Here is a 72,089-nt window from a genome sequence, read left to right on the forward strand (position 1 = left end):
CACTATGTCTGGCTAGGAAAAACTGTGCCAGCACAGAAAACATCTCCCCTCGTGTTCTAGAAGTTGCACGGATGTCTGCCAAGTGTTTGGCAGGAAGAAAAGAAAAGTTGTCCAAAACAGCTTCCAATGGAATGTTCCTGTGATTGGAAAAGTTAGGAGAGTGCAAAGGTACTGTTTTCTATCAGTTGGCAAGGTGCGCACACAATCCCAGTGTTGTACAGCTTGCTTCTTCACCTTCCCGAAGCTGCCGCTCTCGCCGGCTGCCGGAGCCCAAGAAGCGGCTTCTTCGCGCAAAGACGATTGTGCCGCTCACAGTGCTCTCCTTAGCGCGGCTTCTGCCGAAAGACGCCCGGCAGCGGCTCTTTCCTCCGGAGAGCATCCTACCTTCGTCTTTAGCTCCTCTTCTCATCTACACCTCGGCAAAAAGCTTTCCCACTATGTCTGGCTAGGAAAAACTGTGCCAGCACAGAAAACATCTCCCATCGTGTTCTAGAAGTTGCACGGATGTCTGCCAAGTGTTTGGCAGGAAGAAAAGAAAAGTTGTCCAAAACAGCTTCCAATCGAATGTTCCTGTGATTGGAAAAGTTAGGAGAGTGCAAAGGTACTGTTTTCTATCAGTTGGCAAGGTGCGCACACAATCCCAGTGTTGTACAGCTTGCTTCTTCACCTTCCCGAAGCTGCCGCTCTCGCCGGCTGCCGGAGCCCAAGAAGCGGCTTCTTCGCGCAAAGACGATTGCGCCGCTCACAGTGCTCTCCTTAGCGCGGCTTCTGCCGAAAGACGCTCGGCAGCGGCTCTTTCCTCCGGAGAGCATCCTATCTTCGTCTTTCGCGTCTTTTGTAGTCTACACCTCGGCAAAAAGCTTTCCCACTATGTCTGGCTAGGAAAAACTGTGCCAGCACAGAAAACATCTCCCATCGTGTTCTAGAAGTTGCAGAGATGTCTGCCAAGTGTTTGGCAGGAAGAAAAGAAAAGTTGTCCAAAACAGCTTCCAATGGAATGTTCCTGTGATTGGAAAAGTCAGGAGAGTGCAAAGGTACTGTTTTCTATCAGTTGGCAAGGTGCGCACACAATCCCAGTGTTGTACAGCTTGCTTCTTCACCTTCCCGAAGCTGCCGCTCTCGCCGGCTGCCGGAGCCCAAGAAGCGGCTTCTTCGCGCAAAGACGATTGCGCCGCTCACAGTGCTCTCCTTAGCGCGGCTTCTGCCGAAAGACGCCCGGCAGCGGCTCTTACCTCCGGAGAGCATCCTACCTTCCTCTTTAGTTCCTCTTCTCATCTACCTCACGGCAACAAGCTTTTCCACTATGTCTGGCTAGGAAAAACTGTGCCAGCACAGAAAACATCTCCCATCGTGTTATAGATGTTGCAGAGATGTCTGCCAAGTGTTTGGCAGGAAGAAAAGAAAAGTTGTCCAAAACAGCTTCCAATCGAATGTTCCTGTGATTGGAAAAGTCAGGAGAGTGCAAAGGTACTGTTTTCTATCAGTTGGCAAGGTGCGCACACAATCCCAGTGTTGTACAGCTTGCTTCTTCACCTTCCCGAAGCTGCCGCTCTCGCCGGCTGCCGGAGCCCAAGAAGCGGCTTCTTCGCGCAAAGACGATTGTGCCGCTCACAGTGCTCTCCTTAGCGCGGCTTCTGCCGAAAGACGCCCGGCAGCGGCTCTTACCTCCGGAGAGCATCCTACCTTCCTCTTTAGCTCCTCTTCTCATCTACACCTCGGCAACAAGCTTTTCCACTATGTCTGGCTAGGAAAAACTGTGCCAGCACAGAAAACATCTCCCATCGTGTTCTAGAAGTTGCACGGATGTCTGCCAAGTGTTTGGCAGGAAGAAAAGAAAAGTTGTCCAAAACAGCTTCCAATCGAATGTTCCTGTGATTGGAAAAGTCAGGAGAGTGCAAAGGTACTGTTTTCTATCAGTTGGCAAGGTGCGCACACAATCCCAGTGTTGTACAGCTTGCTTCTTCACCTTCCCGAAGCTGCCGCTCTCGCCGGCTGCCGGAGCCCAAGAAGCGGCTTCTTCGCGCAAAGACGATTGTGCCGCTCACAGTGCTCTCCTTAGCGCGGCTTCTGCCGAAAGACGCCCGGCAGCGGCTCTTACCTCCGGAGAGCATCCTACCTTCCTCTTTAGCTCCTCTTCTCATCTACACCTCGGCAAAAAGCTTTCCCACTATGTCTGGCTAGGAAAAACTGTGCCAGCACAGAAAACATCTCCCATCGTGTTCTAGAAGTTGCAGAGATGTCTGCCAAGTGTTTGGCAGGAAGAAAAGAAAAGTTGTCCAAAACAGCTTCCAATGGAATGTTCCTGTGATTGGAAAAGTCAGGAGAGTGCAAAGGTACTGTTTTCTATCAGTTGGCAAGGTGCGCACACAATCCCAGTGTTGTACAGCTTGCTTCTTCACCTTCCCGAAGCTGCCGCTCTCGCCGGCTGCCGGAGCCCAAGAAGCGGCTTCTTCGCGCAAAGACGATTGTGCCGCTCACAGCGCTCTCCTTAGCGCGGCTTCTGCCGAAAGACGCCCGGCAGCGGCTCTTACCTCCGGAGAGCATCCTACCTTCCTCTTTAGTTCCTCTTCTCATCTACCTCACGGCAACAAGCTTTTCCACTATGTCTGGGTAGGAAAAACTGTGCCAGCACAGAAAACATCTCCCATCGTGTTCTAGAAGTTGCACGGATGTCTGCCAAGTGTTTGGCAGGAAGAAAAGAAAAGTTGTCCAAAACAGCTTCCAATCGAATGTTCCTGTGATTGGAAAAGTCAGGAGAGTGCAAAGGTACTGTTTTCTATCAGTTGGCAAGGTGCGCACACAATCCCAGTGTTGTACAGCTTGCTTCTTCACCTTCCCGAAGCTGCCGCTCTCGCCGGCTGCCGGAGCCCAAGAAGCGGCTTCTTCGCGCAAAGACGATTGCGCCGCTCACAGTGCTCTCCTTAGCGCGGCTTCTGCCGAAAGACGCTCGGCAGCGGCTCTTTCCTCCGGAGAGCATCCTATCTTCGTCTTTCGCGTCTTTTGTAGTCTACATCTTAGCAAAACGCTTTCCCACTATGTCTGGCTAGGAAAAACTGTGCCAGCACAGAAAACATCTCCCATCGTGTTCTAGAAGTTGCAGAGATGTCTGCCAAGTGTTTGGCAGGAAGAAAAGAAAAGTTGTCCAAAACAGCTTCCAATGGAATGTTCCTGTGATTGGAAAAGTCAGGAGAGTGCAAAGGTACTGTTTTCTATCAGTTGGCAAGGTGCGCACACAATCCCAGTGTTGTACAGCTTGCTTCTTCACCTTCCCGAAGCTGCCGCTCTCGCCGGCTGCCGGAGCCCAAGAAGCGGCTTCTTCGCGCAAAGACGATTGTGCCGCTCACAGTGCTCTCCTTAGCGCGGCTTCTGCCGAAAGACGCCCGGCAGCGGCTCTTACCTCCGGAGAGCATCCTACCTTCCTCTTTAGTTCCTCTTCTCATCTACCTCACGGCAACAAGCTTTTCCACTATGTCTGGGTAGGAAAAACTGTGCCAGCACAGAAAACATCTCCCATCGTGTTATAGATGTTGCACGGATGTCTGCCAAGTGTTTGGCAGGAAGAAAAGAAAAGTTGTCCAAAACAGCTTCCAATCGAATGTTCCTGTGATTGGAAAAGTCAGGAGAGTGCAAAGGTACTGTTTTCTATCAGTTGGCAAGGTGCGCACACAATCCCAGTGTTGTACAGCTTGCTTCTTCACCTTCCCGAAGTTGCCGCTCTCCGGAGGTAAGAGCCGCTGCCGAGCGTCTTTCGGCAGAAGCCGCGCTAAGGAGAGCACTGTGAGCGGCACAATCGTCTTTGCGCGAAGAAGCCGCTTCTTGCTCTCCGGGAGCCGGCGAGAGCGGCAGCTTCGGGAAGGTGAAGAAGCAAGCTGTACAACACTGGGATTGTGTGCGCACCTTGCCAACTGATAGAAAACAGTACCTTTGCACTCTCCTGACTTTTCCAATCACAGGAACATTCGATTGGAAGCTGTTTTGGACAACTTTTCTTTTCTTCCTGCCAAACACTTGGCAGACATCCGTGCAACTTCTAGAACACGAGGGGAGATGTTTTCTGTGCTGGCACAGTTTTTCCTAGCCAGACATAGTGGGAAAGCGTTTTGCTAAGATGTAGACGACAAGAGAGGCTAAAGAGTGGATGTTAGTAAATGACACCCATCTTCAAAAAAGGCCATTAAGAGGACTCGCGATAGTACAAACCAGCCATCCTCTTTTTTATCCCCAGGAAGTTGATGAAGCAGCTCTTCCTGGAAATCCTTGCCAGGCACATGACAGATGACCAAATAATGTAGTTAGCATGATTTTTCAGGGGAATTTCATGCTGAACATCACTTTAAACTCCTCTGATGAATCAACTTGACTGGTAGATGAAGGGAATATTTTCTGCCTGGGCTTCAGGGAGGTTTTTGACATACCTCTACATGGCATCACACATACATATGGAAGCAATAGTGCAAAGGGGAGGGAATCAGTGTCTTTTCAGTGATGCTGAGGGAAAAGACAAGAGGCAGTGGGCACACACTGAAATACAGGAGATTGCCTTTGAACATCAGTAAATGTTTCTTTACTGTCAGGGTGACTGAACCACGGCACAGACTGCCCAGAAAGATTGTGGAGCCTGGATCTTTGAAGACATTAAAAGTACACCCAGATAGAATCCTGGGCAAGAGGCTCTAGGTATCCTGGTTTAGGCAGGGGGGTTGGGCCTGGTTAGCCCCACCAACCCCTTCCACTCTCTTTCATTCTGTGCTAGTGAATTCTCTTCAAGATGCATTTCAAGCACTGGCATGACAAAGTTCTGTGCAGACAGAGATCCAAATGGACATGGCATCTAAGTTCCTTAAGCAGTGTTCAAGAAGAATGTAAAACTCTGGCACAAGTGTCTCTTCCCGAACTGAATCCCTTTCATGGGAAAATTCCCAGCTCTAGAAAGATCTTCTGATACGCATGCTTAAGACCGACACTGGCTGAGCAAATTTCTCCCTATGTATATCTAAGACCAGTTAGGATCTTCACCCAAAGTGCAGTCAACATAGTCACAGAATGCCTATTGTTAAGAAGTGACAGCTTCCATCAGAATGGCAACTATTGGTCCACAAAATGGATTAATGGATGGGAATTATCTACGTGGGTTAAAAACAAAAATAAAGAGTTGGTCTTTATTTATCAATTTCATGGCAATATTGATAAGGGAAGAAAAAGATCTAAGTCCTTGACTTTCTGGACTCGAGGAAAGATTTTAAAAATTCCTTGTAAAAATGTATGATCACAATCAGACTATTGAAACCATTTTAGTTGGGAACAAAGTTCCAAAATTGTCTAGATAGTGGCAAAGAAGCCAAGAAAATAGGAAAGAAACAAAAAGAGAGCAAAAGAGTCAGCTTCAGTGTACAAGCTCGTCCTAGAAGTAGTCTGCTGGGAAAAGGAACCCCCAGCTAAATTTCCAATGTATGCCTGCGCTTGATTCAGTAACTGGTCAATGTAAAAACCAATCCTTTTGTACAACTTCTTCCAGCAACAAAAACTCCAACAGGTTGACACTACCATCATGCCTGTTCCAGACATATTTAAAAGAGAAATGATGATTTTCTTGAAAACCTACTTACATAAAAGTTGCAAGATGATGGAGGGATTCCCACATCCTCCTTCCTCCATCTGGCTTGAAAGTATATTTGATAAAATATGCAACAAAGCACATGATTTATAAAGGAGAATCAAATGGATGATTTGGGAATCGATCTCTTGTTGATAGTAAACTTCATATCCACTCGGTGTGACCTTTTAAAACAAAATGTGGAGCTGAGGCATGAATCTGCCACAACAATTGTAAAGCGCACATACACACTCCCCTTCAGATGCCCCCCCCTCCACACACACCTAGGCACACACAGAGATCAGCATAGCAGATCATGAACTCCTTGGAAAAGACTGAAATGCTAAATGCCTCTCTTGATGGGCAAAAGAGCTGGTGCAGTAATTCAAATGCCTGGTACAAAAATTCTGTTTCATATTTAGCTCCTATTTAAAACACAGCTTTTAATTTCATTCTATTTATAGAATATTTTCATTTCATTTGTTTCTTTAAAATTACTTAGTTCTCACCTGTTGTATGTCTAGGAATATTTTCTTCCAAAAATAGAAAAAAATAGATGATATCTTTTCAGCAGAAAACATTGGTTGATACAATTTTAAACCATCATGATATGGAAGAATTCTTCTGTCCCTCTCGAAGGTGGAAGAAGCATTTGGATCACAGATCATCTACAATGAAATACTTGACATGTTTAAGATGCTTTCAATCAATTTTGATCGTCAATTGCTTATTTGTTGTAAACAGTAATTTTTCAGTGAAGGGAAAGTGTGTGTGGTATATCTACATGATATGTTCAAAGACAGTTCCTACTAATGGCCAGGCTGAATTCCAGTAAATAATGTCCCGAATGATATTTTGCCGCCTTCTTTGGCACTTCATGAAATCTTACCCCGATGAAGTGCTGAAACACAGAGATTTTTCTCTTAGAGAGTGTCTCATGTTGTAACCTATCCCATGGATTTTATGCTGTAATTCTTATCTCTTTTAAAATTTACTATCTTCTGTACAGTTTTCATGAAACTTTCTGTTACAGTAGTGAATAGCACAGATAAATGTCATTTTGTACAACTTTGAATTTACCCCAAGAGCTGAGAGAAAACTTGATCCTATACTTCAATCCGAGTTTCTTCTATAGTCCAACTTTGTTTCTCTACCATCAAGCTTCTCCTTTGTTGCTGCTCCAAGCCCCGTCCAAGGTGACCTTGAATACTTTCAGGGATGGGACACCCACAACTTCTCTGGGCAACCTGTTCCAGTGTTCCAGCACTCCCACAGTAAAAAAGGCCTTCCTTTCATCTAATATGTGTAGGAAATCATAAATCTAGGCATAGAAGCTTGGAGTGCAAATTTGAAATTCTTTGTATTTGAAGCACATTTTATATGAATACTGACTTCCAGATGACTAAAAGATGTTGATGGGCATTTGAGCTGACAAGTTTTGAAAAAGTGCACGGAAATTAAAATTGAAACCACTAAAATGAAAAACTTCTTGCCATTTTCTTTTTCCTCTCCTATTCAAAATTGCATATGTCAGATATCAGTGCTTCATGCAAACCTCTCAGATGCTCTCAGAGAAAAAGCTTTTCTTTCAGACTAAGTTGCGGTTGACGTAGAACACTAGCAGGAGTGAAAGATTTTCTGGGCATCGGGGCAGCACGTTCTCCTTGGATTTGTGTGCAGAATGCCTTTTATCCAAACTGGAAAATAGATCCCAGCTCTGTTCTATTCATCATTCTTACTTCATCAGGCCAGAAGATTCTGTGAAAAGTAGCCTGTGGACCTTGAAGACAGCGCATGTGAACCAGATGAGAGGTGATAGAGAAGTTGAGGGAGAGAAGAAAGAGCATAAGGCTGAAACCAGAAAGTATTTCTCCACGTGATCATGGAAGATTGCAGGAGCCACTTGGAACTATCAAACCAGCCCGACTTGGCACTGGTGCCACCTTGGGTCTGGGAGCCATCTTGCATATCGTGCATTTTAAGGAGCCAGCTGGCCACAACCAGCCATATGCCCCCAAACACAAACCACGGCCCTTTTCTCTGGCAAACAAAACTCAGCTGCCCTGCTTCTGGATGGCAGATTGCAGGAGCCACTTGGTACTATCAAACCAGCCCAACTTGGCACTGGTGCCACCATGGGTCTGGTAACCATCCTGCCTATTGTAGCTCTCCAGGAGCCAGCCGGTCACTCTAAGCCATAGGCCCCCAAACACAAACCTCGGCCCGTTTCCCTGGCAAACAAAAGTAAGCTGCCCCGCTTCTGGATGGTAGATTGCAGGAGCTACTTAGTGCTATCAAATAAGCCCGACTAGGCACAGGTGCCACCTTGGATCTGGGAACCATCCTGTGTATCGTGGATTTTCAGGGGCCAGCAGGCCACTCTCAGCCATATGCTCCCGAAAACAAACCACGGCCCTTTTCTCTGGCAAACAAAAATCAGCTGCCCCACTTCTGGATGGCAGATTGCAGGAGTCACTTGGGATTATCACACCAGCACAACACGGCACTGGTGCCACCTTGGATCTGAAAACCATCCTGCGTATCGTACATATTCAGGAACCAGCCGAACACTCCCAGCCACAGGCCACCAAACACAAAAAACGCCCCATTTCCCTGGCAAACAAAATTACGCTGCCCCGCTTCTGGATGGCAGATTGCAGGAGCCACTTGGGACTATCAAACCAGCCCGACTTGGTATTGCTACCACCTTGGATCTGGGAACCATCCTGCGTATCGTAGATTTTCAGGGGCCAGCCGGTCACTCTCAGCCATATGCCCCCAAACACAAACATCGGCCCTTTTCTCTGGCAAACAAAACTCAACTGCCCCTCTTCTGGATGGCAAATTGCAAGACGCACTTGGTACTACAAAAAGAGCCCGACTTGGCAGTGGTGCCACCTTGGCTCTGGGAACCATCCTGCGTATCGAGCATTTTAAGGAGCCAGCCGGCAATTCCCAGCCGTACGCCCCAAAAACAAACCACGGACCTTTTCTCTGGCAAAAAAAACTCAGCTGCCCCGCTTCTGGATGGCAGATTGCAGGAGTCACTTTGAATCATACCACCAGCCTTACTTGGCACTGGTGCCACCTTGGATCTGGGAACCATCCTGCCTATCGTAGCTTTTCAGGAGCAAGCCGGTCACTCCCAGCCATAGGTCCCCAGACACAAAGCTCTGCCCGTTTCCCTGGCAAACAAAAGTAAGCTGCCCCACTTCTGGATGGCAGATTGCAGGACGCACTTGGTACTATCAAACCAGCCTACCTTGGCAATGGTGCAACCTTGGGTCTGGTAAACATCCTGCGTATCGTGGATTCTAAGGAGCCAGCCGGCCATTCCCGGCACAGGCCCCCAAACACAAACAACGGCACTCTTCCCTGGCAAACAAAACTCGCCTGCCAAGTTTTCATGGCAGATTGGAGGAGCCACTTTGCACCATCAAACTAGCCCGACTTGGCACTGGTGCCACCTCTGGTCTGGGAACCATCCTGCGTATCGTGGATTCTAATTAGCCATCCGTCCACTCCCAGCCACAGGCCCCCAAACACAAACAATGGCGCTTTTCCCTGGAAAACAAAACTCGCCTGCCAACTTTTTGATGGCAGATTGCAGGAGCCGCTTGGTACTATCAAATCAGCCCAACTTGGCACTGGTGCCACCTCTGGTCTGGGAACCATCCTGCCTATCGTAGCTTTTCAGGAGCCAGCCGGTCACTCCCAGCCATAGGCCCCCAGACACAAACCTCGGCCTGTTTCCCTGGCAAACAAAAGTAAGCTGCCCCGCTTCTGGATGGCAGATTGCAGGAGCCATTTGGTACTATCAAACCAGCCCGACTTGGAACTGGTGCCACCTCTGGTCTGGGAACCATGCTGCGTATCGTGGATTCTAAGGAGCTGGCCGGCCACTCCCAGCCACAGTCCACCAAACACAAACAACAGCACTTTTCCCTGGAAAACAAAACTCGCCTGCAAACTTTTTCATGGAAGATGGCAGGAGCCACTTTTCACCATCAAACTAGCCCGACTTGGCACTGGTGCCACCTCTGGTCTGGGAACCATCCTGCCTATCGTAGCTTTTCAGGAGCCAGCCGGTCACTCCCAGCCATAGGCCCCCAAACACAAACCTCGGCCCGTTTCCCTTGCAAACAAAACTCAACTGCCCCTCTTCTGGATCGCAAATTGCAGGACGCACTTGGTACTACAAAACCAGCACAACTTGGCACTGGTGCCACCTTTGGTCTGGTCACCATCCTGCGTATCGAGCATTTTCAGGAGCCAGCCGGTCACTCCCAGCCATATGCCCCCAAAACAAAGCACGGCCCTTTTCTCTGGCAAACAAAACTCAGCTGCCCCGCTTCTGGATGGCAGATTGCAGGAGCCACTTGGTACTATCAAACCAGCCCGACTTGGCACTGGTGCCACCTTGGGTCTGTGAACCATCCTGCGTATTGTGGATTGACAGGAGCCAGCCGACCACTCTCGGCCACAGACCCCAATCAAAAACAATGGCCCGATTCACAGGCAAAAAAAACTCAGCTGCCCCACTTCTGGATGGGAGATTGCAGGAGGCGCTAGACGCTGTCAAACCAGCCCTACATGGCACTGGTGCCACCTTGGGTCTGGGAACCATGCCGCGTATCATGGAATTTCAGGAGCCAGCCGGCCACTGCCAGCCACAGGACCCAAACACATACCACAGCCCTTTTCTCTGGCAAGCAAAACTCAGCTGCCCCGCTTTTAGATGGCAGATTGGAGGGGCCACTTGGTACTATCAAACCAGCCCAACTTGGCACTGCTGCCACCATGGGTCTGGTAACCATCCTGCCTATCGTAGCTTTTCAGGAGCCAGCCGGCCACTCCCAGCCACAGGCCCCCAAACAAAAACAACGGCGCTTTTCCCTGGAAAAGAGAACTCGCCTGCCAACTTTTTGATGGCAGATTGCAGGAGCCACTTGGTACTATCAAACCAGCCTACCTTGGCAATGGTGCAACCTTGGGTCTGGGAACCATCCTACGTATCGTGGATTCTAAGGAGCCAGCCGCCCATTCCCGGCGACAGGCCCCCAAACACAAACAACGGCGCTTTTCCCTGGAAAACAAAACTCGCCTGCCAACTTTTTCATGGCAGATTGCAGGAGCCACTTTGCACCATCAAACTGGCCCGACTTGTCACTGGTGCCACCTCTGGTCTGGGAACCATCCTGCGTATCGTGGATTCTAATTAGCCAGCCGGCCACTCCCAGCCACAGGCCCCCAAACACAAACAACGGCGCTTTTCCCTGGAAAACAAAACTCGCCTGCCAACTTTTTGATGGCAGATTGCAGGAGCCGCTTGGTACTATCAAACCAGCCCAACTTGGCACTGGTGCCACCTCTGGTCTGGGAACCATCCTGCGTATCGTGGATTCTAAGGAGCCAGCCGGCCACTCCCAGCCATCGGGCCCCAAACACAAACAACGGCGCTTTTCCCTGGAAAACAAAACTGGCCTGCCAAATTTTAGATGGCAGATTGCAGGAGCCGCTTGGTACTATCAAACCAGCCCAACTTGGCACTTGTGCCACCTTGGCTCTGGGAACCATCCTGCCTATCGTAGATTTTCAGGGGTCAGCCGGCCACTCTCAGCCATATGCCCTCAAACACAAACCACGGCGCTTTTCTCTGGCAAACAAAACTCAACTGCCCCTCTTCTGGATGGCAAATTGCAGGACGCACTTGGTACTACAAAAACAGCACAACTTGGCACTGGTGCCACCTTTGGTCTGGTCACCATCCTGCGTCTCGAGCATTTTCAGGAGCCAGCCGGCCACTTCAAGCCATATGCCCCCAAAAACAAACCACGGCCCTTTTCTCTGGCAAACAAAAATCCGCTGCCCCGCTTCTGGATGGCAGATTGCAGGAGCCACTTGGAACTATCAAACCAGCCCGACTTGGCACTGGTGCCACCTTGGGTCTGTGAACCATCCTGCGTATTGTGGATTGTCAGGAGCCAGCCGACCACTCTCGGCCACAGACCCCAATCAAAAACAACGGCCCGATTCACAGGCAAAAAAAACTCAGCTGCCCCACTTCTGGATGGGAGATTGCAGGAGGCGCTTGACTCTGTCAAACCAGCCCTACTTGGCACTGGTGCCACCTTGGGTCTGGGAATCATGCCGCGTATCATGGAATTTCAGGAGCCAGCCGGCCACTGCCAGCCACAGGGCCCAAACATATACCACAGCCCTTTTCTCTGGCAAGCAAAACTCAGCTGCCCCGCTTTTAGATGGCAGATTGCAGGAGCCACTTGGTACTATCAAACCAGCCCAACTTGGCACTGGTGCCACCATGGGTCTGGTAACCATCCTGCCTATCGTAGCTTTTCACGACCGAGCCGGTCACTCCCAGCCATAGGCCCCCAGAAACAAACCACGGCCCCTTTCCTTGGCAAAAAAAAGTAAGCTGCCCCGCTTCTGGATGGCAGATTGCAGGAGCCACTTGGTACTATCAAACCAGCCCAACTTGGCACTGCTGCCACCATGGGTCTGGTAGCCATCCTGCCTATCGTAGCTTTTCAGGAGCCAGCCGGCCACTCCCAGCCACAGGCCCCCAAAAAAAACAACGGCGCTTTTCCCTGGAAAACAGAACTCGCCTGCCAACTTTTTGATGGCAGATTGCAGGAGCCGCTTGGTACTATCAAACCAGCCCAACTTGGCACTGGTGCCACCATGGGTCTGGTCACCATCCTGCCTATCGTAGCTTTTCAGGAGCCAGCCGGTCACTCCCAGCCATAGGCCCCCAGACGCAAACTACGGCCCGTTTCCCTGGCAAACAAAAGTAAGCTGCCCCGCTTCTGGATGGCAGATTGCAGGAGCCACTTTGTGGTATCAAACCAGCCCAACTTAGCCCTGGTGCCACCACTGGTCTGGGAACCATCCTGCGTATCGTGGATTCTAAGGAGCCAGCCGGCCACTCCCAGCCACAGGACCCCAAACACAAACAACGGCGCTTTTCCCTGGAAAACAAAACTGGCCTGCCAACTTTTTGATGGCAGATTGCAGGAACCACTTGGTACTATCAAACCAGCCCAACTTGGCACTGGTTCCACCATGGGTCTGGTCACCATCCTGCCTATCGTAGCTTTTCAGGAGCCAGCCGGTCACTCCCAGCCATAGGGCCCAGACACAAAGCACTGCCGGTTTCCCTGGCAAACAAAAGTATGCTACCCCGCTTCAGGATGGCAGATTGCAGGAGCCACTTTGCACCATCAAACCAGCCCGACTTGGCACTGGTGCCACCTCTGGTCTGGGAACCATCCTGCGTATCGTGGTTTATAAGGAGCCAGCTGGCCACTCCCAGCCACAGGCCCCCAAACACAAACAACGGCGCTTTTCCCTGGAAAACAAAACTCGCCTGCCAACTTTTTGATGGCAGATTGCAGGAGCCACTTGGTACTATCAAACCAGCCCAACTTGGCACTGGTGCCACGTCTGGTCTGGGAACCATCCTGCGTATCATGGATTCTAAGGAGCCAGCCGGCCACTCCCAGCCATCGGGCCCCAAACACAAACAACGGCGCTTTTCCCTGGAAAACAAACCTGGCCTGCCAACTTTTTGATGGCAGATTGCAGGAGGCACTTGGTACTATCAAATCAGCCCAACTTGGCACTGGTGCCACCTTGGCTCTGGGAACCATCCTGCCTATTGTGGATTTTCAGGAGTCAGCCGGCCACTCTCAGCCATATGCCCTCAAACACAAACCACGGCCCTTTTCTCTGGCAAACAAAACTCAACTGCGCCTCTTCTGGATGGCAAATTGCAGGACGCACTTGGTACTACAAAACCAGCACAACTTGGCACTGGTGCCACCTTTGGTCTGGTCACCATCCTGCGTATCGAGCATTTTCAGGGGTCATCCGGCCACTCTCAGCCATATGCCCTCAAACACAAACCACAGCGCTTTTCTCTGGCAAACAAAAATCCGCTGCCCCGCTTCTGGATGGCAGATTGCAGGAGCCACTTGGAACTATCAAACCAGCCCGACTTGGCACTGGTGCCACCTTGGGTCTGTGAACCATCCTGCGTATTGTGGATTGTCAGGAGCCAGCCGACCACTCTCGGCCACAGACCCCAATCAAAAACAACGGCCCGATTCACAGGCAAAAAAAACTCAGCTGCCCCACTTCTGGATGGGAGATTGCAGGAGGCGCTTGACTCTGTCAAACCAGCCCTACTTGGCACTGGTGCCACCTTGGGTCTGGGAATCATGCCGCGTATCATGGAATTTCAGGAGCCAGCCGGCCACTGCCAGCCACAGGACCCAAACATATACCACAGCCCTTTTCTCTGGCAAGCAAAACTCAGCTGCCCCGCTTTTAGATGGCAGATTGCAGGAGCCACTTGGTACTATCAAACCAGCCCAACTTGGCACTGGTGCCACCATGGGTCTGGTAACCATCCTGCCTATCGTAGCTTTTCACGACTGAGCCGGTCACTCCCAGCCATAGGCCCCCAGAAACAAACCACGGCCCCTTTCCTTGGCAAAAAAAAGTAAGCTGCCCCGCTTCTGGATGGCAGATTGCAGGAGCCACTTTGTGGTATCAAACCAGCCCAACTTAGCCCTGGTGCCACCACTGGTCTGGGAACCATCCTGCGTATCGTGGATTCTAAGGAGCCAGCCGGCCACTCCCAGCCACAGGCCCCCAAACACAAACAACGGCGCTTTTCCCTGGAAAACAAAACTCGCCTGCCAACTTTTTGATGGCAGATTGCAGGAGCCGCTTGGTACTATCAAACCAGCCCAACTTGGCACTGGTGCCACCATGGGTCTGGTCACCATCCTGCCTATCGTAGCTTTTCAGGAGCCAGCCGGTCACTCCCAGCCATAGGCCCCAGACACAACGCACTGCCGGTTTCCCTGGCAAACAAAAGTATGCTACCCCGCTTCAGGATGGCAGATTGCAGGAGCCACTTTGCACCATCAAACCAGCCCGACTTGGCACCGGTGCCACCTCTGGTCTGGGAACCATCCTGCGTATCGTGGATTATAAGGAGCCAGCTGGCCACTCCCAGCCACAGGCCCCCAAACACAAACAACGGCGCTTTTCCCTGGAAAACCAAAGTGGCCTGCCAACTTTTTAATGGCAGATTGCAGGAGCCACTTTGCACCATCAAACTAGCCCGACTTGGCACTGGTGCCACCTCTGGTCTGGGAACCATCCTGCCTATCGTGGATTCTAATTAGCCAGTCGGCCACTCCCAGCCACAGGCCCCCAAACAAAACAACGGCGCTTTCCCCTGGAAAACAAAACTCGCCTGCCAACATTTTGATGGCAGATTGCAGGAGCCACTTGGTACCATCAAACCAGCCCGACTTGGCACTGGTGCCACCTCTGGTCTGGGAACCATCCTGCGTATCGTGGATTCTAAGGAGCCAGCCGGCCACTACCAGCCACAGGCCCCCAAACACAAACAACGGCACTTTTCTCTGGCAAACAAAACTCGCCTGCCAACTTTTTGATGGCAGATTGCAGGAGCCACATGGTACTATCAAACCAGCCCAACTTGGCACTGGTGCCACCATGGGTCTGGTCACCATCCTGCCTATCGTAGCTTTTCAGGAGGCAGCCGGTCACTCCCTGCCATAGGCCCCCAGAAAAAACCTCGGCCTGTTTCCCTGGGAAACAAAAGTAAGCTACCCCGCTTCTGGATGGCAGATTGCAGGAGCCACTTTGCACCATCAAACTAGCCCGACTTGGCACTGGTGCTACCTCTGGTCTGGGAACCATCCTGCGTATCGTGGATTCTAAGGAGCCAGCCGGCCACTCCCAGCCACAAGCCCCCAAACACAAACAACGGCGCTTTTCCCTGGAAAACAAAACTCGCCTGCCAACTTTTTGATGGTAGATTGCAGGAGCCGCTTGGTACTATCAAATCAGCCCAACTTGGCACTGGTGCCACCATGGTGTGGGAACCATCCTGCGTATCGTGGATTCTAATTAGCCAGCCGGCCACTCCCAATCATAGGCCCCCAAACACAAGCAACGACGCTTTCTCCTGGAAAAAAAAACTGGACTGCCAACTTTTTGATGGCAGATTGCAGGAGCCACTTGGTACTATCAAACAAGCCCGACTTGGAACTGGTGCCACCTCTGGTCTGGGAACCATCCTGCGTATCGTGGATTCTAAGGAGCCAGCCGGCCACTCTCAGCCATATGCCCTCAAACACAAACCACGGCGCTTTTCTCTGGCAAACAAAACTCAACTGCCCCTCTTCTGGATGGCAAATTGCAGGACGCACTTGGTACTACAAAACCAGCCCAACTTGGCACTGGTGCCACCATGGGTCTGGTCACCATCCTGCCTATCGTAGCTTTTCAGGAGCCAGCCGGTCACTCCCAGCCATAGGCCCCGAGACACAAACCTCGGCCCGTTTCCCTGGCAAAGAAAAGTAAGCTGCCCCTCTTCTGGAGGGCAGATTGCAGGAGCCAATTGGTACTATCAAACCAGCCCGACTTGGCACTGGTGCCACCTCAGGTCTGGGAACCATCCTGCGTATCGTGGATTCTAAGGAGCCAGCCGGCCACTCCCAGCCACAGGCCCCCAAACACAAACAACGGCGCTCTTCTCTGGCAAACAAAACTTGCCTGCCAACTTTTTGATGGCAGATTGTAGGAGCCACTTGGTACTATCAAACCAGCCCAACTTGGCCCTGGTGCCACCATGGGTCTGGTCACCATCCTGCCTATCGTAGCTTTTCAGGAGCCAGCCGGTCACTCCCAGCCATAGGCCCCAGACACAAATCTCTGCCCGTTTCCCTGGCAAACAAAAGTAAGCTGCCCCGCTTCTGGATGGCAGATTGCAGGAGCCACTTGGTACTATCAAACCAGCCTACATTGGCAATGGTGCAACCTTGGGTCTGTGAACCATCCTGCGTATCGTGGATTCTAAGGAGCCAGCCGGCCATTCCCGGCCACAGGCCCCCAAACACAAACAACGGCACTCTTCCCTGGAAAACAGAACTCGCCTGCCAACTTTTTGATGGCAGATTGCAGGATCCACTTGGTACTATCAAATCAGCCCAACTTGGCACTGGTGCCACCATGGGTCTGTTAACCGTCCTGCCTATCGTTGCTTTTCAGGAGCCAGCCGGTCACTTGCAGCCATAGGCCCCCTGACACAAACCTCGGTCCGTTTCCCTGGCAAACAAAAGTAAGCTACCCCGCTTCTGGATGGCAGATTGCAGGGGCCACTTTGCACCATCAAACTGGCCCGACTTATCACTGGTGCCACCTCTGGTCTGGGAACCATCCTGCGTATCGTGGATTCTAATTAGCCAGCCGGCCACTCCCAGCCACAGGCCCCCAAACACAAACAACGGCGCTTTTCCCTGGAAAACAAAACTCGCCTGCCAACTTTTTGATGGCAGATTGCAGGAGCCACTTGGTACTATCAAACCAGCCCAACTTGGCACTGGTGCCACCTCTGGTCTGGGAACCATCATGCGTATCGTGGATTCTAAGGAGCCAGCCGGCCACTCCCAGCCATCGGGCCCCAAACACAAACAACGGCGCTTTTCCCTGGAAAACAAACCTGGCCTGCCAACTTTTTGATGGCAGATTGCAGGAGCCACTTGGTACTATCAAATCAGCCCAACTTGGCACTGGTGCCACCTTGGCTCTGGGAACCATCCTGCCTATTGTGGATTTTCAGGGGTCAGCCGGCCACTCTCAGCCATATGCCCTCAAACACAAACCACGGCGCTTTTCTCTGGCAAACAAAACTCAACTGCCCCTCTTCTGGATGGCAAATTGCAGGACGCACTTGGTACTACAAAACCAGCACAACTTGGCACTGGTGCCACCTTTGGTCTGGTCACCATCCTGCGTCTCGAGCATTTTCAGGAGCCAGCCGGTCACTCCCAGCCATATGCCCCCAAAAACAAACCACGGCCCTTTTCTCTGGCAAACAAAAATCCGCTGCCCCGCTTCTGGATGGCAGATTGCAGGAGCCACTTGGTACTATCAAACCAGCCCGACTTGGCACTGGTGCCACCTTGGGTCTGTGAACCATCCTGCGTATTGTGGATTGTCAGGAGCCAGCCGACCACTCTCGGCCACAGACCCCAATCAAAAACAACGGCCCGATTCACAGGCAAAAAAAAACTCAGCTGCCCCACTTCTGGATGGGAGATTGCAGGAGGCGCTTGACTCTGTCAAACCAGCCCTACTTGGCACTGGTGCCACCTTGGGTCTGGGAATCATGCCGCGTATCATGGAATTTCAGGAGCCAGCCGGCCACTGCCAGCCACAGGACCCAAACATATACCACAGCCCTTTTCTCTGGCAAGCAAAACTCAGCTGCCCTGCTTTTAGATGGCAGATTGCAGGAGCCACTTGGTACTATCAAACAAGCCCGACTTGGAACTGGTGCCACCTCTGGTCTGGGAACCATCCTTCGTATCGTGGATTCTAAGGAGCCAGCCGGCCACTCCCAGCCACAGGCCACCAAATAAATCAACGGCACTTTTCCCTGGAAAACAAAACTGGCCTGCCAACTTTTTGATGGCAGATTGCAGGAGCCGCTTGGTACTATCAAACCAGCCCAACTTGGCACTGGTGCCACCATGGGTCTGGTAACCATCCTGCCTATCGTAGCTTTTCAGGAGCCAGCCGGTCACTCCCAGCCATAGGCCCCCAGACAAAAACCTCGGCCCGTTTCCCTGGCAAACAAAAGTAAGCTGCTCCGCTACTGGTTTGCAGATTGCAGGAGCTATTTACTACTATCAAACCAGCCCAACTTGGCACTGGTGCCACCGTGGCTCTGGGAACCATCCTGCATATTGTGGATTTTCAGGGTTCAGCCGGCCACTCTCAGCCATATGCCCTCAAACACAAACCACGGCCCTTTTCTCTGGCAAACAAAACTCAACTGCCCCTCTTCTGGATGGCAAATTGCAGGACGCACTTGGTACTACAAAAACAGCACAACTTGGCATTGGTGCCACCTTGGCTCTGGTAACCATCCTGCGTATAGAGGTTTTTCAGGAGCCTGCCGGCCACTCCCAGCCATATGCCCCCAAAAACAAACCACGGCCCTTTTCTCTGGCAAACAAAAATCCGCTGCCCCGCTTCTGGATGGCAGATTGCAGGAGCCACTTGGTACTATCAAACCAGCCCGACTTGGCACTGGTGCCACCTCTGGTCTGTGAACCATCCTGCGTATCGTGGATTATAAGGAGCCAGCTGGCCACTCCTAGCCACAGGCCCCCAAACACAAACAACGGCGCTTTTCCCTGGAAAACAAAACTGGCATTCCAACTTTTTAATGGCAGGTTGCAGGAGCCGCTTTGCACCATCAAACTAGGCCGACTTGGCACTGGTGCCACCTCTGGTCTGGGAACCATCCTGCGTATCGTGGATTCTAAGGAGCCAGCCGGCCACTCCCAGCCACAGGCCCCCAAACACAAACAACGGCGCTTTTCCCTGGAAAACAAAAATCGCCTGCCAACTTTTTGATGGCAGATTGCAGGAGCCACTTTGCACCATCAAACCAGCCCGACGTGGCACTGGTGCCACCTCTGGTCTGGGAACCATCCTGCGTATCTTGGATTCTAAGGAGTCAGCCGGCCACTCCCAGCCACAGGCCCCCAAACAAAAACAACGGCGCTTTTCCCTGGAAAACAAAACTCGCCTGCCAACTTTTTGATGGCAGATTGCAGGAGCCACTTGGTACTATCAAACCAGCCCAACTTGGCCCTGGTGCCACCTTGGCTCTGGGAAGCATCCTGCCTATTGTGGATTTTCAGGGGCCAGCCCGCCACTCTCAGCCATATGCACCCAAACAAAAACCATGGCCCTTTTCTCTGGCAAACAAAACTCAACTGCCCCTCTTCTGGATGGCAAATTGCAGGACGCACTTGGTACTACAAAAACAGCACAACTTGGCACTGGTGCCACCTTGGCTCTGGTCACCATCCTGCGTATCGAGCATTTTAAGGAGCCAGCCGGCCACTCCAAGCCATATGCCCCGCAAAAAAAACCACGGCCCTTTTCTCTGGCAAACAAAACTCAGCTGCCCCGCTTCTGGATGGCAGATTGCAGGAGCCACTTTGCACCATCAAACCAGCCTGACTTGGCACTGGTGCCACTTCTGGTCTGGGAACCATCCTGCGTATCGTGGATTCTAAGGAGCCAGCTGGCCACTCCCAGCCACAGGCCCCCAAACAAAAACAACGGCGCTTTTCCCTGGAAAACAAAACTCGCCTGCCAACATTTTGATGGCAGATTGCAGGAGCCACTTGGTACTATCAAACCAGCCCAACTTGGCACTGGTGCCACCATGGGTCTGGTCACCATCGTGCCTATCGTAGCTTTTCAGGAGCCAGCCGGTCACTCCCAGCCATAGGCCCCCAGACAAAAACCTCGGCCCGTTTCCCTGGGAAACAAAATTAAGCTGCCCCGCTTCTGGATGGCAGATTGCAGGAGCTATTTTGTACTATCAAAGCAGCCCAACTTGGCACTGGTGCCACCTTGGCTCTGGGAACCATCCTGCCTATTGTGGATTTTCAGGAGTCAGCCGGCCACTCTCAGCCATATGCCCTCAAACACAAACCACGGCCCTTTTCTCTGGCAAACAAAACTCAGCTGCCCCGCTTCTGGATGGCAGATTGCAGGAGCCACTTTGCACCATCAAACCAGCCCGACTTGGCACTGGTGCCACCTCTGGTCTGGGAACCATCCTGCGTATCGTGGATTCTAAGGAGCCAGCCGGCCACTCCCAGCCACAGGCCACCAAAAAAATCAACGGCACTTTTCCCTGGAAAACAAAATTCGCCTGCCAACTTTTTGATGGCAGATTGCAGGAGCCGCTTGATACTATCAAATCAGCCCAACTTGGCACTGGTTCCACCATGGGTCTGGTCACCATCCTGCCTATCGTAGCTTTTCAGGAGCCAGCCGGTCACTCCCAGCCATAGGCCCCCAGACACAAACCTCGGCCCGTTTCCCTGACAAACAAAAGTAAGCTTCTCCGCTTCTGGATGGCAGATTGCAGGAGCCACTTGGTACTATCAAACCAGCCCGACTTGGCACTGGTGCCACCTCTGGTCTGGGAACCATCCTGCGTATCGTGGATTCTAATTAGCCAGCCGGCCACTCCCAGCCATAGGCCACCAAACACAAACAACGGCGCTTTCCCCTGGAAAACAAAACTCGCCTGCCACCTTTTTGATGGCAGATTGCAGGAGCCGCTTGGTACTATCAAATCAGCCCAACGTGGCACTGGTGCCACCATGAGTCTGGTAATCATCCTGCCTATCGTAGCTTTTCAGGAGCCAGCCAGTCACTCCCTGCCATAGGCCCCCAGACACAAACCTCGGCCCGTTTCCCTGGCAAACAAAAGTAAGCTGCCCCGCTTCTGGATGGCAGATTGCAGGAGCCACTTGGTACTATCAAACAAGCCCGACTTGGAACTGGTGCCACCTCTGGTCTGGTAACCATCCTGCGTATCGTGGATTCAAAGGAGCCATCCGGCCACTCCCAGCCACAGGCCACCAAACAAAATCAACGGCACTTTTCCCTGGAAAACAAAACTCGCCTGCCAACATTTTGATGGCAGATTGCAGGAGCCACTTGGTACTATCAAACCAGCCCAACTTGGCACTGCTTCCACCATTGGTTTGGTAACCATCCTGCGTATCGTAGCTTTTCAGGAGCCAGCCAGTCACTCCCAGCCATAGGCCCCCAGACACAAACCTCGGCCCGTTTCCCTGGCAAACAAAACTCAGCTGCCCCTCTTCTGGATGGCAGATTGCAGGAGCTATTTAGTACTATCAAACCAGTCCAACTTGGCCCTGGTGCCACCTTGGCTCTGGGAACCATCCTGCCTATTGTGGATTTTCAGGGATCAGCCGGCCACTCTCAGCCATATGCCCTCAAACACAAACCACGGCGCTTTTCTCTGGCAAACAAAACTCAACTGCCCCTCTTCTGGATGGCAAATTGCAGGACGCACTTGGTATTACATAAACAGCCCAACTTGGCATTGGTGCCACCTTGGTTCTGGTCACCATCCTGCATATCGAGGATTTTAAGGAGCCTGCCGGCCACTCCCAACCATATGCCCCCAAAAACAAACCACGGCCCTTTTCTCTCGCAAACAAATATCCGCTGCCCCGCTTCTGGATGGCAGATTGCAGGAGCCACTTGGTACTATCAAACCAGCCCGACTTGGCACTGGTGCCACCTTGGGTCTGTGAACCATCCTGCGTATCGTGGATTCTAAGGAGCCAGCCGGCCACTCCCAGCCACAAGCCCCCAAACACAAACAACGGCGCTTTTCCCTGGAAAACAAAACTCGCCTGCCAACTTTTTGATGGTAGATTGCAGGAGCCGCTTGGTACTATCAAATCAGCCCAACTTGGCACTGGTGCCACCATGGTGTGGGAACCATCCTGCGTATCGTGGATTCTAATTAGCCAGCCGGCCACTCCCAATCATAGGCCCCCAAACACAAGCAACGACGCTTTCTCCTGGAAAAAAAAACTGGACTGCCAACTTTTTGATGGCAGATTGCAGGAGCCACTTGGTACTATCAAACAAGCCCGACTTGGAACTGGTGCCACCTCTGGTCTGGGAACCATCCTGCGTATCGTGGATTCTAAGGAGCCAGCCGGCCACTCTCAGCCATATGCCCTCAAACACAAACCACGGCGCTTTTCTCTGGCAAACAAAACTCAACTGCCCCTCTTCTGGATGGCAAATTGCAGGACGCACTTGGTACTACAAAACCAGCCCAACTTGGCACTGGTGCCACCATGGGTCTGGTCACCATCCTGCCTATCGTAGCTTTTCAGGAGCCAGCCGGTCACTCCCAGCCATAGGCCCCGAGACACAAACCTCGGCCCGTTTCCCTGGCAAAGAAAAGTAAGCTGCCCCTCTTCTGGAGGGCAGATTGCAGGAGCCAATTGGTACTATCAAACCAGCCCGACTTGGCACTGGTGCCACCTCAGGTCTGGGAACCATCCTGCGTATCGTGGATTCTAAGGAGCCAGCCGGCCACTCCCAGCCACAGGCCCCCAAACACAAACAACGGCGCTCTTCTCTGGCAAACAAAACTTGCCTGCCAACTTTTTGATGGCAGATTGTAGGAGCCACTTGGTACTATCAAACCAGCCCAACTTGGCCCTGGTGCCACCATGGGTCTGGTCACCATCCTGCCTATCGTAGCTTTTCAGGAGCCAGCCGGTCACTCCCAGCCATAGGCCCCAGACACAAATCTCTGCCCGTTTCCCTGGCAAACAAAAGTAAGCTGCCCCGCTTCTGGATGGCAGATTGCAGGAGCCACTTGGTACTATCAAACCAGCCTACATTGGCAATGGTGCAACCTTGGGTCTGTGAACCATCCTGCGTATCGTGGATTCTAAGGAGCCAGCCGGCCATTCCCGGCCACAGGCCCCCAAACACAAACAACGGCACTCTTCCCTGGAAAACAGAACTCGCCTGCCAACTTTTTGATGGCAGATTGCAGGATCCACTTGGTACTATCAAATCAGCCCAACTTGGCACTGGTGCCACCATGGGTCTGTTAACCGTCCTGCCTATCGTTGCTTTTCAGGAGCCAGCCGGTCACTTGCAGCCATAGGCCCCCTGACACAAACCTCGGTCCGTTTCCCTGGCAAACAAAAGTAAGCTACCCCGCTTCTGGATGGCAGATTGCAGGGGCCACTTTGCACCATCAAACTGGCCCGACTTATCACTGGTGCCACCTCTGGTCTGGGAACCATCCTGCGTATCGTGGATTCTAATTAGCCAGCCGGCCACTCCCAGCCACAGGCCCCCAAACACAAACAACGGCGCTTTTCCCTGGAAAACAAAACTCGCCTGCCAACTTTTTGATGGCAGATTGCAGGAGCCACTTGGTACTATCAAACCAGCCCAACTTGGCACTGGTGCCACCTCTGGTCTGGGAACCATCATGCGTATCGTGGATTCTAAGGAGCCAGCCGGCCACTCCCAGCCATCGGGCCCCAAACACAAACAACGGCGCTTTTCCCTGGAAAACAAACCTGGCCTGCCAACTTTTTGATGGCAGATTGCAGGAGCCACTTGGTACTATCAAATCAGCCCAACTTGGCACTGGTGCCACCTTGGCTCTGGGAACCATCCTGCCTATTGTGGATTTTCAGGGGTCAGCCGGCCACTCTCAGCCATATGCCCTCAAACACAAACCACGGCGCTTTTCTCTGGCAAACAAAACTCAACTGCCCCTCTTCTGGATGGCAAATTGCAGGACGCACTTGGTACTACAAAACCAGCACAACTTGGCACTGGTGCCACCTTTGGTCTGGTCACCATCCTGCGTCTCGAGCATTTTCAGGAGCCAGCCGGTCACTCCCAGCCATATGCCCCCAAAAACAAACCACGGCCCTTTTCTCTGGCAAACAAAAATCCGCTGCCCCGCTTCTGGATGGCAGATTGCAGGAGCCACTTGGTACTATCAAACCAGCCCGACTTGGCACTGGTGCCACCTTGGGTCTGTGAACCATCCTGCGTATTGTGGATTGTCAGGAGCCAGCCGACCACTCTCGGCCACAGACCCCAATCAAAAACAACGGCCCGATTCACAGGCAAAAAAAAACTCAGCTGCCCCACTTCTGGATGGGAGATTGCAGGAGGCGCTTGACTCTGTCAAACCAGCCCTACTTGGCACTGGTGCCACCTTGGGTCTGGGAATCATGCCGCGTATCATGGAATTTCAGGAGCCAGCCGGCCACTGCCAGCCACAGGACCCAAACATATACCACAGCCCTTTTCTCTGGCAAGCAAAACTCAGCTGCCCTGCTTTTAGATGGCAGATTGCAGGAGCCACTTGGTACTATCAAACAAGCCCGACTTGGAACTGGTGCCACCTCTGGTCTGGGAACCATCCTTCGTATCGTGGATTCTAAGGAGCCAGCCGGCCACTCCCAGCCACAGGCCACCAAATAAATCAACGGCACTTTTCCCTGGAAAACAAAACTGGCCTGCCAACTTTTTGATGGCAGATTGCAGGAGCCGCTTGGTACTATCAAACCAGCCCAACTTGGCACTGGTGCCACCATGGGTCTGGTAACCATCCTGCCTATCGTAGCTTTTCAGGAGCCAGCCGGTCACTCCCAGCCATAGGCCCCCAGACAAAAACCTCGGCCCGTTTCCCTGGCAAACAAAAGTAAGCTGCTCCGCTACTGGTTTGCAGATTGCAGGAGCTATTTACTACTATCAAACCAGCCCAACTTGGCACTGGTGCCACTGTGGCTCTGGGAACCATCCTGCCTATTGTGGATTTTCAGGGTTCAGCCGGCCACTCTCAGCCATATGCCCTCAAACACAAACCACGGCCCTTTTCTCTGGCAAACAAAACTCAACTGCCCCTCTTCTGGATGGCAAATTGCAGGACGCACTTGGTACTACAAAAACAGCACAACTTGGCATTGGTGCCACCTTGGCTCTGGTAACCATCCTGCGTATAGAGGTTTTTCAGGAGCCTGCCGGCCACTCCCAGCCATATGCCCCCAAAAACAAACCACGGCCCTTTTCTCTGGCAAACAAAAATCCGCTGCCCCGCTTCTGGATGGCAGATTGCAGGAGCCACTTGGTACTATCAAACCAGCCCGACTTGGCACTGGTGCCACCTCTGGTCTGTGAACCATCCTGCGTATCGTGGATTATAAGGAGCCAGCTGGCCACTCCTAGCCACAGGCCCCCAAACACAAACAACGGCGCTTTTCCCTGGAAAACAAAACTGGCATTCCAACTTTTTAATGGCAGGTTGCAGGAGCCGCTTTGCACCATCAAACTAGGCCGACTTGGCACTGGTGCCACCTCTGGTCTGGGAACCATCCTGCGTATCGTGGATTCTAAGGAGCCAGCCGGCCACTCCCAGCCACAGGCCCCCAAACACAAACAACGGCGCTTTTCCCTGGAAAACAAAAATCGCCTGCCAACTTTTTGATGGCAGATTGCAGGAGCCACTTTGCACCATCAAACCAGCCCGACGTGGCACTGGTGCCACCTCTGGTCTGGGAACCATCCTGCGTATCTTGGATTCTAAGGAGTCAGCCGGCCACTCCCAGCCACAGGCCCCCAAACAAAAACAACGGCGCTTTTCCCTGGAAAACAAAACTCGCCTGCCAACTTTTTGATGGCAGATTGCAGGAGCCACTTGGTACTATCAAACCAGCCCAACTTGGCCCTGGTGCCACCTTGGCTCTGGGAAGCATCCTGCCTATTGTGGATTTTCAGGGGCCAGCCCGCCACTCTCAGCCATATGCACCCAAACAAAAACCATGGCCCTTTTCTCTGGCAAACAAAACTCAACTGCCCCTCTTCTGGATGGCAAATTGCAGGACGCACTTGGTACTACAAAAACAGCACAACTTGGCACTGGTGCCACCTTGGCTCTGGTCACCATCCTGCGTATCGAGCATTTTAAGGAGCCAGCCGGCCACTCCAAGCCATATGCCCCGCAAAAAAAACCACGGCCCTTTTCTCTGGCAAACAAAACTCAGCTGCCCCGCTTCTGGATGGCAGATTGCAGGAGCCACTTTGCACCATCAAACCAGCCTGACTTGGCACTGGTGCCACTTCTGGTCTGGGAACCATCCTGCGTATCGTGGATTCTAAGGAGCCAGCTGGCCACTCCCAGCCACAGGCCCCCAAACAAAAACAACGGCGCTTTTCCCTGGAAAACAAAACTCGCCTGCCAACATTTTGATGGCAGATTGCAGGAGCCACTTGGTACTATCAAACCAGCCCAACTTGGCACTGGTGCCACCATGGGTCTGGTCACCATCGTGCCTATCGTAGCTTTTCAGGAGCCAGCCGGTCACTCCCAGCCATAGGCCCCCAGACAAAAACCTCGGCCCGTTTCCCTGGGAAACAAAATTAAGCTGCCCCGCTTCTGGATGGCAGATTGCAGGAGCTATTTTGTACTATCAAAGCAGCCCAACTTGGCACTGGTGCCACCTTGGCTCTGGGAACCATCCTGCCTATTGTGGATTTTCAGGAGTCAGCCGGCCACTCTCAGCCATATGCCCTCAAACACAAACCACGGCCCTTTTCTCTGGCAAACAAAACTCAGCTGCCCCGCTTCTGGATGGCAGATTGCAGGAGCCACTTTGCACCATCAAACCAGCCCGACTTGGCACTGGTGCCACCTCTGGTCTGGGAACCATCCTGCGTATCGTGGATTCTAAGGAGCCAGCCGGCCACTCCCAGCCACAGGCCACCAAAAAAATCAACGGCACTTTTCCCTGGAAAACAAAATTCGCCTGCCAACTTTTTGATGGCAGATTGCAGGAGCCGCTTGATACTATCAAATCAGCCCAACTTGGCACTGGTTCCACCATGGGTCTGGTCACCATCCTGCCTATCGTAGCTTTTCAGGAGCCAGCCGGTCACTCCCAGCCATAGGCCCCCAGACACAAACCTCGGCCCGTTTCCCTGACAAACAAAAGTAAGCTTCTCCGCTTCTGGATGGCAGATTGCAGGAGCCACTTGGTACTATCAAACCAGCCCGACTTGGCACTGGTGCCACCTCTGGTCTGGGAACCATCCTGCGTATCGTGGATTCTAATTAGCCAGCCGGCCACTCCCAGCCATAGGCCACCAAACACAAACAACGGCGCTTTCCCCTGGAAAACAAAACTCGCCTGCCACCTTTTTGATGGCAGATTGCAGGAGCCGCTTGGTACTATCAAATCAGCCCAACGTGGCACTGGTGCCACCATGAGTCTGGTAATCATCCTGCCTATCGTAGCTTTTCAGGAGCCAGCCAGTCACTCCCTGCCATAGGCCCCCAGACACAAACCTCGGCCCGTTTCCCTGGCAAACAAAAGTAAGCTGCCCCGCTTCTGGATGGCAGATTGCAGGAGCCACTTGGTACTATCAAACAAGCCCGACTTGGAACTGGTGCCACCTCTGGTCTGGTAACCATCCTGCGTATCGTGGATTCAAAGGAGCCATCCGGCCACTCCCAGCCACAGGCCACCAAACAAAATCAACGGCACTTTTCCCTGGAAAACAAAACTCGCCTGCCAACATTTTGATGGCAGATTGCAGGAGCCACTTGGTACTATCAAACCAGCCCAACTTGGCACTGCTTCCACCATTGGTTTGGTAACCATCCTGCGTATCGTAGCTTTTCAGGAGCCAGCCAGTCACTCCCAGCCATAGGCCCCCAGACACAAACCTCGGCCCGTTTCCCTGGCAAACAAAACTCAGCTGCCCCTCTTCTGGATGGCAGATTGCAGGAGCTATTTAGTACTATCAAACCAGCCCAACTTGGCCCTGGTGCCACCTTGGCTCTGGGAACCATCCTGCCTATTGTGGATTTTCAGGGATCAGCCGGCCACTCTCAGCCATATGCCCTCAAACACAAACCACGGCGCTTTTCTCTGGCAAACAAAACTCAACTGCCCCTCTTCTGGATGGCAAATTGCAGGACGCACTTGGTATTACATAAACAGCCCAACTTGGCATTGGTGCCACCTTGGTTCTGGTCACCATCCTGCATATCGAGGATTTTAAGGAGCCTGCCGGCCACTCCCAACCATATGCCCCCAAAAACAAACCACGGCCCTTTTCTCTCGCAAACAAAAATCCGCTGCCCCGCTTCTGGATGGCAGATTGCAGGAGCCACTTGGTACTATCAAACCAGCCCGACTTGGCACTGGTGCCACCTTGGGTCTGTGAACCATCCTGCGTATTGTGGATTGTCAGGAGCCAGCCGACCACTCTCGGCCACAGACCCCAATCCAAAACAAGGGCCCGATTCACAGGCAAAAAAAACTCAGCTGCCCCACTTCTGGATGGGAGATTGCAGGAGGCGCTTGACTCTGTCAAACCAGCCCTACTTGGCACTGGTGCCACCTTGGGTCTGGGAACCATGCTGCGTATCATGGAATTTCAGGAGCCAGCAGGCCACTGCCAGCCATAGGCCCCCAGACAAAAACCACGGCCCGTTTCCTTGGCAAAAAAAAGTAAGCTGCCCCGCATCTGGATGGCAGATTGCAGGAGCTACTTGGTACTATCAAACCAGCCCAACTTGGCACGGCTGCCACCATGGGTCTGGTAGCCATCCTGCCTATCGTAGCTTTTCAGGAGCCAGCCGGCCACTCCCAGCCACAGGCGCCCAAACACAAACAACGGCGCTTTTCCCTGGAAAACAAAACTGGCCTGCCATATTTTTGATGGCAGATTGAAGGAACCACTTGGTACTATCAAATCAGCCCAACTTGGCACTGGTTCCACCATGGGTCTGGTAACCATCCTGCCTATCGTAGCTTTTCAGGAGCCAGCCGGTCACTCCCAGCCATAGGCCCCAGACACAAAGCACTGCCGGTTTCCCTGGCAAACAAAAGTATGCTACCCCGCTTCAGGATGGCAGATTGCAGGAGCCACTTTGCACCATCAAACCAGCCCGACTTGGCACTGGTGCCACCTCTGGTCTGGGAACCATCCTGCGTATCGTGGATTCTAAGGAGCCAGCCGGCCACTCCCAGCCACAGAACCCCATACACAAACAACGGCGCTTTTCCCTGGAAAACAAAACTGGCATTCCAACTTTTTAATGGCAGATTGCAGGAGCCACTTTGCACCATCAAACTAGCCCGACTTGGAACTGGTGCCACCTCTGGTCTGGGAACCATCCTGCGTATCGTGGATTCTAATTAGCCAGCCGGCCACTCCCAGCCACAGGCCCCCAGACACAAACAACGGCGCTTTTCCCTGGAAAACAAAATTCGCCTGCCAACATTTTGATGGCAGATTGCAGGAGCCACTTTGCACCATCAAACCAGCCCGACTTGGCACTGGTGCCACCTCTTGTCTGGGAACCATCCTGCCTATTGTGGATTCTAAGGAGCCAGCCGGCCACTACCAGCCACAGGCCCCCAAACACAAACAACGGCGCTTTTCCCTGGAAAACAAAACTCGCCTGCCAACTTTTTGATGGCAGATTGCAGGAGCCACTTGGTACTATCAAACCAGCCTAACTTGGCACTGGTGCCACCATGGGTCTGGTCACCATCCTGCCTATCGTAGCTTTTCAGGAGACAGCCGGAGAGTCCCACCCATAGGCCCCCAGAAAAAACCTCGGCCCGTTTCCCTGGCAAACAAAAGTAAGCTACCCAGCTTCTGGATGGCAGATTGCAGGAGCCACTTTGCACCATCAAACTAGCCCGACTTGGAACTGGTGCCACCTCTGGTCTGGGAACCATCCTGCGTATCGTGGATTCTAAGGAGCCAGCCGGCCACTCCCAGCCACAGTCCACCAAACACAAACAATGGCACTTTTCCCTGGAAAACAAAACTCGCCTGCCAACTTTTTGATGGCAGATTGCAGGAGCCGCTTGTTACTATCAAATCAGCCCAACTTGGCACTGGTGCCACCATGGGTCTGGTAACCATCCTGCCTATCGTAGCTTTTCAGGAGCCAGCCGGTCACTCCCAGCCATAGGCCCCCAGACACAAACCTCGGCCCGTTTCCCTGGCAAACAAAAGTAAGCTTCCCCGCTTCTGGATGGCAGATTGCAGGAGCCACTTGGTACTATCAAACCAGCCCAACTTGGCACTGCTGCCACCATGGGTCTGGTAGCCATCCTGCCTATCGTAGGTTTTCAGGAGCCAGCCGGCGACTCCCAGCCACAGGCCCCCAAACAAAAACAACGGCGCTTTTCCCTGGAAAACAGAACTCGCCTGCCAACTTTTTGATGGCAGATTGCAGGAGCCGCTTGGTACTATCAAACCAGCCCAACTTGGCACTGGTGCCACCATGGGTCTGGTCACCATCCTGCCTATCGTAGCTTTTCAGGAGCCAGCCGGTCACTCCCAGCCATAGGCCCCCAGACACAAACCACGGCCTGTTTCCTTGGCAAACAAAAGTAAGCTGCCCCGCTTCTGGATGGCAGATTGCAGGAGCCACTTTGTGGTATCAAACCAGCCCAACTTGGCACTGGTGCCACCACTGGTCTGGAACCATCCTGCGTATCGTGGATTCTAAGGAGCCAGCCGGCCACTCCCAGCCACAGGCCCCCAAACACAAACAACGGCGCTTTTCCCTGGAAAACAAAATTCGCCTGCCAACATTTTGATGGCAGATTGCAGGAGCCACTTTGCACCATCTAACCAGCCCGACTTGGCACTGGTGCCACCTCTTGTCTGGGAACCATCCTGCGTATCGTGGATTCTAAGGAGCCAGCCGGCCACTCCCAGCCACAGGCCCCCAAACACAAACAACGGCGCTTTTCCCTGGAAAACAAAACTCGCCTGCCAACTTTTTGATGGCAGATTGCAGGAGCCGCTTGGTACTATCAAACCAGCCCAACTTGGCACTGGTGCCACCATGGGTCTGGTCACCATCCTGCCTATCGTAGCTTTTCAGGAGCCAGCCGGACAGTCCCACCCATAGGCACCCAGAAAAAACCTCGGCGGGTTTCCCTGGCAAACAAAAGTAAGCTACCCCGCTTCTGGATGGCAGATTGCAGGAGCCACTTTGCACCATCAAACTAGCCCGACTTGGCACTGGTGCCACCTCTGGTCTGGGAACCATCCTGCGTATCGTGGATTCAAAGGAGCCAGCCGGCCACACCCAGCCACAGGCCACCAAAAAAAATCAACGGCACTTTTCCCTGGAAAACAAAACTCGCCTGCCAACGTTTTCATGGCAGATTGCAGGATCCGCTTGATACTGTCAAATCAGCCGAACTTGGCACTGGTGCCACCATGGGTCTGGTAACCATCCTGCCTATCGTAGCTTTTCAGGAGCCAGCCGGTCACTCCCAGCCATAGGCCCCCAGACACAAACCTCGGCCCGTTTCCCTGGCAAACAAAAGTAAGCTGCCCCGCTTCTGGATGGCAGATTGCAGGAGCCACTTGCTACTATCAAACCAGCCCGACTTGGAACTGGTGCCACCTCTGGTCTGGGAACCATCCTGCGTATCGTGGATTCTAAGGAGCCAGCCGGCCACTCCCAGCCACAGTCCACCAAACACAAACAACGGCGCTTTCCCCTGGAAAACAAATCTCGCCTGCCAACATTTTGATGGCAGATTGCAGGAGCCGCTTGGGACTATCAAATCAGCCCAACGTGGCACTGGCGCCACCATGAGTCTGGTAATCATCCTGCCTATCGTAGCTTTTCAGGAGCCAGCCAGTCACTCCCAGCCATAGGCCCCCAGACAAAAACCTCGGCCCGTTTCCCTTGCAAACAAAAGTAAGCTGCCCCGCTTCTGGATGGCAGATTGCAGGAGCCACTTGGTACTATCAAACAAGCCCGACTTGGAACTGGTGCCACCTCTGGTCTGGGAACCATCCTGCGTATCGTGGATTCTAAGGAGCCAGCCGGCCACTCCCAGCCACAGGCCACCAAAAAAAATCAAGGGCACTTTTCCCTGGAAAACAAAACTCGCCTGCAAACTTTTTCATGGCAGATTGCAGGAGCCGCTTGATACTATCAAATCAGCCCAACTTGGCACTGGTGCCACCATGGGTCTGGTAACCATCCTGCCTATCGTAGCTTTTCAGGAGCCAGCCGGTCACTCCCAGCCATAGGCCCCCAGACACAAACCTCGGCCCGTTTCCCTGGCAAACAAAAGTAAGCTACCCCGCTTCTGGATGGCAGATTGCAGGAGCCACTTGGTACTATCAAACCAGCCCGACTTGGAACTGGTGCCACCTCTGGTCTGGGAACCATCCTGCGTATCGTGGATTCTAAGGAGCCAGCCGGCCACTCCCAGCCACAGTCCACCAAACACAAACAACGGCGCTTTCCCCTGGAAAACAAAACTCGCCTGCCAACTTTTTGATGGCAGATTGCAGGAGCCGCTTGGTACTATCAAATAAGCCCAACGTGGCACTGGTGCCACCATGAGTCTGGTAACCATCCTGACTATTGTAGTTTTTCAGGAGCCAGCCAGTCACTCCCAGCCATAGGCCCCCAGACAAAACCTCGGCCCGTTTCCCTGGCAAACAAAAGTAAACTGCCCCGCTTCTGGATGGCAGATTGCAGGAGCCCCTTGGTACTATCAAACTGGCCCGACTTGGAACTGGTGCCACCTCTGGTCTGGGAACCATCCTGCGTATCGTGGATTCTAAGGAGCCAGCCGGCCACTCCCAGCCACAGTCCACCAAACACAAACAACGGCGCTTTCCCCTGGAAAACAAAACTCGCCTGCCAACTTTTTCATGGCAGATTGCAGGAGCCACTTTGCACCATCAAACTAGCCCGACATGGCACTGGTGCCACCTCTGGTCTGGGAACCATGCTGCGTATCGTGGATTCTAAGGAGCCAGCCGGCCACTCCCAGCCACAGTCCACCAAACACAAACAACGGCGCTTTCCCCTGGAAAACAAAACTCGCCTGCCAACTTTTTGATGGCAGATTGCAGGAGCCGCTTGGTACTATCAAATCAGCCCAACGTGGCACTGGTGCCACCATGAGTCTGGTAACCATCCTGCCTATCGTAGCTTTTCAGGAGCCAGCCAGTCACTCCCAGCCATAGGCCCCCAGACAAAACCTCGGCCCGTTTCCCTTGCAAACAAAAGTAAGCTTCCCCGCTTCTGGATGGCAGATTGCAGGAGCCACTTGGTACTATCAAACAAGCCCGACTTGGAACTGGTGCCACCTCTGGTCTGGGAACCATCCTGCGTATCGTGGATTTTAAGGAGCCAGCCGGCCACTCCCAGCCATAGGCCACCAAAAAAAATCAACGGCACTTTTCCCTGGAAAACAAAACTCGCCTGCCATATTTTTGATGGCAGATTGCAGGAGCCGCTTGATACTATCAAATCAGCCCAACTTGGCACTGGTGCCACCTTGGCTCTGGTCACCATCCTGCGTATCGAGCATTTTAAGGAGCCAGCCGGCCACTCCAAGCCATATGCCCCGCAAAAAAAACCACGGCCCTTTTCTCTGGCAAACAAAACTCAGCTGCCCCGCTTCTGTATGGCAGATTGCAGGAGCCACCTTGCACCATCAAACCAGCCCGACTTGGCACTGGTGCCACCTCTGGTCTGGGAACCATCCTGCGTATCGTGGATTATAAGGAGCCAGCTGGCCACTCCCAGCCACAGGCCACCAAAAAAAATCAACGGCACTTTTCCCTGGAAAACAAAACTTGCCTGCCAACTTTTTGATGGCAGATTGCAGGAGCCGCTTGGTACTATCAAACCAGCCCAACTTGGCACTGGTGCCACCATGGGTCTGGTAACCATCCTGCCTATCGTAGCTTTTCAGGAGCCAGCCGGTCACTCCCAGCCATAGGCCCCCAGACACAAACCTTGGCCCGTTTCCCTGGCAAACAAAAGTAAGCTGCCCCGCTTCTGGATGGCAGATTGCAGGAGCCACTTGGTACTACCAAACCAGCCCGACTTGGCACTGGTGCCACCTCAGGTCTGGGAACCATCCTGCGTATCGTGGATTCTAAGGAGCCAGCCGGCCACTCCCAGCCACAGTCAACCAAGCACAAACAATGGCATTTTCCCTGGAAAACAAAACTCGCCTGCCAACTTTTTCATGGCAGATTGCAGGAGCCACTTTGCACCATCAAACTAGCCCGACTTGGCACTGGTGCCACCATGGTCTGGTAACCATCCTGCGTATCGTGGATTCTAATTAGCCAGCCGGCCACTCCCAGCCATAGGCCCCCAAACACAAACAACGGCGCTTTCCCCTGGAAAACAAAACTCGCCTGCCAACTTTTTGGTGGCAGATTGCAGGAGCCGCTTGGTACTATCAAATCAGCCCAACGTGGCACTGGTGCCACCATGGGTCTGGTAACCATCCTGCCTATCGTAGCTTTTCAGGAGCCAGCCGGTCACTCCCAGCCATAGGCCCCCAGACACAAACCTCGGCCCGTTTCCCTGGCAAACAAAAGTAAACTGCCCCGCTTCTGGATGGCAGATTGCAGGAGCCCCTTGGTACTATCAAACAAGCCCGACTTGGAACTGGTGCCACCTCTGGTCTGGGAACTATCCTGCGTATCGTGGATTCTAAGGATCCAGCCGGCCACTCCCAGCCATAGGCCACCAAAAAAAATCAACGGCACTTTTCCCTGGAAAACAAAACTCGCCTGCCAACTTTTTGATGGCAGATTGCAGGAGCCACTTGGTACTATCAAATCAGCCCAACTTGGCACTGGTGCCACCATGGGTCTGGTAACCATCCTGCCTATCGTAGCTTTTCAGGAGCCAGCCGGTCACTCCCAGCCATAGGCCCCCAGACAGAAACCTCGGCCCGTTTCCCTGGCAAACAAAAGTAAGCTGCCCCGCTTCTGGATGGCAGATTGCAGGACGCACTTGGTATTATCAAACCAGCCCGACTTGGAACTGGTGCCACCTCTGGTCTGGGAACCATCCTGCGTATCGTGGATTCTAAGGAGCCGGCCGGCCACTCCCAGCCACAGTCCACCAAACACAAACAACGGCACTTTTCCCTGGAAAACAAAACTCGCCTGCCAACTTTTTCATGGGAGATTGCAGGAGCCACTTTGCACCATCAAACTAGCCCGACATGGCACTGGTGCCACCTCTGGTCTGGGAACCATCCTGCGTATCGTGGATTCTAAGGAGCCAGCCGGCCACTCCCAGCCACAGTCCACCAAACACAAACAACGGCGCTTTCCCCTGGAAAACAAAACTCGCCTGCCAACTTTTTGATGGCAGATTGCAGGAGCCGCTTGGTACTATCAAATCAGCCCAACGTGGCACTGGTGCCACCATGAGTCTGGTAACCATCCTGCCTATCGTAGCTTTTCAGGAGCCAGCCAGTCACTCCCAGCCATAGGCCCCCAGACAAAACCTCGGCCCGTTTCCCTTGCAAACAAAAGTAAGCTTCCCCGCTTCTGGATGGCAGATTGCAGGAGCCACTTGGTACTATCAAACAAGCCCAACTTGGAACTGGTGCCACCTCTGGTCTGGGAACCATCCTGCGTATCGTGGATTCTAAGGAGTCAGCCGGCCACTCCCAGCCACAGGCCGCCAAACAAAATCAACGGCACTTTTCCCTGGAAAACAAAACTCGCCTGCCAACTTTTTGATGGCAGATTGCAGGAGCCACTTTTCACCATCAAACTAGCCCGACTTGGCACTGGTGCCACCTCTGGTCTGGGAACCATCCTGCCTATCGTAGCTTTTCAGGAGCCAGCCGGCCACTCCCAGCCACAGGCCACCAAAAAAAATCAAGGGCACTTTTCCCTGGAAAACAAAACTCGCCTGCAAACTTTTTCATGGCAGATTGCAGGAGCCGCTTGATACTATCAAATCAGCCCAACTTGGCACTGGTGCCACCATGGGTCTGGTAACCATCCTGCCTATCGTAGCTTTTCAGGAGCCAGCCGGTCACTCCCAGCCATAGGCCCCCAGACACAAACCTCGGCCCGTTTCCCTGGCAAACAAAAGTAAGCTTCCCCGCTTCTGGATGGCAGATTGCAGGAGCCACTTGGTACTATCAAACCAGCCCGACTTGGAACTGGTGCCACCTCTGGTCTGGGAACCATCCTGCGTATCGTGGATTCTAAGGAGCCAGCCGGCCACTCCCAGCCACAGTCCACCAAACACAAACAACGGCGCTTTCCCCTGGAAAACAAAACTCGCCTGCCAACTTTTTGATGGCAGATTGCAGGAGCCGCTTGGGACTATCAAATCAGCCCAACGTGGCACTGGTGCCACCATGAGTCTGGTAACCATCCTGACTATTGTAGTTTTTCAGGAGCCAGCCAGTCACTCCCAGCCATAGGCCCCCAGACAAAACCTCGGCCCGTTTCCCTGGCAAACAAAAGTAAACTGCCCCGCTTCTGGATGGCAGATTGCAGGAGCCCCTTGGTACTATCAAACTGGCCCGACTTGGAACTGGTGCCACCTCTGGTCTGGGAACCATCCTGCGTATCGTGGATTCTAAGGATCCAGCCGGCCACTCCCAGCCATAGGCCACCAAAAAAAATCAACGGCACTTTTCCCTGGAAAACAAAACTCGCCTGCCAACTTTTTGATGGCAGATTGCAGGAGCCACTTGGTACTATCAAATCAGCCCAACTTGGCACTGGTGCCACCATGGGTCTGGTAACCATCCTGCCTATCGTAGCTTTTCAGGAGCCAGCCGGTCACTCCCAGCCATAGGCCCCCAGACAGAAACCTCGGCCCGTTTCCCTGGCAAACAAAAGTAAGCTGCCCCGCTTCTGGATGGCAGATTGCAGGAGCCACTTGGTACTATCAAACCAGCCCGACTTGGAACTGGTGCCACCTCTGGTCTGGGAACCATCCTGCGAATCGTGGATTCTAAGGAGCCGGCCGGCCACTCCCAGCCACAGTCCACCAAACACAAACAACGGCACTTTTCCCTGGAAAACAAAACTCGCCTGCCAACTTTTTCATGGCAGATTGCAGGAGCCACTTTGCACCATCAAACTAGCCCGACATGGCACTGGTGCCACCTCTGGTCTGGGAACCATCCTGCGTATCGTGGATTCTAAGGAGCCAGCCGGCCACTCCCAGCCACAGTCCACCAAACACAAACAACGGCGCTTTCCCCTGGAAAACAAAACTCGCCTGCCAACTTTTTGATGGCAGATTGCAGGAGCCGCTTGGTACTATCAAATCAGCCCAACGTGGCACTGGTGCCACCATGAGTCTGGTAACCATCCTGCCTATCGTAGCTTTTCAGGAGCCAGCCAGTCACTCCCAGCCATAGGCCCCCAGACAAAACCTCGGCCCGTTTCCCTTGCAAACAAAAGTAAGCTTCCCCGCTTCTGGATGGCAGATTGCAGGAGCCACTTGGTACTATCAAACAAGCCCGACTTGGAACTGGTGCCACCTCTGGTCTGGGAACCATCCTGCCTATCGTGGATTTTAAGGAGCCAGCCGGCCACTCCCAGCCATAGGCCACCAAAAAAAATCAACGGCACTTTTCCCTGGAAAACAAAACTCGCCTGCCATATTTTTGATGGCAGATTGCAGGAGCCGCTTGATACTATCAAATCAGCCCAACTTGGCACTGGTGCCACCTTGGCTCTGGTCACCATCCTGCGTATCGAGCATTTTAAGGAGCCAGCCGGCCACTCCAAGCCATATGCCCCGCAAAAAAAACCACGGCCCTTTTCTCTGGCAAACAAAACTCAGCTGCCCCGCTTCTGTATGGCAGATTGCAGGAGCCACCTTGCACCATCAAACCAGCCCGACTTGGCACTGGTGCCACCTCTGGTCTGGGAACCATCCTGCGTATCGTGGATTATAAGGAGCCAGCTGGGCACTCCCAGCCACAGGCCACCAAAAAAAATCAACGGCACTTTTCCCTGGAAAACAAAACTTGCCTGCCAACTTTTTGATGGCAGATTGCAGGAGCCGCTTGGTACTATGAAACCAGCCCAACTTGGCACTGGTGCCACCATGGGTCTGGTAACCATCCTGCCTATCGTAGCTTTTCAGGAGCCAGCCGGTCACTCCCAGCCATAGGCCCCCAGACAGAAACCTTGGCCCGTTTCCCTGGCAAACAAAAGTAAGCTGCCCCGCTTCTGGATGGCAGATTGCAGGAGCCACTTGGTACTATCAAACCAGCCCGACTTGGCACTGGTGCCACCTCTGGTCTGGGAACCATCCTGCGTATCGTGGATTCTAAGGAGCCAGCCGGCCACTCCCAGCCACAGTCAACCAAGCACAAACAATGGCATTTTCCCTGGAAAACAAAACTCGCCTGCCAACTTTTTCATGGCAGATTGCAGGAGCCACTTTGCACCATCAAACTAGCCCGACTTGGCACTGGTGCCACCATGGTCTGGTAACCATCCTGCGTATCGTGGATTCTAATTAGCCAGCCGGCCACTCCCAGCCATAGGCCCCCAAACACAAACAACGGCGCTTTCCCCTGGAAAACAAAACTCGCCTGCCAACTTTTTGGTGGCAGATTGCAGGAGCCGCTTGGTACTATCAAATCAGCCCAACGTGGCACTGGTGCCACCATGGGTCTGGTAACCATCCTGCCTATCGTAGCTTTTCAGGAGCCAGCCGGTCACTCCCAGCCATAGGCCCCCAGACACAAACCTCGGCCCGTTTCCCTGGCAAACAAAAGTAAACTGCCCCGCTTCTGGATGGCAGATTGCAGGAGCCCCTTGGTACTATCAAACAAGCCCGACTTGGAACTGGTGCCACCTCTGGTCTGGGAACTATCCTGCGTATCGTGGATTCTAAGGATCCAGCCGGCCACTCCCAGCCATAGGCCACCAAAAAAAATCAACGGCACTTTTCCCTGGAAAACAAAACTCGCCTGCCAACTTTTTGATGGCAGATTGCAGGAGCCACTTGGTACTATCAAATCAGCCCAACTTGGCACTGGTGCCACCATGGGTCTGGTAACCATCCTGCCTATCGTAGCTTTTCAGGAGCCAGCCGGTCACTCCCAGCCATAGGCCCCCAGACAGAAACCTCGGCCCGTTTCCCTGGCAAACAAAAGTAAGCTGCCCCGCTTCTGGATGGCAGATTGCAGGACGCACTTGGTATTATCAAACCAGCCCGACTTGGAACTGGTGCCACCTCTTGTCTGGGAACCATCCTGCGTATCGTGGATTCTAAGGAGCCGGCCGGCCACTCCCAGCCACAGTCCACCAAACACAAACAACGGCACTTTTCCCTGGAAAACAAAACTCGCCTGCCAACTTTTTCATGGGAGATTGCAGGAGCCACTTTGCACCATCAAACTAGCCCGACATGGCACTGGTGCCACCTCTGGTCTGGGAACCATCCTGCGTATCGTGGATTCTAAGGAGCCAGCCGGCCACTCCCAGCCACAGTCCACCAAACACAAACAACGGCGCTTTCCCCTGGAAAACAAAACTCGCCTGCCAACTTTTTGATGGCAGATTGCAGGAGCCGCTTGGTACTATCAAATCAGCCCAACGTGGCACTGGTGCCACCATGAGTCTGGTAACCATCCTGCCTATCGTAGCTTTTCAGGAGCCAGCCAGTCACTCCCTGCCATAGGCCCCCAGACAAAACCTCGGCCCGTTTCCCTTGCAAACAAAAGTAAGCTTCCCCGCTTCTGGATGGCAGATTGCAGGAGCCACTTGGTACTATCAAACAAGCCCAACTTGGAACTGGTGCCACCTCTGGTCTGGGAACCATCCTGCGTATCGTGGATTCTAAGGAGTCAGCCGGCCACTCCCAGCCACAGGCCGCCAAACAAAATCAACGGCACTTTTCCCTGGAAAACAAAACTCGCCTGCCAACTTTTTGATGGCAGATTGCAGGAGCCACTTTTCACCATCAAACTAGCCCGACTTGGCACTGGTGCCACCTCTGGTCTGGGAACCATCCTGCCTATCGTAGCTTTTCAGGAGCCAGCCGGCCACTCCCAGCCACAGTCCACCAAACACAAACAACGGCGCTTTCCCCTGGAAAACAAAACTCGCCTGCCAACTTTTTGATGGCAGATTGCAGGAGCCGCTTGGTACTATCAAATCAGCCCAACGTGGCACTGGTGCCACCATGAGTCTGGTAACCATCCTGCCTATCGTAGCTTTTCAGGAGCCAGCCAGTCACTCCCAGCCATAGGCCCCCAGACAAAACCTCGGCCCGTTTCCCTGGCAAACAAAAGTAAGCTTCCCCGCTTCTGGATGGCAGATTGCAGGAGCCACTTGGTACTATCAAACAAGCCCGACTTGGAACTGGTGCCACCTCTGGTCTGGGAACCATCCTGCGTATCGTGGATTCTAAGGAGCCAGCCGGCCACTCCCAGCCACAGGCCGCCAAACAAAATCAACGGCACTTTTCCCTGGAAAACAAAACTCGCCTGCCAACTTTTTGATGGCAGATTGCAGGAGCCACTTTTCACCATCAAACTAGCCCGACTTGGCACTATTGCCACCTCTGGTCTGGGAACCATCCTGCCTATCGTAGCTTTTCAGGAGCCAGCCGGTCACTCCCAGCCATAGGCCCCCAGACAGAAACCTCGGCCCGTTTCCCTGGCAAACAAAATTAAGCTGCCCCGCTTCTGGATGGCATATTGAAGGAGCTATTTTGTACTATCCAACCAGCCCGACTTGGCACTGGTGCCACCTTGCTCTGGGAACCATCCTGCCTATTGTGGATTTTCAGGGTTCAGCCGGCCACTCTCAGCCATATGCCCTCAAACACAAACCACGGCCCTTTTCTCTGGCAAACAAAAGTCAACTGCCCCTCTTCTGGATGGCAAATTGCAGGACGCACTTGGTACTACAAAAACAGCACAACTTGGCACTGGTGCCACCTTGGCTCTGGTCACCATCCTGCGTATCGAGCATTTTAAGGAGCCAGCCGGCCACTCCAAGCCATATGCCCCGCAAAAAAAACCACGGCCCTTTTCTCTGGCAAACAAAACTCAGCTGCCCCGCTTCTGTATGGCAGATTGCAGGAGCCACCTTGCACCATCAAACCAGCCCGACTTGGCACTGGTGCCACCTCTGGTCTGGGAACCATCCTGCGTATCGTGGATTATAAGGAGCCAGCTGGCCACTCCCAGCCACAGGCCACCAAAAAAAATCAACGGCACTTTTCCCTGGAAAACAAAACTTGCCTGCCAACTTTTTGATGGCAGATTGCAGGAGCCGCTTGGTACTATCAAACCAGCCCAACTTGGCACTGGTGCCACCATGGGTCTGGTAACCATCCTGCCTATCGTAGGTTTTCAGGAGCCAGCCGGTCACTCCCAGCCATAGGCCTCCAGACAGAAACCTTGGCCCGTTTCCCTGGCAAACAAAAGTAAGCTGCCCCGCTTCTGGATGGCAGATTGCAGGAGTCACTTGGTACTATCAAACCAGCCCGACTTGGCACTGGTGCCACCTCTGGTCTGGGAACCATCCTGCGTATCGTGGATTCTAAGGAGCCAGCCGGCCACTCCCAGCCACAGTCAACCAAGCACAAACAATGGCATTTTCCCTGGAAAACAAAACTCGCCTGCCAACTTTTTCATGGCAGATGGCAGGAGCAACTTTGCACCATCAAACTAGCCCGACTTGGCACTGGTGCCACCATGGTCTGGTAACCATCCTGCGTATCGTGGATTCTAATTAGCCAGCCGGCCACTCCCAGCCATAGGCCCCCAAACACAAACAACGGCGCTTTCCCCTGGAAAACAAAACTCGCCTGCCAACTTTTTGATGGCAGATTGCAGGAGCCGCTTGGTACTATCAAATCAGCCCAACGTGGCACTGGTGCCACCATGGGTCTGGTAACCATCCTGCCTATCGTAGCTTTTCAGGAGCCAGCCGGTCACTCCCAGCCATAGGCCCCCAGACACAAACCTCGGCCCGTTTCCCTGGCAAACAAAAGTAACCTGCCCCGCTTCTGGATGGCAGATTGCAGGAGCCACTTTGCACCATCAAACTAGCCCGACATGGCACTGGTGCCACCTCTGGTCTGGGAACCATCCTGCGTATCGTGGATTCTAAGGATCCAGCCGGCCACTCCCAGCCATAGGCCACCAAAAAAAATCAACGGCACTTTTCCCTGGAAAACAAAACTCGCCTGCCAACTTTTTGATGGCAGATTGCAGGAGCCACTTGGTACTATCAAATCAGCCCAACTTGGCACTGGTGCCACCATGGGTCTGGTAACCATCCTGCCTATCGTAGCTTTTCAGGAGCCAGCCGGTCACTCCCAGCCATAGCCCCCCAGACAGAAACCTCGGCCCGTTTCCCTGGCAAACAAAAGTAAGCTGCCCCGCTTCTGGATGGCAGATTGCAGGAGCCACTTGGTACTATCAAACCAGCCCGACTTGGAACTGGTGCCACCTCTGGTCTGGGAACCATCCTGCGTATCGTGGATTCTAAGGAGCCGGCCGGCCACTCCCAGCCACAGTCCACCAAACACAAACAACGGCGCTTTCCCCTGGAAAACAAAACTCGCCTGCCAACTTTTTGATGGCAGATTGCAGGAGCCGCTTGGTACTATCAAATCAGCCCAACGTGGCACTGGTGCCACCATGAGTCTGGTAACCATCCTGCCTATCGTAGCTTTTCAGGAGCCAGCCAGTCACTCCCAGCCATAGGCCCCCAGACAAAACCTCGGCCCGTTTCCCTTGCAAACAAAAGTAAGCTTCCCCGCTTCTGGATGGCAGATTGCAGGAGCCACTTGGTACTATCAAACAAGCCCGACTTGGAACTGGTGCCACCTCTGGTCTGGGAACCATCCTGCGTATCGTGGATTCTAAGGAGCCAGCCGGCCACTCCCAGCCATAGGCCACCAAAAAAAATCAACGGCACTTTTCCCTGGAAAACAAAACTCGCCTGCCATATTTTTGATGGCAGATTGCAGGAGCCGCTTGATACTATCAAATCAGCCCAACTTGGCACTGGTGCCACCATGGGTCTGGTAACCATCCTGCCTATCGTAGCTTTTCAGGAGCCAGCCAGTCACTCCCAGCCATAGGCCCCCAGACACAAACCTCGGCCCGTTTCCCTGGCAAACAAAAGTAAGCTGCCCCGCTTCTGGATGGCAGATTGCAGGAGCCACTTGGTACTATCAAACAAGCCCGACTTGGAACTGGTGCCACCTCTGGTCTGGGAACCATCCTGCGTATCGTGGATTCTAAGGAGCCAGCCGGCCACTCCCAGCCACAGGCCGCCAAACAAAATCAACGGCACTTTTCCCTGGAAAACAAAACTCGCCTGCCAACTTTTTGATGGCAGATTGCAGGAGCCACTTTTCACCATCAAACTAGCCCGACTTGGCACTGGTGCCACCTCTGGTCTGGGAACCATCCTGCCTATCGTAGCTTTTCAGGAGCCAGCCGGTCACTCCCAGCCATAGGCCCCCAGACAGAAACCTCGGCCTGTTTCCCTGGCAAACAAAATTAAGCTGCCCCGCTTCTGGATGGCATATTGAAGGAGCTATTTTGTACTATCCAACCAGCCCGACTTGGCACTGGTGGCACCTTGGCTCTGGGAACCATCCTGCCTATTGTGGATTTTCAGGGTTCAGCCAGCCACTCTCAGCCATATGCCCTCAAACAAAAACCACGGCCCTTTTCTCTGGCAAACAAAACTCAACTGCCCCTCTTCTGGATGGCAAATTGCAGGACGCACTTGGTACTACAAAAACAGCACAACTTGGCACTGGTGCCACCTTGGCTCTGGTCACCATCCTGCGTATCGAGCATTTTAAGGAGCCAGCCGGCCACTCCAAGCCATATGCCCCGCAAAAAAAAACCACGGCCCTTTTCTCTGGCAAACAAAACTCAGCTGCCCCGCTTCTGTATGGCAGATTGCAGGAGCCACCTTGCACCATCAAACCAGCCCGACTTGGCACTGGTGCCACCTCTGGTCTGGGAACCATCCTGCGTATCGTGGATTATAAGGAGCCAGCTGGCCACTCCCAGCCACAGGCCACCAAAAAAAATCAACGGCACTTTTCCCTGGAAAACAAAACTTGCCTGCCAACTTTTTGATGGCAGATTGCAGGAGCCGCTTGGTACTATCAAACCAGCCCAACTTGGCACTGGTGCCACCATGGGTCTGGTAACCATCCTGCCTATCGTAGGTTTTCAGGAGCCAGCCGGTCACTCCCAGCCATAGGCCTCCAGACAGAAACCTTGGCCCGTTTCCCTGGCAAACAAAAGTAAGCTGCCCCGCTTCTGGATGGCAGATTGCAGGAGTCACTTGGTACTATCAAACCAGCCCGACTTGGCACTGGTGCCACCTCTGGTCTGGGAACCATCCTGCGTATCGTGGATTCTAAGGAGCCAGCCGGCCACTCCCAGCCACAGTCAACCAAGCACAAACAATGGCATTTTCCCTGGAAAACAAAACTCGCCTGCCAACTTTTTCATGGCAGATGGCAGGAGCAACTTTGCACCATCAAACTAGCCCGACTTGGCACTGGTGCCACCATGGTCTGGTAACCATCCTGCGTATCGTGGATTCTAATTAGCCAGCCGGCCACTCCCAGCCATAGGCCCCCAAACACAAACAACGGCGCTTTCCCCTGGAAAACAAAACTCGCCTGCCAACTTTTTGATGGCAGATTGCAGGAGCCGCTTGGTACTATCAAATCAGCCCAACGTGGCACTGGTGCCACCATGGGTCTGGTAACCATCCTGCCTATCGTAGCTTTTCAGGAGCCAGCCGGTCACTCCCAGCCATAGGCCCCCAGACACAAACCTCGGCCCGTTTCCCTGGCAAACAAAAGTAACCTGCCCCGCTTCTGGATGGCAGATTGCAGGAGCCACTTTGCACCATCAAACTAGCCCGACATGGCACTGGTGCCACCTCTGGTCTGGGAACCATCCTGCGTATCGTGGATTCTAAGGATCCAGCCGGCCACTCCCAGCCATAGGCCACCAAAAAAAATCAACGGCACTTTTCCCTGGAAAACAAAACTCGCCTGCCAACTTTTTGATGGCAGATTGCAGGAGCCACTTGGTACTATCAAATCAGCCCAACTTGGCACTGGTGCCACCATGGGTCTGGTAACCATCCTGCCTATCGTAGCTTTTCAGGAGCCAGCCGGTCACTCCCAGCCATAGCCCCCCAGACAGAAACCTCGGCCCGTTTCCCTGGCAAACAAAAGTAAGCTGCCCCGCTTCTGGATGGCAGATTGCAGGAGCCACTTGGTACTATCAAACCAGCCCGACTTGGAACTGGTGCCACCTCTGGTCTGGGAACCATCCTGCGTATCGTGGATTCTAAGGAGCCGGCCGGCCACTCCCAGCCACAGTCCACCAAACACAAACAACGGCGCTTTCCCCTGGAAAACAAAACTCGCCTGCCAACTTTTTGATGGCAGATTGCAGGAGCCGCTTGGTACTATCAAATCAGCCCAACGTGGCACTGGTGCCACCATGAGTCTGGTAACCATCCTGCCTATCGTAGCTTTTCAGGAGCCAGCCAGTCACTCCCAGCCATAGGCCCCCAGACAAAACCTCGGCCCGTTTCCCTTGCAAACAAAAGTAAGCTTCCCCGCTTCTGGATGGCAGATTGCAGGAGCCACTTGGTACTATCAAACAAGCCCGACTTGGAACTGGTGCCACCTCTGGTCTGGGAACCATCCTGCGTATCGTGGATTCTAAGGAGCCAGCCGGCCACTCCCAGCCATAGGCCACCAAAAAAAATCAACGGCACTTTTCCCTGGAAAACAAAACTCGCCTGCCATATTTTTGATGGCAGATTGCAGGAGCCGCTTGATACTATCAAATCAGCCCAACTTGGCACTGGTGCCACCATGGGTCTGGTAACCATCCTGCCTATCGTAGCTTTTCAGGAGCCAGCCAGTCACTCCCAGCCATAGGCCCCCAGACACAAACCTCTTCCCGTTTCCCTGGCAAACAAAAGTAAGCTTCCCCGCTTCTGGATGGCAGATTGCAGGAGCCACTTGGTACTATCAAACAAGCCCGACTTGGAACTGGTGCCACCTCTGGTCTGGGAACCATCCTGCGTATCGTGGATTCTAAGGAGCCAGCCGGCCACTCCCAGCCACAGGCCGCCAAACAAAATCAACGGCACTTTTCCCTGGAAAACAAAACTCGCCTGCCAACTTTTTGATGGCAGATTGCAGGAGCCACTTTTCACCATCAAACTAGCCCGACTTGGCACTGGTGCCACCTCTGGTCTGGGAACCATCCTGCCTATCGTAGCTTTTCAGGAGCCAGCCGGTCACTCCCAGCCATAGGCCCCCAGACAGAAACCTCGGCCTGTTTCCCTGGCAAACAAAATTAAGCTGCCCCGCTTCTGGATGGCATATTGAAGGAGCTATTTTGTACTATCCAACCAGCCCGACTTGGCACTGGTGGCACCTTGGCTCTGGGAACCATCCTGCCTATTGTGGATTTTCAGGGTTCAGCCAGCCACTCTCAGCCATATGCCCTCAAACAAAAACCACGGCCCTTTTCTCTGGCAAACAAAACTCAACTGCCCCTCTTCTGGATGGCAAATTGCAGGACGCACTTGGTACTACAAAAACAGCACAACTTGGCACTGGTGCCACCTTGGCTCTGGTCACCATCCTGCGTATCGAGCATTTTAAGGAGCCAGCCGGCCACTCCAAGCCATATGCCCCGCAAAAAAAACCACGGCCCTTTTCTCTGGCAAACAAAACTCAGCTGCCCCGCTTCTGTATGGCAGATTGCAGGAGCCACCTTGCACCATCAAACCAGCCCGACTTGGCACTGGTGCCACCTCTGGTCTGGGAACCATCCTGCGTATCGTGGATTATAAGGAGCCAGCTGGCCACTCCCAGCCACAGGCCACCAAAAAAAATCAACGGCACTTTTCCCTGGAAAACAAAACTTGCCTGCCAACTTTTTGATGGCAGATTGCAGGAGCCGCTTGGTACTATCAAACCAGCCCAACTTGGCACTGGTGCCACCATGGGTCTGGTAACCATCCTGCCTATCGTAGGTTTTCAGGAGCCAGCCGGTCACTCCCAGCCATAGGCCCCCAGACAGAAACCTTGGCCCGTTTCCCTGGCAAACAAAATTAAGCTGCCCCGCTTCTGGATGGCATATTGAAGGAGCTATTTTGTACTATCCAACCAGCCCGACTTGGCACTGGTGCCACCTTGCTCTGGGAACCATCCTGCCTATTGTGGATTTTCAGGGGTCAGCCGGCCACTCTCAGCCATATGCCCTCAAACACAAACCACGGCCCTTTTCTCTGGCAAACAAAAGTCAACTGCCCCTCTTCTGGATGGCAAATTGCAGGACGCACTTGGTACTACAAAAACAGCACAACTTGGCACTGGTGCCACCTTGGCTCTGGTCACCATCCTGCGTATCGAGCATTTTAAGGAGCCAGCCGGCCACTCCAAGCCATATGCCCCGCAAAAAAAACCACGGCCCTTTTCTCTGGCAAACAAAACTCAGCTGCCCCGCTTCTGTATGGCAGATTGCAGGAGCCACCTTGCACCATCAAACCAGCCCGACTTGGCACTGGTGCCACCTCTGGTCTGGGAACCATCCTGCGTATCGTGGATTATAAGGAGCCAGCTGGCCACTCCCAGCCACAGGCCACCAAAAAAAATCAACGGCACTTTTCCCTGGAAAACAAAACTTGCCTGCCAACTTTTTGATGGCAGATTGCAGGAGCCGCTTGGTACTATCAAACCAGCCCAACTTGGCACTGGTGCCACCATGGGTCTGGTAACCATCCTGCCTATCGTAGGTTTTCAGGAGCCAGCCGGTCACTCCCAGCCATAGGCCTCCAGACAGAAACCTTGGCCCGTTTCCCTGGCAAACAAAAGTAAGCTGCCCCGCTTCTGGATGGCAGATTGCAGGAGCCACTTGGTACTATCAAACCAGCCCGACTTGGCACTGGTGCCACCTCTGGTCTGGGAACCATCCTGCGTATCGTGGATTCTAAGGAGCCAGCCGGCCACTCCCAGCCACAGTCAACCAAGCACAAACAATGGCATTTTCCCTGGAAAACAAAACTCGCCTGCCAACTTTTTCATGGCAGATTGCAGGAGCCACTTTGCACCATCAAACTAGCCCGACTTGGCACTGGTGCCACCATGGTCTGGTAACCATCCTGCGTATCGTGGATTCTAATTAGCCAGCCGGCCACTCCCAGCCATAGGCCCCCAAACACAAACAACGGCGCTTTCCCCTGGAAAACAAAACTCGCCTGCCAACTTTTTGATGGCAGATTGCAGGAGCCGCTTGGTACTATCAAACCAGCCCAACTTGGCACTGGTGCCACCATGGGTCTGGTAACCATCCTGCCTATCGTAGCTTTTCAGGAGCCAGCCAGTCACTCCCAGCCATAGGCCCCCAGACACAAACCTCGGCCCGTTTCCCTGGCAAACAAAAGTAAACTGCCCCGCTCCTGGATGGCAGATTGCAGGAGCCCCTTGGTACTATCAAACAAGCCCGACTTGGAACTGGTGCCACCTCTGGTCTGGGAACCATCCTGCGTATCGTGGATTCTAAGGATCCAGCCGGCCACTCCCAGCCATAGGCCACCAAAAAAAATCAACGGCACTTTTCCCTGGAAAACAAAACTCGCCTGCCAACTTTTTGATGGCAGATTGCAGGCGCCACTTGGTACTATCAAATCAGCCCAACTTGGCACTGGTGCCACCATGGGTCTGGTAACCATCCTGCCTATCGTAGCTTTTCAGGAGCCAGCCGGTCACTCCCAGCCATAGGCCCCCAGACAGAAACCTCGGCCCGTTTCCCTGGCAAACAAAAGTAAGCTGCCCCGCTTCTGGATGGCAGATTGCAGGAGCCACTTGGTACTATCAAACCAGCCCGACTTGGAACTGGTGCCACCTCTGGTCTGGGAACCATCCTGCGTATCGTGGATTCTAAGGAGCCGGCCGGCCACTCCCAGCCACAGTCCACCAAACACAAACAACGGCACTTTTCCCTGGAAAACAAAACTCGCCTGCCAACTTTTTCATGGCAAATTGCAGGAGCCACTTTGCACCATCAAACTAGCCCGACATGGCACTGGTGCCACCTCTGGTCTGGGAACCATCCTGCGTATCGTGGATTCTAAGGAGCCAGCCGGCCACTCCCAGCCACAGTCCACCAAACACAAACAACGGCGCTTTCCCCTGGAAAACAAAACTCGCCTGCCAACTTTTTGATGGCAGATTGCAGGAGCCGCTTGGTACTATCAAATCAGCCCAACGTGGCACTGGTGCCACCATGAGTCTGGTAACCATCCTGCCTATCGTAGCTTTTCAGGAGCCAGCCAGTCACTCCCAGCCATAGGCCCCCAGACAAAACCTCGGCCCGTTTCCCTTGCAAACAAAAGTAAGCTTCCCCGCTTCTGGATGGCAGATTGCAGGAGCCACTTGGTACTATCAAACAAGCCCGACTTGGAACTGGTGCCACCTCTGGTCTGGGAACCATCCTGCGTATCGTGGATTCTAAGGAGCCAGCCGGCCACTCCCAGCCACAGGCCGCCAAACAAAATCAACGGCACTTTTCCCTGGAAAACAAAACTCGCCTGCCAACTTTTTGATGGCAGATTGCAGGAGCCACTTTTCACCATCAAACTAGCCCGACTTGGCACTGGTGCCACCTCTGGTCTGGGAACCATCCTGCCTATCGTAGCTTTTCAGGAGCCAGCCGGTCACTCCCAGCCATAGGCCCCCAGACAGAAACCTCGGCCCGTTTCCCTGGCAAACAAAATTAAGCTGCCCCGCTTCTGGATGGCATATTGAAGGAGCTATTTTGTACTATCCAACCAGCCCGACTTGGCACTTGTGCCACCTTGCTCCGGGAACCATCCTGCCTATTGTGGATTTTCAGGGGTCAGCCGGCCACTCTCAGCCATATGCCCTCAAACACAAACCACGGCCCTTTTCTCTGGCAAACAAAACTCAACTGCCCCTCTTCTGGATGGCAAATTGCAGGACGCACTTGGTACTACAAAAACAGCACAACTTGGCACTGGTGCCACCTTGGCTCTGGTCACCATCCTGCGTATCGAGCATTTTAAGGAGCCAGCCGGCCACTCCAAGCCATATGCCCCGCAAAAAAAACCACGGCCCTTTTCTCTGGCAAACAAAACTCAGCTGCCCCGCTTCTGGATGGCAGATTGCAGGAGCCACCTTGCACCATCAAACCAGCCCGACTTGGCACTGGTGCCACCTCTGGTCTGGGAACCATCCTGCGTATCGTGGATTCTAAGGAGCCAGCTGGCCACTCCCAGCCACAGGCCAGCAAAAAAAATCAACGGCACTTTTCCCTGGAAAACAAAACTTGCCTGCCAACTTTTTGATGGCAGATTGCAGGAGCCGCTTGGTACTATCAAACCAGCCCGACTTGGCACTGGTGCCACCTCTGGTCTGGGAACCATCCTGCGTATCGTGGATTCTAAGGAGCCAGCCGGCCACTCCCAGCCACAGTCAACCAAGCACAAACAATGGCATTTTCCCTGGAAAACAAAACTCGCCTGCCAACTTTTTCATGGCAGATTGCAGGAGCCACTTTGCACCATCAAACTAGCCCGACTTGGCACTGGTGCCACCATGGTCTGGTAACCATCCTGCGTATCGTGGATTCTAATTAGCCAGCCGGCCACTCCCAGCCATAGGCCCCCAAACACAAACAACGGCGCTTTCCCCTGGAAAACAAAACTCGCCTGCCAACTTTTTGATGGCAGATTGCAGGAGCCGCTTGGTACTATCAAATCAGCCCAACGTGGCACTGGTGCCACCATGGGTCTGGTAACCATCCTGCCTATCGTAGCTTTTCAGGAGCCAGCCGGTCACTCCCAGCCATAGGCCCCCAGACACAAACCTCGGCCCGTTTCCCTGGCAAACAAAAGTAAACTGCCCCGCTTCTGGATGGCAGATTGCAGGAGCCACTTGGTACTATCAAACCAGCCCGACTTGTCACTGGTGCCACCTCTGGTCTGGGAACCATCCTGCGTATCGTGGATTCTAAGGACCCAGCCGGCCACTCCCAGCCACAGTCCACCAAACACAAACAACGGCGCTTTCCCCTGGAAAACAAAACTCGCCTGCCAACTTTTTGATGGCAGATTGCAGGAGCCGCTTGGTACTATCAAATCAGCCCAACTTGGCACTGGTGCCACCATGAGTCTGGTCACCATCCTGCCTATCGTAGCTTTTCAGGAGCCAGCCAGTCACTCCCAGCCATAGGCCCCCAGACACAAACCTCGGCCCGTTTCCCTGGCAAACAAAAGTAAGCTGCCCCGCTTCTGGATGGCAGATTGCAGGAGCCACTTGGTACTATCAAACCAGCCCGACTTGGAACTGGTGCCACCTCTGGTCTGGGAACCATGCTGCGTATCGTGGATTCTAAGGAGCCAGCCGGCCACTCCCAGCCACAGTCCACCAAACACAAACAACGGCACTTTTCCCTGGAAAAACAAAACTCGCCTGCCAACTTTTTCATGGCAGATTGCAGGAGCCACTTTGCACCATCAAACTAGCCCGACTTGGCACTGGTGCCACCAGGGTCTGGGAACCATCCTGCGTATCGTGGATTCTAAGGACCCAGCCGGCCACTCCCAGCCATAGGCCGCCAAACACAAACAAGGGCGCTTTCCCCTGTAAAACAAAACTCGCCTGCCAACTTTTTGATGGCAGATTGCAGGAGCCGCTTGATACTATCAAATCAGCCCAACTTGGCACTGGTGCCACCATGGGTCTGGTAACCATCCTGCCTATCGTAGCTTTTCAGGAGCCAGCCGGTCACTCCCAGCCATAGGCCCCCAGACACAAACCTCGGCCCGTTTCCCTGGCAAACAAAAGTAAACTGCCCCGCTTCTGGATGGCAGATTGCAGGAGCCACTTGGTACTATCAAACCAGCCCGACTTGTCACTGGTGCCACCTCTGGTCTGGGAACCATCCTGCGTATCGTGGATTCTAAGGACCCAGCCGGCCACTCCCAGCCACAGTCCACCAAACACAAACAACGGCGCTTTCCCCTGGAAAACAAAACTCGCCTGCCAACATTTTGATGGCAGATTGCAGGAGCCGCTTGGTACTATCAAATCAGCCCAACTTGGCACTGGTGCCACCATGAGTCTGGTCACCATCCTGCCTATCGTAGCTTTTCAGGAGCCAGCCAGTCACTCCCAGCCATAGGCCCCCAGACACAAACCTCGGCCCGTTTCCCTGGCAAACAAAAGTAAGCTGCCCCGCTTCTGGATGGCAGATTGCAGGAGCCACTTGGTACTATCAAACCAGCCCGACTTGGAACTGGTGCCACCTCTGGTCTGGGAACCATGCTGCGTATCGTGGATTCTAAGGAGCCAGCCGGCCACTCCCAGCCACAGTCCACCAAACACAAACAACGGCACTTTTCCCTGGAAAAACAAAACTCGCCTGCCAACTTTTTCATGGCAGATTGCAGGAGCCACTTTGCGCCATCAAACTAGCCCGACTTGGCACTGGTGCCACCAGGGTCTGGGAACCATCCTGCGTATCGTGGATTCTAAGGACCCAGCCGGCCACTCCCAGCCATAGGCCGCCAAACACAAACAAGGGCGCTTTCCCCTGTAAAACAAAACTCGCCTGCCAACTTTTTGATGGCAGATTGCAGGAGCCGCTTGATACTATCAAATCAGCCCAACTTGGCACTGGTGCCACCATGGGTCTGGTAACCATCCTGCCTATCGTAGCTTTTCAGGAGCCAGCCGGTCACTCCCAGCCATAGGCCCCCAGACACAAACCTCGGCCCGTTTCCCTGGCAAACAAAAGTAAGCTGCCCCGCTTCTGGATGGCAGATTGCAGGAGCCACTTTGCACCATCAAACCAGCCCGACTTGGCACTGGTGCCACCTCTTGTCTGGGAACCATCCTGCGTATCGTGGATTCTAAGGAGCACGCCGGCCACTCCCAGCCACATTCCACCAAACACAAACAACGGCACTTTTCCCTGGAAAACAAAACTGGCCTGCCAACTTTTTGATGGCAGATTGCAGGAGCCACTTTTCACCATCAAACTACCCCGACTTGGCACTGGTGCCACCTCTGGTCTGGGAATCATCCTGCCTATCGTAGCTTTTCAGGAGCCAGCCGGTCACTCCCAGCCATAGGCCCCCAGACAGAAACCTCGGCCCGTTTCCCTGGCAAACAAAATTAAGCTGCCCCGCTTCTGGATGGCAGATTGCAGGAGCTATTTAGTACTATCAAACCAGCCCGACTTGGCACTGGTGCCACCTTGGCTCTGGGAACCATCTTGCCTATTGTGGATTTTCAGGGTTCAGCCGGCCACTCTCAGCCATATGCCCTCAAACACAAACCACGGCCCTTTTCTCTGGCAAACAAAACTCAACTGCCCCTCTTCTGGATGGCAAATTGCAGGACGCACTTGGTACTACAAAAACAGCACAACTTGGCACTGGTGCCACCTTGGCTCTGGTCACCATCCTGCGTATCGAGCATTTTAAGGAGCCAGCCGGCCACTCCCAGCCATATGCCCCCAAAAAAAAACCACGGCCCTTTTCTCTGGCAAACAAAACTCAGCTGCCCAGCTTCTGGATGGCAGATTGCAGGAGCCACTTTGCACCATCAAACCAGCCCGACTTGGCACTGGTGCCATCTCTGGTCTGGGAACCATCCTGCGTATCGTGGATTATAAGGAGCCAGCTGGCCACTCCCAGCTACAGCCCACCAAAAAAAATCAACGGCACTTTTCCCTGGAAAACAAAACTCGCCTGCCAACTTTTCGATGGCAGATTTCAGGAGCCGCTTGATACTATCAAATCAGCCCAACTTGGCACTGGTGCCACCATGGGTCTGGTAACCATCCTGCCTATCGTAGCTTTTCAGGAGCCAGCCGGTCACTCCCAGCCATAGGCCCCCAGACAGAAACCTAGGCCCGTTTCCCTGGCAAACAAAAGTAAGCTGCCCCGCTTCTGGATGGCAGATTGCAGGAGCCACTTGGTACTATCAAACCAGCCCGACTTGGAACTGGTGCCACCTCTGGTCTGGGAACCATCCTGCGTATCGTGGATTCTAAGGAGCCAGCCGGCCACTCCCAGCCACAGTCCACCAAACACAAACAACGTCACTTTTCCCTGGAAAACAAAACTCGCCTGCCAACTTTTTCATGGCAGATTGCAGGAGCCACTTTGCACCATCAAACTAGCCCGACTTGGCACTGGTGCCACCATGGTCTGGGAACCATCCTGCGTATCGTGGATTCTAATTAGCCAGCCGGCCACTCCCAGCCATAGGCCCCCAAACACAAACAACGGCGCTTTCCCCTGGAAAACAAAACTCGCCTGCCAACTTTTTGATGGCAGATTGCAGGAGCCGCTTGGTACTATCAAATCAGCCCAACGTGGCACTGGTGCCACCATGAGTCTGGTAACCATCCTGCCTATCGTAGCTTTTCAGGAGCCAGCCAGTCACTCCCAGCCATAGGCCCCCAGACACAAACCTCGGCCCGTTTCCCTTGCAAACAAAAGTAAGCTGCCCCGCTTCTGGATGGCAGATTGCAGGAGCCACATGGTACTATCAAACAAGCCCGACTTGGAACTGGTGCCACCTCTGGTCTGGGAACCATCCTGCGTATCGTGGATTCTAAGGACCCAGCCGGCCACTCCCAGCCACAGGCCACCAAAAAAAATCAACGGCACTTTTCACTGGAAAACAAAACTCGCCTGCCAACTTTTTGATGGCAGATTGCAGGAGCCGCTTGATACTATCAAATCAGCCCGACTTGGCACTGGTGCCACCTCTGGTCTGGGAACCATCCTGCCTATCGTAGCTTTTCAGGAGCCAGCCGGTCACTCCCAGCCATAGGCCCCCAGACACAAACCTCGGCCCGTTTCCCTGGCAAACAAAAGTAAGCTGCCCCGCTTCTGGATGGCAGATTGCAGGAGCTATTTAGTACTATCAAACCAGCCCGACTTGGCACTGGTGGCACCTTGGCTCTGGGAACCATCCTGCCTATTGTGGATTTTCAGGGGTCAGCCGGCCACTCTCAGCCATATGCCCTCAAACACAAACCACGGCCCTTTTCTCTGGCAAACAAAACTCAACTGCCCCTCTTCTGGATGGCAAATTGCAGGACGCACTTGGTACTACAAAAACAGCACAACTTGGCACTGGTGCCACCTTGGCTCTGGTCACCATCCTGCGTATCGAGCATTTTAAGGAGCCAGCCGGCCACTCCCAGCCATATGCCCCCAAAAAAAAACCACGGCCTTTTTCTCTGGCAAACAAAACTCAGCTGCCCCGCTTCTGGATGGCAGATTGCAGGAGCCACTTTGCACCATCAAACCAGCCCGACTTGGCACTGGTGCCACCTCTGGTCTGGGAACCATCCTGCGTATCGTGGATTCTAAGGAGCCAGCTGGCCACTCCCAGCCACAGGCCCCCAAATACAAACAACGGCGCTTTTCCCTGGAAAACAAAACTGGCCTGCCAACTTTTTGATGGCAGATTGCAGGAGCCACGTTGCACCATCAAACTAGCCCGACTTGGCACTGGTGCCACCTCTTGTCTGGGAATCATCCTGCCTATCGTAGCTTTTCAGGAGCCAGCCAGTCACTCCCAGCCATAGGCCCCCAGACACAAACCTCGGCCCGTTTCCCTGGCAAACAAAAGTAAGCTGCCCCGCTTCTGGATGGCAGATTGCAGGAGCCACTTGGTACTATCAAACCAGCCCGACTTGGAACTGGTGCCACCTCTGGTCTGGGAACCATGCTGCGTATCGTGGATTCTAAGGAGCCAGCCGGCCACTCCCAGCCACAGTCCACCAAACACAAACAACGGCACTTTTCCCTGAAAAACAAAACTCGCCTGCCAACTTTTTCATGGCAGATTGCAGGAGCCACTTTGCACCATCAAACTAGCCCGACTTGGCACTGGTGCCACCAGGGTCTGGGAACCATCCTGCGTATCGTGGATTCTAAGGACCCAGCCGGCCACTCCCAGCCATAGGCCGCCAAACACAAACAAGGGCGCTTTCCCCTGTAAAACAAAACTCGCCTGCCAACTTTTTGATGGCAGATTGCAGGAGCCGCTTGATACTATCAAATCAGCCCAACTTGGCACTGGTGCCACCATGGGTCTGGTAACCATCCTGCCTATCGTAGCTTTTCAGGAGCCAGCCGGTCACTCCCAGCCATAGGCCCCCAGACACAAACCTCGGCCCGTTTCCCTGGCAAACAAAAGTAAGCTGCCCCGCTTCTGGATGGCAGATTGCAGGAGTCACTTTGCACCATCAAACCAGCCCGACTTGGCACTGGTGCCACCTCTTGTCTGGGAACCATCCTGCGTATCGTGGATTCTAAGGAGCACGCCGGCCACTCCCAGCCACATTCCACCAAACACAAACAACGGCACTTTTCCCTGGAAAACAAAACTGGCCTGCCAACTTTTTGATGGCAGATTGCAGGAGCCACTTTTCACCATCAAACTAGCCCGACTTGGCACTGGTGCCACCTCTGGTCTGGGAATCATCCTGCCTATCGTAGCTTTTCAGGAGCCAGCCGGTCACTCCCAGCCATAGGCCCCCAGACAGAAACCTCGGCCCGTTTCCCTGGCAAACAAAATTAAGCTGCCCCGCTTCTGGATGGCAGATTGCAGGAGCTATTTAGTACTATCAAACCAGCCCGACTTGGCACTGGTGCCACCTTGGCTCTGGGAACCATCTTGCCTATTGTGGATTTTCAGGGTTCAGCCGGCCACTCTCAGCCATATGCCCTCAAACACAAACCACGGCCCTTTTCTCTGGCAAACAAAACTCAACTGCCCCTCTTCTGGATGGCAAATTGCAGGACGCACTTGGTACTACAAAAACAGCACAACTTGGCACTGGTGCCACCTTGGCTCTGGTCACCATCCTGCCTATTGAGCATTTTAAGGAGCCAGCCGGCCACTCCCAGCCATATGCCCCCAAAAAAAAACCACGGCCCTTTTCTCTGGCAAACAAAACTCAGCTGCCCAGCTTCTGGATGGCAGATTGCAGGAGCCACTTTGCACCATCAAACCAGCCCGACTTGGCACTGGTGCCATCTCTGGTCTGGGAACCATCCTGCGTATCGTGGATTATAAGGAGCCAGCTGGCCACTCCCAGCCACAGCCCACCAAAAAAAATCAACGGCACTTTTCCCTGGAAAACAAAACTCGCCTGCCAACTTTTTGATGGCAGATTTCAGGAGCCGCTTGATACTATCAAATCAGCCCAACTTGGCACTGGTGCCACCATGGGTCTGGTAACCATCCTGCCTATCGTAGCTTTTCAGGAGCCAGCCGGTCACTCCCAGCCATAGGCCCCCAGACAGAAACCTAGGCCCGTTTCCCTGGCAAACAAAAGTAAGCTGCCCCGCTTCTGGATGGCAGATTGCAGGAGCCACTTGGTACTATCAAACCAGCCCGACTTGGAACTGGTGCCACCTCTGGTCTGGGAACCATCCTGCGTATCGTGGATTCTAAGGAGCCAGCCGGCCACTCCCAGCCACAGTCCACCAAACACAAACAACGGCACTTTTCCCTGGAAAACAAAACTCGCCTGCCAACTTTTTCATGGCAGATTGCAGGAGCCACTTTGCACCATCAAACTAGCCCGACTTGGCACTGGTGCCACCATGGTCTGGGAACCATCCTGCGTATCGTGGATTCTAATTAGCCAGCCGGCCACTCCCAGCCATAGGCCCCCAAACACAAACAACGGCGCTTTCCCCTGGAAAACAAAACTCGCCTGCCAACTTTTTGATGGCAGATTGCAGGAGCCGCTTGGTACTATCAAATCAGCCCAACGTGGCACTGGTGCCACCATGAGTCTGGTAACCATCCTGCCTATCGTAGCTTTTCAGGAGCCAGCCGGTCACTCCCAGCCATAGGCCCCCAGACAAAAACCTCGGCCCGTTTCCCTTGCAAACAAAAGTAAGCTGCCCCGCTTCTGGATGGCAGATTGCAGGAGCCACATGGTACTATCAAACAAGCCCGACTTGGAACTGGTGCCACCTCTGGTCTGGGAACCATCCTGCGTATCGTGGATTCTAAGGACCCAGCCGGCCACTCCCAGCCACAGGCCACCAAAAAAAATCAACGGCACTTTTCCCTGGAAAACAAAACTCGCCTGCCAACTTTTTGATGGCAGATTGCAGGAGCCGCTTGATACTATCAAATCAGCCCAACTTGGCACTGGTGCCACCTCTGGTCTGGGAACCATCCTGCCTATCGTAGCTTTTCAGGAGCCAGCCGGTCACTCCCAGCCATAGGCCCCCAGACACAAACCTCGGCCCGTTTCCCTGGCAAACAAAAGTAAGCTGCCCCGCTTCTGGATGGCAGATTGCAGGAGCTATTTAGTACTATCAAACCAGCCCGACTTGGCACTGGTGCCACCTTGGCTCTGGGAACCATCTTGCCTATTGTGGATTTTCAGGGTTCAGCCGGCCACTCTCAGCCATATGCCCTCAAACACAAACCACGGCCCTTTTCTCTGGCAAACAAAACTCAACTGCCCCTCTTCTGGATGGCAAATTGCAGGACGCACTTGGTACTACAAAAACAGCACAACTTGGCACTGGTGCCACCTTGGCTCTGGTCACCATCCTGCCTATCGAGCATTTTAAGGAGCCAGCCGGCCACTCCCAGCCATATGCCCCCAAAAAAAAACCACGGCCCTTTTCTCTGGCAAACAAAACTCAGCTGCCCCGCTTCTGGATGGCAGATTGCAGGAGCCAATTTGCACCATCAAACCAGCCCGACTTGGCACTGGTGCCACCTCTGGTCTGGGAACCATCCTGCGTATCGTGGATTATAAGGAGCCAGCCTGCCACTCCCAGCCACAGGCCCCCAAATACAAACAACGGCGCTTTTCCCTGGAAAAAAAAACTGGCCTGCCAACTTTTTGATGGCAGATTGCAGGAGCCACTTTGCACCATCAAACTAGCCCGACTTGGCACTGGTGCCACCTCTGGTCTGGGAACCATCCTGCGTATCGTGGATTCTAATTAGCCAGCCGGCCACTCCCTGCCACAGGCCCCCAAACACAAACAACGGCGCTTTTCCCTGGAGAACAAAATTCGCCTGCCAACATTTTGATGGCAGATTGCAGGAGCCACTTTGCACCATCAAACCAGTCCGACTTGGCACTGGTGCCACCTCTTGTCTGGGAACCATCCTGCCTACTGTGTATTCTAAGGAGCCAGCCGGCCACTCCCAGCCACAGGCCCCCAAACAAAAACAACGGCGCTTTTCCCTGGAAAACAAAACTCGCCTGCCAACTTTTTGATGGCAGATTGCAGGAGCCACTTGGTACTATCAAACCAGCCCAACTTGGCACTGGTGCCACCATGGGTCTGGTCACCATCCTGCGTATCGTAGCTTTTCAGGAGCCAGCCGGACAGTCCCACCCATAGGCCCCCAGAAAAAACCTCGGCCCGTTTCCCTGGCAAACAAAAGTAAGCTACCCCGCTTCTGGATGGCAGATTGCAGGAGCCACTTTGCACCATCAAACTAGCCCGACTTGGAACTGGTGCCACCTCTGGTCTGGGAACCATGCTGCGTATCGTGGATTCTAAGGAGCCAGCCGGCCACTCCCAGCCACAAGCCCCCAAACACAAACAACGGCGCTTTTCCCTGGAAAACAAAACTCGCCTGCCAACTTTTTGATGGCAGATTGCAGGAGCCGCTTGGTACTATCAAACAAGCCCAACTTGGAACTGGTGCCACCTCTGGTCTGGGAACCATCCTGCGTATCGTGGATTCTAAGGACCCAGCCGGCCACTCCCAGCCACAGGCCACCAAAAAAAATCAACGGCACTTTTCCCTGGAAAACAAAACTTGCCTGCCAACTTTTTGATGGCAGATTGCAGGAGCCGCTTGATACTATCAAATCAGCCCAACTTGGCACTGGTGCCACCATGGGTCTGGTAACCATCCTGCCTATCGTAGCTTTTCAGGAGCCAGCCGGTCACTCCCTGCCATAGGCCCCCAGACACAAACCTCGGCCCGTTTCCCTGGCAAACAAAAGTAAGCTGCCCCGCTTCTGGATGGCAGATTGCAGGAGCTATTTAGTACTATCAAACCAGCCCGACTTGGCACTGGTGCCACCTCTGGTCTGGGAACCATCCTGCGTATCGTGGATTCTAAGGAGCCAGCCGGCCACTCCCAGCCACAGGCCGCCAAACAAAATCAACGGCACTTTTCCCTGGAAAACAAAACTGGCCTGCCAACTTTTTGATGGCAGATTGCAGGAGCCACTTTTCACCATCAAACTAGCCCGACTTGGCACTGGTGCCACCTCTGGTCTGGGAATCATCCTGCCTATCGTAGCTTTTCAGGAGCCAGCCGGTCACTCCCAGCCATAGGCCCCCAGACAGAAACCTCGGCCCGTTTCCCTGGCAAACAAAATTAAGCTGCCCCGCTTCTGGATGGCAGATTGCAGGAGCTATTTAGTACTATCAAACCAGCCCGACTTGGCACTGGTGCCACCTTGGCTCTGGGAACCATCTTGCCTATTGTGGATTTTCAGGGTTCAGCCGGCCACTCTCAGCCATATGCCCTCAAACACAAACCACGGCCCTTTTCTCTGGCAAACAAAACTCAACTGCCCCTCTTCTGGATGGCAAATTGCAGGACGCACTTGGTACTACAAAAACAGCACAACTTGGCACTGGTGCCACCTTGGGTCTGGTCACCATCCTGTGTATCGAGCATTTTAAGGAGCCAGCCGGCCACTCCAAGCCATATGCCCCCAAAAAAAAACCACGGCCCTTTTCTCTGGCAAACAAAACTCAGCTGCCCCGCTTCTGGATGGCAGATTGCAGGAGCCACTTTGCACCATCAAACCAGCCCGACTTGGCACTGGTGCCACCTCTGGTCTGGGAACCATCCTGCGTATCGTGGATTCTAAGGAGCCAGCCTGCCACTCCCAGCCACAGGCCCCCAAATACAAACAACGGCGCTTTTCCCTGGAAAACAAAACTGGCCTGCCAACTTTTTAATGGCAGATTGCAGGAGCCACTTTGCACCATCAAACTAGCCCGACTTGGCACTGGTGCCACCTCTGGTCTGGTCACCATCCTGCGTATCGTGGATTCTAATTAGCCAGCCGGCCACTCCCAGCCACAGGCCCCCAAACACAAACAACGGCGCTTTTCCCTGGAAAACAAAATTCGCCTGCCAACATTTTGATGGCAGATTGCAGGAGCCACTTTGCACCATCAAACTAGCCCGACTTGGCACTGGTGCCACCTCTTGTCTGGGAACCATCCTGCCTATTGTGGATTCTAAGGAGCCAGCCGGCCACTCCCAGCCACAGGCCCCCAAACACAAACAACGGTGCTTTTCCCTGGAAAACAAAACTCGCCTGCCAACTTTTTGATGGCAGATTGCAGGAGCCACTTGGTACTATCAAATCAGCCCAACTTGGCACTGGTGCCACCATGGGTCTGGTCACCATCCTGCGTATCGTAGCTTTTCAGGAGCCAGCCGGACAGTCCCACCCATAGGCCCCCAGAAAAAACCTCGGCCCGTTTCCCTGGCAAACAAAAGTAAGCTACCCCGCTTCTGGATGGCAGATTGCAGGAGCCACTTTGCACCATCAAACTAGCCCGACTTGGAACTGGTGCCACCTCTGGTCTGGGAACCATCCTGCGTATCGTGGATTCTAAGGAGCCAGCCGGCCACTCCCAGCCACAAGCCCCCAAACACAAACAACGGTGCTTTTCCCTGGAAAACAAAACTCGCCTGCCAACTTTTTGATGGCAGATTGCAGGAGCCGCTTGGTACTATCAAATCAGCCCAACTTGGCACTGGTGCCACCATGAGTCTGGTAACCATCCTGCCTATCGTAGCTTTTCAGGAGCCAGCCGGTCACTCCCAGCCATAGGCCCCCAGACACAAACCTCGGCCCGTTTCCCTGGCAAACAAAAGTAAGCTGCCCCGCTTCTGGATGGCAGATTGCAGGAGCCACTTGGTACTATCAAACAAGCCCAACTTGGAACTGGTGCCACCTCTGGTCTGGGAACCATGCTGCGTATCGTGGATTCTAAGGAGCCAGCCGGCCACTCCCAGCCACAGTCCACCAAACACAAACAACGGCACTTTTCCCTGAAAAACAAAACTCGCCTGCCAACTTTTTCATGGCAGATTGCAGGAGCCACTTTGCACCATCAAACTAGCCCGACTTGGCACTGGTGCCACCAGGGTCTGGGAACCATCCTGCGTATCGTGGATTCTAAGGACCCAGCCGGCCACTCCCAGCCATAGGCCGCCAAACACAAACAAGGGCGCTTTCCCCTGTAAAACAAAACTAGCCTGCCAACTTTTTGATGGCAGATTGCAGGAGCCGCTTGATACTATCAAATCAGCCCAACTTGGCACTGGTTCCACCATGAGTCTGGTAACCATCCTGCCTATCGTAGCTTTTCAGGAGCCAGCCAGTCACTCCCAGCCATAGGCCCCCAGACACAAACCTCGGCCCGTTTCCCTTGCAAACAAAAGTAAGCTGCCCCGCTTCTGGATGGCAGATTGCAGGAGCCAGTTTGCACCATCAAACCAGCCCGACTTGGCACTGGTGCCACCTCTTGTCTGGGAACCATCCTGCGTATCGTGGATTCTAAGGAGCCAGCCGGCCACTCCCAGCCACATTCCACCAAACACAAACAACGGCACTTTTCCCTGGAAAACAAAACTGGCCTGCCAACTTTTTGATGGCAGATTGCAGGAGCCACTTTTCACCATCAAACTAGCCCGACTTGGCACTGGTGCCACCTCTGGTCTGGGAATCATCCTGCCTATCGTAGCTTTTCAGGAGCCAGCCGGTCACTCCCAGCCATAGGCCCCCAGACAGAAACCTCGGCCCGTTTCCCTGGCAAACAAAATTAAGCTGCCCCGCTTCTGGATGGCAGATTGCAGGAGCTATTTAGTACTATCAAACCAGCCCGACTTGGCACTGGTGCCACCTTGGCTCTGGGAACCATCTTGCCTATTGTGGATTTTCAGGGTTCAGCCGGCCACTCTCAGCCATATGCCCTCAAACACAAACCACGGCCCTTTTCTCTGGCAAACAAAACTCAACTGCCCCTCTTCTGGATGGCAAATTGCAGGACGCACTTGGTACTACAAAAACAGCACAACTTGGCACTGGTGCCACCTTGGCTCTGGTCACCATCCTGCATATCGAGCATTTGAAGGAGCCAGCCGGCCACTCCCAGCCATATGCCCCCAAAAAAAAACCACGGCCCTTTTCTCTGGCAAACAAAACTCAGCTGCCCAGCTTCTGGATGGCAGATTGCAGGAGCCACTTTGCACCATCAAACCAGCCCGACTTGGCACTGGTGCCATCTCTGGTCTGGGAACCATCCTGCGTATCGTGGATTATAAGGAGCCAGCTGGCCACTCCCAGCCACAGCCCACCAAAAAAAATCAACGGCACTTTTCCCTGGAAAACAAAACTCGCCTGCCAACTTTTTGATGGCAGATTTCAGGAGCCGCTTGATACTATCAAATCAGCCCAACTTGGCACTGGTGCCACCATGGGTCTGGTAACCATCCTGCCTATCGTAGCTTTTCAGGAGCCAGCCGGTCACTCCCAGCCATAGGCCCCCAGACAGAAACCTAGGCCCGTTTCCCTGGCAAACAAAAGTAAGCTGCCCCGCTTCTGGATGGCAGATTGCAGGAGCCACTTGTTACTATCAAACCAGCCCGACTTGGAACTGGTGCCACCTCTGGTCTGGGAACCATCCTGCGTATCGTGGATTCTAAGGAGCCAGCCGGCCACTCCCAGCCACAGTCCACCAAACACAAACAACGGCACTTTTCCCTGGAAAACAAAACTCGCCTGCCAACTTTTTCATGGCAGATTGCAGGAGCCACTTTGCACCATCAAACCAGCCCGACTTGGCACTGGTGCCACCATGGTCTGGGAACCATCCTGCGTATCGTGGATTCTAATTAGCCAGCCGGCCACTCCCAGCCATAGGCCCCCAAACACAAACAACGGCGCTTTCCCCTGGTAAACAAAACTCGCCTGCCAACTTTTTGATGGCAGATTGCAGGAGCCGCTTGGTACTATCAAATCAGACCAACGTGGCACTGGTGCCACCATGAGTCTGGTAACCATCCTGCCTATCGTAGCTTTTCAGGAGCCAGCCAGTCACTCCCAGCCATAGGCCCCCAGACAAAAACCTCGGCCCGTTTCCCTTGCAAACAAAAGTAAGCTGCCCCGCTTCTGGATGGCAGATTGCAGGAGCCACTTGGTACTATCAAACAAGCCCGACTTGGAACTGGTGCCACCTCTGGTCTGGGAACCATCCTGCGTATCGTGGATTCTAAGGACCCAGCCGGCCACTCCCAGCCACAGGCCACCAAAAAAAATCAACGGCACTTTTCCCTGGAAAACAAAACTCGCCTGCAAACTTTTTGATGGCAGATTGCAGGAGCCGCTTGATACTATCAAATCAGCCCAACTTGGCACTGGTGCCACCTCTGGTCTGGGAACCATCCTGCCTAGCGTAGCTTTTCAGGAGCCAGCCGGTCACTCCCAGCCATAGGCCCCCAGACACAAACCTCGGCCCGTTTCCCTGGCAAACAAAAGTAAGCTGCCCCGCTTCTGGATGGCAGATTGCAGGAGCTATTTAGTACTATCAAACCAGCCCGACTTGGCACTGGTGCCACCTTGGCTCTGGGAACCATCTTGCCTATTGTGGATTTTCAGGGTTCAGCCGGCCACTCTCAGCCATATGCCCTCAAACACAAACCACGGCCCTTTTCTCTGGCAAACAAAACTCAACTGCCCCTCTTCTGGATGGCAAATTGCAGGACGCACTTGGTACTACAAAAACAGCACAACTTGGCACTGGTGCCACCTTGGCTCTGGTCACCATCCTGCGTATCGAGCATTTTAAGGAGCCAGCCGGCCACTCCCAGCCATATGCCCCCAAAAAAAAACCACGGCCCTTTTCTCTGGCAAACAAAACTCAGCTGCCCCGCTTCTGGATGGCAGATTGCAGGAGCCACTTTGCACCATCAAACCAGCCCGACTTGGCACTGGTGCCACCTCTGGTCTGGGAACCATCCTGCGTATCGTGGATTCTAAGGAGCCAGCTGGCCACTCCCAGCCACAGGCCCCCAAATACAAACAACGGCGCTTTTCCCTGGAAAACAAAACTGGCCTGCCAACTTTTTGATGGCAGATTGCAGGAGCCACTTTGCACCATCAAACTAGCCCGACTTGGCACTGGTGCCACCTCTGGTCTGGGAACCATCCTGCGTATCGTGGATTCTAAGGAGCCAGCCGGCCACTCCCAGCCACAGGCCCCCAAACACAAACAACGGCGCTTTTCCCTGGAGAACAAAATTCGCCTGCCAACATTTTGATGGCAGATTGCAGGAGCCACTTTGCACCATCAAACCAGCCCGACTTGGCACTGGTGCCACCTCTTGTCTGGGAACCATCCTGCCTAATGTGGATTCTAAGGAGCCAGCCGGCCACTCCCAGCCACAGGCACCCAAACAAAAACAACGGCGCTTTTCCCTGGAAAACAAAACTCGCCTGCCAACTTTTTCATGGCAGATTGCAGGAGCCACTTGGTACTATCAAACCAGCCCAACTTGGCACTGGTGCCACCATGGGTCTGGTCACCATCCTGCGTATCGTAGCTTTTCAGGAGCCAGCCGGACAGTCCCACCCATAGGCCCCCAGAAAAAACCTCGGCCCGTTTCCCTGGCAAACAAAAGTAAGCTACCCCGCTTCTGGATGGCAGATTGCAGGAGCCACTTTGCACCATCAAACTAGCCCGACTTGGAACTGGTGCCACCTCTGGTCTGGGAACGATCCTGCGTATCGTGGATTCTAAGGACCCAGCCGGCCACTCCCAGCCACAAGCCCCCAAACACAAACAACGGCGCTTTTCCCTGGAAAACAAAACTCACCTGCCAACTTTTTGATGGCAGATTGCAGGAGCCGCTTGGTACTATCAAATCAGCCCAACTTGGCACTGGTGCCACCATGAGTCTGGTAACCATCCTGCCTATCGTAGCTTTTCAGGAGCCAGCCGGTCACTCCCAGCCATAGGCCCCCAGACACAAACCTCGGCCCGTTTCCCTGGCAAACAAAAGTAAGCTGCCCCGCTTCTGGATGGCAGATTGCAGGAGCCACTTGGTACTATCAAACCAGCCCGACTTGGAACTGGTGCCACCTCTGGTCTGGGAACCATGCTGCGTATCGTGGATTCTAAGGAGCCAGCCGGCCACTCCCAGCCACAGTCCACCAAACACAAACAACGGCACGTTTCCCTGGAAAACAAAACTCGCCTGCCAACTTTTTCATGGCAGATTGCAGGAGCCACTTTGCACCATCAAACCAGCCCGACTTGGCACTGGTGCCACCATGGTCTGGGAACCATCCTGCGTATCGTGGATTCTAATTAGCCAGCCGGCCACTCCGAGCCACAGGCCGCCAAACACAAACAAGGGCGCTTTCCCCTGTAAAACAAAACTCGCCTGCCAACTTTTTGATGGCAGATTGCAGGAGCCGCTTGGTACTATCAAATCAGCCCAACGTGGCACTCGTGCCACCATGAGTCTGGTAACCATCCTGCCTATCGTAGCTTTTCAGGAGCCAGCCAGTCACTCCCAGCCATAGGCCCCCAGACAAAAACCTCGGCCCGTTTCCCTTGCAAACAAAAGTAAGCTGCCCCGCTTCTGGATGGCAGAATGCAGGAGCCACTTGGTACTATCAAACAAGCCCAACTTGGAACTGGTGCCACCTCTGGTCTGGGAACCATCCTGCGTATCGTGGATTCTAAGGACCCAGCCGGCCACTCCCAGCCACAGGCCACCAAAAAAAATCAACGGCACTTTTCCCTGGAAAACAAAACTTGCCTGCCAACTTTTTGATGGCAGATTGCAGGAGCCGCTTGATACCATCAAATCAGCCCAACTTGGCACTGGTGCCACCATGGGTCTGGTAACCATCCTGCCTATCGTAGCTTTTCAGGAGCCAGCCGGTCACTCCCAGCCATAGGCCCCCAGACAGAAACCTCGGCCCGTTTCCCTGGCAAACAAAAGTAAGCTGCCCCGCTTCTGGATGGCAGATTGCAGGAGCCACTTTGCACCATCAAACCAGCCCGACTTGGCACTGGTGCCACCTCTGGTCTGGGAACCATCCTGCGTATCGTGGATTCTAAGGAGCCAGCCGGCCACTCACAGCCACAGGCCGCCAAACAAAATCAACGGCACTTTTCCCTGGAAAACAAAACTGGCCTGCCAGCTTTTTGATGGCAGATTGCAGGAGCCACATTTCACCATCAAACTAGCCCGACTTGGCACTGGTGCCACCTCTGGTCTGGGAATCATCCTGCCTATCGTAGCTTTTCAGGAGCCAGCCGGTCACTCCCAGCCATAGGCCCCCAGACAGAAACCTCGGCCCGTTTCCTTGGCAAACAAAATTAAGCTGCCCCGCTTCTGGATGGCAGATTGCAGGAGCTATTTAGTACTATCAAACCAGCCCGACTTGGCACTGGTGCCACCTTGGCTCTGGGAACCATCTTGCCTATTGTGGATTTTCAGGGTTCAGCCGGCCACTCTCAGCCATATGCCCTCAAACACAAACCACGGCCCTTTTCTCTGGCAAACAAAACTCAACTGCCCCTCTTCTGGATGGCAAATTGCAGGACGCACTTGGTACTACAAAAACAGCACAACTTGGCACTGGTGCCACCTTGGGTCTGGTCACCATCCTGTGTATCGAGCATTTTAAGGAGCCAGCCGGCCACTCCAAGCCATATGCCCCCAAAAAAAAACCACGGCCCTTTTCTCTGGCAAACAAAACTCAGCTGCCCCGCTTCTGGATGGCAGATTGCAGGAGCCACTTTGCACCATCAAACCAGCCCGACTTGGCACTGGTGCCACCTCTGGTCTGGGAACCATCCTGCGTATCGTGGATTCTAAGGAGCCAGCCGGCCACTCCCAGCCACAGGCCCCCAAATACAAACAACGGCGCTTTTCCCTGGAAAACAAAACTGGCCTGCCAACTTTTTAATGGCAGATTGCAGGAGCCACTTTGCACCATCAAACTAGCCCGACTTGGCACTGGTGCCACCTCTGGTCTGGTCACCATCCTGCGTATCGTGGATTCTAATTAGCCAGCCGGCCACTCCCAGCCACAGGCCCCCAAACACAAACAACGGCGCTTTTCCCTGGAAAACAAAATTCGCCTGCCAACATTTTGATGGCAGATTGCAGGAGCCACTTGGTACTATCAAATCAGCCCAACTTGGCACTGGTGCCACCATGGGTCTGGTCACCATCCTGCCTATCGTAGCTTTTCAGGAGCCAGCCGGACAGTCCCACCCATAGGCCCCCAGAAAAAACCTCGGCCCGTTTCCCTGGCAAACAAAAGTAAGCTACCCCGCTTCTGGATGGCAGATTGCAGGAGCCACTTTGCACCATCAAACTAGCCCGACTTGGAACTGGTGCCACCGCTGGTCTGGGAACCATCCTGCGTATCGTGGATTCTAAGGACCCAGCCGGCCACTCCCAGCCACAAGCCCCCAAACACAAACAACGGTGCTTTTCCCTGGAAAACAAAACTCGCCTGCCAACTTTTCGATGGCAGATTGCAGGAGCCGCTTGGTACTATCAAATCAGCCCAACTTGGCACTGGTGCCACCATGAGTCTGGTAACCATCCTGCCTATCGTAGCTTTTCAGGAGCCAGCCGGTCACTCCCAGCCATAGGCCCCCAGACACAAACCTCGGCCCGTTTCCCTGGCAAACAAAAGTAAGCTGCCCCGCTTCTGGATGGCAGATTGCAGGAGCCACTTGGTACTATCAAACCAGCCCGACTTGGAACTGGTGCCACCTCTGGTCTGGGAACCATGCTGCGTATCGTGGATTCTAAGGAGCCAGCCGGCCACTCCCAGCCACAGTCCACCAAACACAAACAACGGCACTTTTCCCTGAAAAACAAAACTCGCCTGCCAACTTTTTCATGGCAGATTGCAGGAGCCACTTTGCACCATCAAACTAGCCCGACTTGGCACTGGTGCCACCAGGGTCTGGGAACCATCCTGCGTATCGTGGATTCTAATTAGCCAGCCGGCCACTCCCAGCCATAGGCCCCCAAACACAAACAAGGGCGCTTTCCCCTGTAAAACAAAACTCGCCTGCCAACTTTTTGATGGCAGATTGCAGGAGCCGCTTGGTACTATCAAATCAGCCCAACGTGGCACTGGTGCCACCATGAGTCTGGTAACCATCCTGCCTATCGTAGCTTTTCAGGAGCCAGCCAGTCACTCCCAGCCATAGGCCCCCAGACAAAAACCTCGGCCCGTTTCCCTTGCAAACAAAAGTAAGCTGCCCCGCTTCTGGATGGCAGATTGCAGGAGCCACTTGGTACTATCAAACAAGCCCAACTTGGAACTGGTGCCACCTCTGGTCTGGGAACCATCCTGCGTATCGTGGATTCTAAGGACCCAGCCGGCCACTCCCAGCCACAGGCCACCAAAAAAAATCAACGGCACTTTTCCCTGGAAAACAAAACTCGCCTGCCAACTTTTTGATGGCAGATTGCAGGAGCCGCTTGATACTATCAAATCAGCCCAACTTGGCACTGGTGCCACCATGGGTCTGGTAACCATCCTGCCTATCGTAGCTTTTCAGGAGCCAGCCGGTCACTCCCAGCCATAGGCCCCCAGACACAAACCTCGGCCCGTTTCCCTGGCAAACAAAAGTAAGCTGCCCCGCTTCTGGATGGCAGATTGCAGGAGCCACTTTGCACCATCAAACCAGCCCGACTTGGCACTGGTGCCACCTCTGGTCTGGGAACCATCCTGCGTATCGTGGATTCTAAGGAGCCAGCCGGCCACTCCCAGCCACATTCCACCAAACACAAACAACGGCACTTTTCCCTGGAAAACAAAACTGGCCTGCCAACTTTTTGATGGCAGATTGCAGGAGCCACTTTTCACCATCAAACTAGCCCGACTTGGCACTGGTGCCACCTCTGGTCTGGGAATCATCCTGCCTATCGTAGCTTTTCAGGAGCCAGCCGGTCACTCCCAGCCATAGGCCCCCAGACAGAAACCTCGGCCCGTTTCCCTGGCAAACAAAATTAAGCTGCCCCGCTTCTGGATGGCAGATTGCAGGAGCTATTTAGTACTATCAAACCAGCCCGACTTGGCACTGGTGCCACCTTGGCTCTGGGAACCATCTTGCCTATTGTGGATTTTCAGGGTTCAGCCGGCCACTCTCAGCCATATGCCCTCAAACACAAACCACGGCCCTTTTCTCTGGCAAACAAAACTCAACCGCCCCTCTTCTGGATGGCAAATTGCAGGACGCACTTGGTACTACAAAAACAGCACAACTTGGCACTGGTGCCACCTTGGCTCTGGACACCATCATGCATATCGAGCATTTGAAGGAGCCAGCCGGCCACTCCCAGCCATATGCCCCCAAAAAAAAACCACGGCCCTTTTCTCTGGCAAACAAAACTCAGCTGCCCAGCTTCTGGATGGCAGATTGCAGGAGCCACTTTGCACCATCAAACCAGCCCGACTTGGCACTGGTGCCATCTCTGGTCTGGGAACCATCCTGCGTATCGTGGATTATAAGGAGCCAGCTGGCCACTCCCAGCCACAGCCCACCAAAAAAAATCAACGGCACTTTTCCCTGGAAAACAAAACTCGCCTGCCAACTTTTTGATGGCAGATTTCAGGAGCCGCTTGATACTATCAAATCAGCCCAACTTGGCACTGGTGCCACCATGGGTCTGGTAACCATCCTGCCTATCGTAGCTTTTCAGGAGCCAGCCGGTCACTCCCAGCCATAGGCCCCCAGACAGAAACCTAGGCCCGTTTCCCTGGCAAACAAAAGTAAGCTGCCCCGCTTCTGGATGGCAGATTGCAGGAGCCACTTGTTACTATCAAACCAGCCCGACTTGGAACTGGTGCCACCTCTGGTCTGGGAACCATCCTGCGTATCGTGGATTCTAAGGAGCCAGCCGGCCACTCCCAGCCACAGTCCACCAAACACAAACAACGGCACTTTTCCCTGGAAAACAAAACTCGCCTGCCAACTTTTTCATGGCAGATTGCAGGAGCCACTTTGCACCATCAAACCAGCCCGACTTGGCACTGGTGCCACCATGGTCTGGGAACCATCCTGCGTATCGTGGATTCTAATTAGCCAGCCGGCCACTCCCAGCCATAGGCCCCCAAACACAAACAACGGCGCTTTCCCCTGGTAAACAAAACTCGCCTGCCAACTTTTTGATGGCAGATTGCAGGAGCCGCTTGGTACTATCAAATCAGACCAACGTGGCACTGGTGCCACCATGAGTCTGGTAACCATCCTGCCTATCGTAGCTTTTCAGGAGCCAGCCAGTCACTCCCAGCCATAGGCCCCCAGACAAAAACCTCGGCCCGTTTCCCTTGCAAACAAAAGTAAGCTGCCCCGCTTCTGGATGGCAGATTGCAGGAGCCACTTGGTACTATCAAACAAGCCCGACTTGGAACTGGTGCCACCTCTGGTCTGGGAACCATCCTGCGTATCGTGGATTCTAAGGACCCAGCCGGCCACTCCCAGCCACAGGCCACCAAAAAAAATCAACGGCACTTTTCCCTGGAAAACAAAACTCGCCTGCAAACTTTTTGATGGCAGATTGCAGGAGCCGCTTGATACTATCAAATCAGCCCAACTTGGCACTGGTGCCACCTCTGGTCTGGGAACCATCCTGCCTAGCGTAGCTTTTCAGGAGCCAGCCGGTCACTCCCAGCCATAGGCCCCCAGACACAAACCTCGGCCCGTTTCCCTGGCAAACAAAAGTAAGCTGCCCCGCTTCTGGATGGCAGATTGCAGGAGCTATTTAGTACTATCAAACCAGCCCGACTTGGCACTGGTGCCACCTTGGCTCTGGGAACCATCTTGCCTATTGTGGATTTTCAGGGTTCAGCCGGCCACTCTCAGCCATATGCCCTCAAACACAAACCACGGCCCTTTTCTCTGGCAAACAAAACTCAACTGCCCCTCTTCTGGATGGCAAATTGCAGGACGCACTTGGTACTACAAAAACAGCACAACTTGGCACTGGTGCCACCTTGGCTCTGGTCACCATCCTGCGTATCGA

This window comes from Melospiza melodia, chromosome 23 (assembly GCF_035770615.1).
Source record: "Melospiza melodia melodia isolate bMelMel2 chromosome 23, bMelMel2.pri, whole genome shotgun sequence".
NCBI classification, from domain to species: Eukaryota; Metazoa; Chordata; class Aves; order Passeriformes; family Passerellidae; genus Melospiza; species Melospiza melodia.